General features: G+C 36.7%; 1 protein-coding gene and 1 non-coding gene across 2 annotated transcripts; one reads left to right on the top strand and one right to left on the bottom strand.

Annotated features, from left to right (window-relative positions):
- Positions 1 to 9943: 9943 nt before the first annotated feature.
- Positions 9944 to 10015, top strand: TRNAW-CCA (transfer RNA tryptophan (anticodon CCA)). The gene has a single exon. It is a non-coding gene; the product is annotated as a tRNA-Trp (tRNA).
- Positions 10016 to 30244: 20229 nt separating this feature from the next.
- LOC145676838 (tyrosine decarboxylase-like) lies at positions 30245 to 65167 on the bottom strand. Its single transcript, XM_081747624.1, has 5 exons — positions 65006 to 65167; positions 62207 to 62286; positions 44506 to 44735; positions 40586 to 40651; positions 30245 to 33220 (listed from the first exon to the last, which is right to left on the bottom strand). Exons 1-5 carry the CDS (start codon positions 65082 to 65084, stop codon positions 33046 to 33048), a joined length of 630 nt encoding a protein of 209 aa, XP_081603750.1. The 5' UTR covers positions 65085 to 65167; the 3' UTR covers positions 30245 to 33045.
- Between the last annotated feature and the right edge of the window lie 6922 nt (positions 65168 to 72089).

Genomic DNA, 72089 nt, shown 5'->3' with positions numbered 1-72089 from the left:
TAATTATCGTACAGCACTGCCTGTCGCCGGCTTGTGATTAGGATGTCGTTCATTGAAGAAGGCTGCTATTATTGCAGAGATGCGTTTTCCAGCCAAAAGATAATTTCGATTCTTTTCTCTCGAGTTAGTATTCCGTTCTACCTACAAGAAAAAAGTAAAGGTACAGTCAGTTTTCGTCTATACAATGCTTCATACATAACAAAATTTAAGTCTAAAAGATAACACAATATTCTAAATCCATTCACAACTTCAAAATCGTTGCAGATTAAAAAAAAAAAAAAACTTTATCGTAGGTTTTCTCGGTACTGGGCAAAGTATTCTGTACTGTCCTAATGTAAACCTTAATTGGATAGATGCATCAAAGATACAAAGCGCAGGTAAGGTAATGGTGTGCTGTGGAATATGGAACGAAAAATTTATTGGAGCTGTTTACATTGATGGGGCCTTGGATCTGCACAATGTGAAGATATGCTTGAAAACAGTGTTATGCCGCTTTCGTTGAACGAGGAAGGGAGATTTCCTCGATATTGACAATAAGATGGGGCACCGCGCCATTATGGTCTTAATGTAGTCGATGGCTCAACGAACAGTTTCCATGTTGCTGGATAGGTCGGCATGGACCAGTTAAGTGGCCAGCGAGGACCCCCGACCTAACTCCGTTGGAACCCTCCTTTTTTTCTTTGGGAACAATTTAAAGCTATTGTCTACCAGTGTAAAATTAATGACATTGGCCACCTGGAAAGAAGAATCATTACGACCTGTGAACAAATATCACCGACAATGCTTCGCAGAGTACACAATCACTGGGTCAAGCGGTTAAGAATGTGCATGCAACAGAACGGTGAACAGTTGAACATGTCATGTGATTGTAATAATCTTATGTGTGTTAGTTCTCTTTTTTTCCTGTTTATTAAAGAATAGGTAACGTGAGATGTTACAAACCTTGTTTTCCACTTTACCTTTATCCTTCAATTCGAAACTAAGCACAGCACATTTCACAGCATTTCACATAACGTATCCTAAATCTCACTCACAACTTCAAAACCGTTGCAGGTTTTTGAAAAATAACCTTACCGTTGGGTTTTTCTTCGGACGAGGATGTTGTTTAATATGACATACGCTCATGTTGCCATTTAAAATAAACAATTTGATTCCAAGATAGCGGATAACAACCTAAAACACGTCATAAAATTTCCCCAACTCCCACCAACATTGATCCCAATTAGCTTCGGATCGACTGCATTTACAGTTTCTCAAATATTTAGCCCGGTCCAGACTTTGTATTTCACTTTGAAAATTATCATCTTTCAATTACCTTGGATTTTTGGACATTTTCTAATATGGCGAACATAGATGTTATGGAATTTTAATGTGTCATTTCAATAATCTTCGCAAACATCTATGTCAAATTTCAAGTTGTTAATAATTACTTTCTAAGTTCAATAAAATTTTAAATCAGATTGAAGGTAGTTTTCGGAATTTTGGAATTTAGAGCTAAATATTTCCAAAAGTATGCTTTTAATGAAATATTATCTACCTGTTAAAAGTATTGTGTTATCTACGTTCTATAAAACGACACTAAAGTTATCTTTTTATGTTCAATCATAGCGAAGATATTGATGTATTATCTGAATATTTTTCATTTGACACTTCCGGCTGCCATTTTTCAATATGGCGGGCGAAGGTCAGGTGGGCTTTCAGGGGACCTAGTATGTTGTTTAAAACAATATTCCCAACATCTGTACCAATTTTCAGCTTGTTACTAATTTGTTCCTTACTTTTTGGTAATTTGACTGAACTAATAATATTAAATGGTATCACAAGCGACCTCCAGTTTGGAAAGCATTTCCAGTACACAATATGAGGCAAAGGTAATTTGTTAAAGGTAAAGGTAATTTTAAAGCGGTCAGATGGGTAATAGAGATAGAACGACATCTATTGCTATCTAGTACCAATCACGGATGCAATCTTGGTATATACCAAACCAAGTCAGCACATTAAAATAATTAGTACAACTGAAATTAATTATTTAGTTTGTTAGTCTCATTTATCTGGTGGACAACATCTTGTTTCTAGTGATGAGGCAAATTTATATGTAACAGATGAGGTTAACAACCAAGATGTTCGGTACTGGGCTAACACAAATCTTAATTGGATAAATGCATCAAAGATGCAAACTGCGAGTAAGGTAATGGGGTGGTGTGGAGTATGGGTCGAAAAAATATTGGACCTGTTTTCATTGATGGGACCTTGGATGCTGCACAATATGGAGATATGCTTGAAAACACTGTTATGCCACTTTCATTGAACGAGGGAGGGAGATTTCATCAATATTGGCAATTAGATGGGTACCGCGCATTATAATAGTAATGTAATCGATGGCTCTACGAACAGTTTCCATGTTGCTGGATAGGTCGGCATAGACCAATTGAGTGACTAGCAAGGTCCCACGATCTAACTCCGTTGGATTTTTTCTTTGGGGGACAGCTTAAAGCTATTGTCTATCAGTGTAAAATTAATGATTGGGCACCTGAAAAGAAGAATCATTACGGCCTGTGAACAAATATCACCGACTATGTTTCTGAGAGGGCACAAGCACTGGGTCGAATGCTTAAAAATGTGCATAAAATAGAACGGTGGACAGTTGAACATGTTATGTGATTGTAATAGTCTCATGTGTGTTAGCTCTCTTTTTTTCTCTTTGTTAAAGAATACGTATTGTGAAATGTTACAAATCTTGTTTTCCACTTTACCTTTATCCTTCAATTCGAAACTACGCACAGCACACTTCACAGCATTTTATATAACGTATCTTAAATCTCACTCACAACTTCAAAACCGTTGCAGGTTTTTGAAAAATAACCTTACCGTTTTGGTTTCTCTTCGGACGAGGATGTTGTTTAATATGACATAGGTCATGTTGCCATTTAAAATAAACAAGTTGATTACAAAATGGCGGACAACAACCTTAACCATGTCATAATATTCTCCCCCCTCCCACCAACATCGATGCCAATTGACTTAGGATCAACTGCATTTACAGTTTTTCAAATATTTATCCCGGTCCAGACTTTGTATTTCACTTTGAAAAGTATCATCTTTCAATTATTTCGGACTTTTGGACATTTTCTAATATGGCGAAAGAAGAAGTTATGGAATTTTAATGTGTTATTTCAATAATCTTTACAAACATCTATGTCAAATTTAAACTTATTAATAATTACTTTCTAAGTTCAATAAAATTTTAAATCAGTTTGAAGATAGTTATCGGAATTTTAGAATTTAGAGCTAAATATTTCTAAAAGAATGCGTTTTATGAAAAATTATATCTCTGTAAAAAATATTGTGTTATCTACATTCTATAAAACGACACTAAAGTTATCTTTTTATGTTCAACCATAACAAAGATATTGCTATTTTATCTGAGTATTTTTCATTTGACACTTCCGGCGGCCATTTTTTCAATATGGCGGACGATGGTCAGGTGAGATTTCAGGGGACTTCTAGTATGTTGTTCAAAACATTATTCCCAACATCTGTTCCAATTTTTTGCTTGTTACTAATTTTTCTCTTTCTTCATTAAAATTTGAGCTTCATTTACTGCGCTATTATTGAACTGAACATACATTAGGTTCTGGCCTGGGATGTTTTTTTTTTTTTTAATTATTTCACTTTAACAATGCAACCAAGGGGATGGACAGGGGGAGGTATATATAAATGATCGAAAATAGCCGATATTATTGTCGAATCCATAGTTTTCGGGATCGCTGACACTTCCAATGTAGTTTAAATCCCAATTCACCGCTTTGTGCCCAAAATGAAGCGTATTCTCCCCGTGCGTAGATCGGGTATTCTGCTAGTATTGTTATAAACATTCTTTATTTGTTGTATTATAGAAATTTAATTCATACTTAATAGATGAATCATATTTGGAAACCAGGAAATCGTTTTGGAATGAAGACTCCATTTTCTCGTCCTGTGATTACAGACCTCCTCTAATATTAAAATCAAAGACAAGAAGCCAGCCTTTTTTTTTTCAGTGGAACATACAGACAACTCTCCTGTTTACCTGGTTAAATTACTTAACAAGGCTTCCAAGAAACTGACGTGTTATTGTTTATTTTCCTGCACAGGAAGGAAAATATGTAATACAACAACAATGATAGTGATCCCAGAGGCTATAGAAACAAGATCTTGTTCACATGTTTCACTTCTTGTACTGAACTTAACACACAGACACAAAAAATGGAATTGCGCTTTCTATGAGATTAGTCACTTAATTTGCCGCTTGTTTTGAACGCAATTATCCAAGGTGAATGAACGGCCTTAGTACAGAAAACACATTTCGACGAATTCTTTTAGAGTAAGTAATACGTAAATTATTATAGTACTGTTTCTTCATCTTATGACGAACGAATACCTGGAAAACTATTTTTTTTTAACTTCTTTATTTCTTTTCTGCTTAATTAAAACAGGAAGATGTTCGTTAGTCTCTATATTGAAGTAAAAGTTTAATCAGTTACCTCGATTTTCAGGGAAAGTCCCTTATGCTTGGACCTATCTTGTTCTCATTTTTCCTTCTTTGATTTAAGTTTAGTTTTAGAATTAAAAAAAAATCATTAAACCTTTCATAGTCCGGATGTGCACAGTAAACAAGCATGGATAGGGTTGCACTGAGTTCTGTACAATTAGTGGTTTTAGATGGATGGATAGGTAGATAGACACGAGTGGATATAACTCTCTTAGGAAATGAGCCATACGAGGTACAAGCAATTTTTTACTCGATACCACAACTGACAAGTAGAGACCTACACAGCATCGTAATACAAAGTGGTGTGGCGAAATTAAGTAGCACTGCGAATATCTTGGAAACAAATTTTCCCAGATAGATTGTTTGCGGCAATTGTTGATAATGGTATGTATGCGTTTCAAATATGAATAACCCTCACCACTACACTCATGTGATCTCAGCTCTCATTCTTGATATCTGAGCATTTGAGATTAAGAAATAAATGCTTATACCTTGTTCTGAATGATCATTAACCCTGTAACTGTAAGAATTTCTAAAAACAAAGACAGTTAAAATAAAAATAAAAATTACTCTTCCTGCGTACAACTGGATAAAAATTTAGTGTTACGTCTGGGTATAACAAACGGTTCTGCGAACTTACAATATTTTAGCAGAACCGGCTGAATAGTACCACTGTGTATAATTCATATAGGCTAGCGTGAGACCTCTGAATAATATATACCGATGGAAGATAAACATTTTCCATAAATGAGTAGTATCCATTGGAGAGAGGATACACAAATCTAGTTTACTTATAGCTCGTGCGGTAATTTGAGTTTCAAATGTAAATATTGCCCAACACTGAATAGTTCACTTAAAGTTAGAAGTAATGCGGAGATTGAAACTATCTACTCCTTCAAAGAAACAAAACTATACCTATACTGCATGTGTGGTAATTTTCTTCTTAAGTAAGTATCAACCTCTTGTAAAAATCCCTTAATTATATAAAAGTAAAAGAAATAAAAAAAAGTGCCAAGCAAACACTTTTATCATGATAGAGACGATTTACGAATGTTGGTTGGGAAAGAGCAAGGGATTTACCAGACATTCGAAACACTTCATTGATCTGCAGTAAACACTTTTCGTGTTATCGTTCTCAGAAAGAAATATTACAGCATTTGTTAGACAAAGTATGGGTAAAGCAATGGGTGGTGTAGTGGTAAAGTACCAGACTTCCAAGCGGAAAATCTGTGTTCGATTCTCCGTCAGCTAGCGTAACTTTTTCGCATAAAATAATAGCTGCAAACAGAGATTTATCTTCTGTTGGAGAACTTACAAAGCATCACTGGCGAGAATTCGAATAAACAGTGTGTGCATTCTTCATCATACACTATAATTATAAGCATGTTTCATATTTATATTCGTCTCTCTCTCTCTCTCTCTCTTTCTCTCTCTCTCTTCCTCTCTTTCTTTAGGTTTCCCTATCCTGTCTTTGCATCTTTCACTTCTCCCCCCCTCTCTCACACACACACTTCATGTGCGTGTGCATGTTCCAAAGTTAAAACGGAGCAAGAGGCCGATAGACTTGGTCTGAACAATGTCGAGTTTTTCGTGCTCTGGGCATAACATCTCCAGTCCTGGTCATGTCTGAAAGAAATACTGTTTAAACGCAAGGGAATAAGCAAAATATCTTTTTTATCATCTGGGTTACCGAGTCTCAGTCGAATTACCGGGTCACTACGACATTGAATCCTCGACCAAGTGGTGGTCCATAAGCTAACCAACATCATCCGACTGACACTATGATCCGTTTGAGCTCTTAGCATGTTCATTCTATCTGTGCAAATTACAACGTTATATACGGAAGAGAGAAAGTGATGCTGGATGTTCGGAACAGATAAATCTTCGGAAAAGACTAGAAAATGGCAACCTCTTTGGTTATTTGAAAACAAAATTTTATTTATACTAGTTCGACACAAATTTGTTTCCATCTTATAATTCAATGTGATTTATTCATGTTGAAATTTGAAACATGTAAGGTCTGCTATATCTATAAGGATCATCCAATTTTCCATTTGAACATTTGTAATTTTTCATTATGATATGATTTGGACTTTTAATATAGGATATTTCTGATAAAAATTTACCAATAAAATAGTACTCATTCAATTTTATCTTTCTTTCTGTCTTCCTTTTTCTTTTCGTTTTTCTTTTCTTTTTTTTCTTTTTTTTTTTTGTTCACTTTCCATTAGTAGTCTGGAATGGAAGATATGACCTTCGCTACCTACTGGGTTTATTAGAATGTGGTTTGCATCAATACATCCAATGAGCACTACCGAACTTACAACCGAACCACGCGGAAACAAAGCATGTGTGTTCAACTTTTGACATTATCTTAGATGTGTCTGTGAGATCTACAATTCTACTCGAAATTGAGTATGCTATCCTTTATGAAAAATACATAATGAATTTCAGGCATCCTCTATATATTCGAATAATCCTGAAAAAAAGGTATAAAAACAAACGTTATTTTTATATTACTGTTGGATTTCTGGTAACGGAACTTTATAAAGTGAGGTTGTTTTCTTACTAAGTATAAAATTCCACATTTTTATCCTTCTCCCTTTTCTTTTTCTTCTTCTCTCGCCTTCTCTCTCTCTCTCTCTCCCCCTCTCTCTGCCTCATTTCTGAACCCATGTGTAATATGCATCGATTGGTTTCAATTTTTCATTGTGTGTGTTTCAGTTTCTCCCTAAATCAACTTATGAATCTTGTTTCGTCTCGGTTTTGTTACTTCATTTTATCGATACTAATACATGTGTAGTTTGAAATTAGAATTGCGTTCATGTTGTTAGCTAATTTTAGTATGGGAGAGAAGAAAGGAGGAGAGAGAGGGGTCTCTTTACCAGACACGACTATGGGATAAGAAGGTGTATATTGGGTGGCCTAGCTGCACGGCGTTAGCTGTCATAATTTTTTTTTTGATGCGGAGTGTACAAGAGAACTTTCTGAAACGAATCAAAGTTTAGAAATACTCAAAGTTTCATTTGTGATCCACACACTAGTATATTAGGGACCTTAAGGGAGGATGAACACCTTTAGTTTAGAAGTGCCCTGTTTTCGGAGGACGAGGACAACATATGTCAGTAGAATATTTCCAGCGAGCCCGATAAAGGCCCTGGGTTTAAATCCCGTCTGATGAAGTGAAAATATAACTTTTAATTGCTATTTCCACTAACTTCAGGTGTTTAGGTAATTACTCAAGTATTACCACACATTAATAAATGAAAAATGAAGTCTTTTCGGTTTTACGTACTACACTTATGCTCTGTAGGCTGTAGGAGACGGATGAGAACGAAATCGAATGATTAATTAAAGGAATTGAGAATTGGGTATGCAGGAGGAAATGGGAGAACCTCGAGAAAACCCATGTGCGCGATGTTGTCCATCACAAACTCAATAGCCTGAAATCGAAAAAAATGAAACGAAATCTTTAAATTTTACGTCCCACGCTTATGCCGGCTAGGCTAAAGGAGACGATGATGATGAGAAATGAATGACATTGTGGAATGGAAAAAGTGTGAGGAAATTACGAGAAACCCACTAACACGCTCTTTGTCTACCACAAAGCTCACTTGGTGCGGGCTGTGATCGAACCAAGGACCACATGCACCAGAGGTTAACCCTCTATTACTGATCCAGCGCTGTCCCTGGCTTGAAATCGAACCATGGACCCCTCGCACCATATACGAGCATTTTAACAATGATTCAAAGTGGTCCCTGGGTGTACAAGAATGAATGCTTACGGCGAGAGTCGGATTATTGATAAAATGTCATTGAGTGATACATACTTATGCTAGGGACTGTACCATTAATGTGGCTTTTCTCGTTAAGGGTCTTCACTACAGCAAAATTAAACTACCGCTAATTTAGAGTTTTTCTGTAATATCTTCAAAACAAATAAAAATATTCGAAACTCGGAAACGTAGTGAACTAGACAATACGATTTTGCATGTGATACTTACCTTTACTACAATTCATCTATCTGCTTGTGGCATACCAAAGCTTGTGCCACTACTTACAGAACCCGTAAAAAATGCTAAATCTATCTATAGTTGCAAATCGAAAGCAGATAGATGAGTTGTGATAACGTTATCACATACAAAATCGTATTGTCTAGTTCACTATGTTTTTGTTTTTCGAATATTTTTATTTGTTTTGAAGATATTACAGAAAAACTCTTAAAATTAGCGGTAGGCTAATTTCGCTGTAGTGAAGACCCTTAAGGACGTGAAATTTTTAGAGGGACTTCCCTAACTTAGTCCTCACTTTTTTTTTATTCCGTTTCTTGATGACCTGTAATAGTATAACATAAAAGTTGTCAACTCCTTCTCTGTGAATCATACTGTGACGTCAGCAGCATCCAGAATAGTTATATGAGTTATGGAAGACAAGATTAAGCATTCTCGAAACTCTAGTGAAAAAAAAAAAACTCATGTAATCGTCTCTGTTTTATTTTTGTTATGTAAAAACAAAAGAAAAAAATGAGAAAACTAAAACAGAAAAGAAAGAAAGAACTTTGCAGCTCCATCTGTGAGTGATTCAGAAAGTTCCTGCGTATAGAACAGGAAGCTGCTCACTCGCTTAGAATAATAAACAAATACAACTAAGGACGATTAATAATCCTGAGTGCAAATACATCCCCCTCCCCTTCTCCCCATCCGCATGTTCGCCTTCTCACGCACAGACACACACAGAACCCGAGAACGTTCGGCACACGCCATTTGATGAAAGATCTAAACTATGCTTGATGTTTGAACCTGATTACGAAGAGTTTATTATCTCTGCGAAAACTTGGTTTGAAACAAACTGATAATCGTGAGAAAAGATAGTTTAAAGATTGCTGTGGAATGACAAGATCTGCGTTCCAAGAAAAAGGAAATTACTCGACCGCATACATTGGCAAATTCTTTATCGGCTTTGTACTTATATAGTTCACGCCTTCTTGCATTCAGTTTACATTCCTCTAGAAGCATGTTGACTGAATTTTTTTCTTAACATTTGCCATTCTTCTGTTTATTTTCATTAAGTATTAAGTTTGTGTCTACTGTCAAATAACTTCTGTGACAAACTATGTTTTCACTATTTTTGGAGTCTTTAACCCTAGTTTTCACGTTTCTTTCTGTCATTCCTACTGTTTTTCTTCTGACGTTAATGATTTATTTAAATGAATGATATTAAATGTATTAACGTAACTGTTTATCAGAATACCCGTTCTTCGCAAGGGGAGAATACGTTTCATTTTGGACATAAAAGGTGAATTTGGATTTAAACTGCACCGGAAGTGTCACGTCTCGTCTTGGAATTCGTCTCAAAGACTCCGAGAACTATGGACCGGCACTAATATCCGTCATTTTCGATCATTTTTGTGGGGGCGCGGTGGCTCAGTGGTAGAGCGTCAACCTCCAGTGCTTGGGGTCCCTGGTTCGAGCCCAGCTCGTGCCGTGTGAACTTTGTGGTGGACAAACACCGTGCTCGTGGGTTTTCTCGTGGTTCTCCCGTTTCCTCCCACTTTCTTCGTTCCACCATTTCACTCATCTCTCATCATCACCGTCTCCTTTAGCATATCCGTAGGACATAAAACTTAAATATTTCATTTCATTTTTCGATCATTTTTAAATATCTCCTCCTTTCCCTTCTCTAAGTTGCACTCTCAAAGAGAAATGATAAAAACCATTCCAGCAGGCTCAAACTTCATCTATGTTGAAAATTTAATTGAGATCAGTCGGATGTTTCAAGAGGTATAATGTCACATAGTTTCATTTTAATATATATTAAGTCAATTAATATAATTGCTTCCAGATTTTCTTCTTATAACTAGGGTAACAATCTGGGGACACTATTCATTACGTCACAAGCGGCTCCTATATTTATTATCGAATAGCGTCATATATTTATTATCGAATAGAAAAATAAGAAAAAAATGTGAGGAGCCTTAACTTTAAGACAGTTAGTCCCGTAAGTTGAACTTTTGCCTTTTACTTGGCCAGCACGCTATTTCTTTTATAACTTGCGTTTGTGTCCTTGCTCTGTATAAACTGAGCGTAGTAGAAACGTTGGGCCCTCTCCAATGTAATGGTTCCAAAACATGCTCATCTTTTCTTTGTTTAGGTGTCACAAAGAGGCATTTAACAGAATGATTGATTATCTGTTGACGGTTTGAATCATACCTTTAACACTCACATTTCACCCATTCTCTGAAGCACGCGTAAAGTGTTTCAATGTGGTACAAAGTCCAGCTGAAATTCTGCAACGTGTTATATACAGGGTGACTACGAACAAGGAATCTACATAAATAACAATGAAAGTGACTATGTTTGTGATTTAATAACTCTTGAACCACCCGACCGATCTTGATCAAATTTTCAACATAGATGAGGTTCAGGCTTTTCATAATTTCACTTTGATGGTGCAACTTGGGGGATGGTGAGGGGGTTGATATATAAACATGATCAAAAATGACAGATAGTAGATTAAATCCATAGTTTTAGGGGTCGCTGAGATGAGCAGTGACATTTCCGATGCCATTTTAATCCAAATTTAGTCCCTCAATTTGAGAGGAGGAGGAAATATATTAAAATTATTGAAAATGACCGATATCAGAGGGCACTTCAGTAATAGTAAAAAGTGACTAACGTAACATATTACTAATTTCTGTTATTTTAACCCAGCGAAACAGGTAATAGACGCTAGTTTATTATACTTAGAGAAATAAATAAATAAACAAACTATTATCCGCCGATTCCATTATAGCACCACCGTAACTTCTCTAGTTTCATTTTATAAGCCATAGTGTTTCAGTGTCGTAAATCTTAGAATGTTTCAGTTATACCCTGTATATAAAGGTCAAATGATTTTTGAACACTTCTCTTCGTACTGTGTATGTTGGTCTTATAAGCTCAAAGTTACATACCTAGGCACTCATTGTAGTGCACACTTATGTAAGTGTTCCTTTTAAGTTTACAGTGCTCACAACGGGATTTGCCCAAGGTTTATGGAAAGTATTTGAAGGGTAAGGAAAAAAAAAAAGGAATGCCATAAGACTGCCATATTGAAAACCGCGTACAAAATGAATAGGGTTAGTCAAGTTTTTCGTCCCTTTTTACATTGACATTTCTACGTCTACGCATGCATGTCATATATATAACTAACTAACTAAACTAACTAACTCTATGGTTTATGGAACCCGGAGGTTCAATGCCGCGTTCACAAAAGCTCTCCACTGACTTCTATCCTTAGCTAACTGCATCCAGTTTCTACTTTGTATTCCAATCTCTGCGAGATCCATCTTAATATTGTCCTCCCATCTGCGCCTAGGTCTTCCTAATGGTCGTTTTCCGATTGGTCTTCCAGTAAAGACTTTGAAAGCGTTTCTACTTTCTTCCATTCTAGCTACATGACCCTCCCACCTAAGCCTCCTAGACTTGACGACCCTAACAATGTTGGGTAAACCGTATAAATTATGTAGTTCCTCGTTATGAAGTTTCCGCCATTCCCCATTCCCCATTCCCGTTCCTCTTGGGTCCGAATATTCGTCTCAGGATCTCATTCTCAAATACTTTCAGTATATATGCATACATATATACAGTCCTATATATATGCAGTATATATATACACCATGGCATATATATATACAGTCAAATAGTACCAAGAGTCAGCAACAGATAGGACAAAGTACCAGTTAAAGCACACAGATGGACATTCCTTGTTTTTTTTGCCCCTTATCCTTCATTTGAACTTCTTCAGCCTTTAGAATACTCATTCCAATGAAAACGTAATGACAATAACCCGTAAGATAATCTACTTTTGGTAGGAGACACGATGGCTCAGTGCTAGAGCGCTCACCTTTGGTGTGTGAAGCCCATGGTTCGGTCCCCGGACAAGTAAGTTTGTGGTGAACAACATCGTGTCCGTGGGGTTTTCTCGGAGTACTCCCCTTTCCTCCCACAACCTCATTCCACCGATTCCCTCCACCATCACTCACTTGCTAACGTTTTCAGCTAAGAACATCAATCCCTATATAATAACATGGTGAACTTCATTTCAATGTATTATGGAAACTATTTGTGTTATGCAGTTCAAAGTTTCTCCAGGTGTTAACCTACCCCTATACTACATGTTAACTTTTTTAATTTTTAATCTAGCTCTTATAGTTCATTAATATTACTTTTTACAAGGAAATATGACAGCGTTGAAAAACACACAAGCAGGGTTTTTTTTTTTCCTGTTCGTGGAAGTGTAGATACCTGATCCATTCACACCATTGTTCCTCACTGATCTCCCTTAGCCTAGAAGAGCACAATCATGATTTCAATTTATTTTTGGTTTAACTTTTTGAACTCCTACCAGTTTAGGATATGCCCTTTAATCAAAGTAACATGACAAAATTCCAGCATAAGGTAGGTATTAACTATGTCACAAAATTCGTTTCAAATTGGTCAGCCGTTATTTCTTGATGCAATCACAAATAAAAGATAATGCCGATGTAATGTGGACAAAAAAGAAATATAGAAAATTCTTCTCTCCCTCCACCTCGTAAAATGGGAAATTAAAAGAAAACACTGAGATAAGTCGACATGTCCACTTATATATATATATATATATATATATATATATATATATATATATATATATATATATATATATATATATAAGGAATTCGTATACCAAATTTCATGTTCCCAGCTTGAGAGGTTCGTGATATACTCTATTTTCCGCATAAAATTTTGACCCTTCATTACCCCCTTAGGATACGCCTATGAACTAAAGTAACATGATAAAACCCTAGATCAAGGTAGATACCAAGTATGTTCAAAATTCATTTCAAACTGTTCAGTAGTTTTCCACTGATGAGTTCACAAACACCAGACAATGCCTTTTTCAATGTGGTATATATATATATATATATATATATATATATATATATATATATATATATATATATATAAAACTATCTATCTGGACACCGCTCATTCTACCTTTGGAAATTCTTGTAAAAAAAAAACGAATTCTGATCAAAGCATATTGTATTAAATAACAGTATTATTTATTAAATAGTATATGCTTTGGTCAGAATTCGTTTTCTCTTACTTTAAAAAGTCTTCTCCCCTCGTAAAAAAGGAATATTCTAAAATATTGGGAGACATGGACGTTTATTTTTATTGAGGAGTTTATGTACCAAGTTTTGTCTTAGGATAAGAATAATAATAATTTCAAACACTTTTTTTTTTTTTTTTTTTTTTGGTACTTCGATCACCTACAAAATCAATTTCATTCTAAATATTAGACAATATCTTTCACTTTTATAATCCTTCCAATGGCTCAATCACGTTTCATAAGCCTTAAGATAGCCCAGTTTCAGAAAAAAAAAAAATCAGTTGCATTTCAGAAATTTTAGGATGTCTTAGCTACAATTTATAAATCGTATTGTTTCGGTTTATTTCATAACCTTACAATGTTTAACTGAAAGCAAAGAATGTCTTGGTTTCACTATATAAACCACATAATATCTTAGTTTCTTCAACCTCAGAATATTTCAGCTGCACAAAATCAGTACCGACATTTTGGAATTTGCTCTTTGGGAGGGGGAGGAGGATAAGATTCAACATCACGTGTTATTAGTATATTACTATGTAGTTTTAAAAAAATAATATATATGTGCGTTTCTGAAACTCACGGTGAGGTCAATTGTCCCTGTTCTCCCCACATGACGCCACTGCATCATTTTTTTTTCAGTTACGCTTAGTAAATCTTAGAATATGTATCTCAGTTACAGCAATGCACGTTTAAATTTATTTCACATGCCTTAAAATTTCTCACTTGCATTTTGTAAAACAGAGTGTTTTAGTTAGTTTCATAATTTTTGAGTATGTTAGCAAAGCAAGCAAATTCTCAGTTACTTCAATCATTCTGTCTTGAAATCTGTTATGGATTACACTGTATATTCAGGTAAACTATAAATAATCTCAAAAACAGAAACAATCAATTTTTTTCCCATGGAAAAATGCATTATCTAATACATAAAATTGAAAGTAACTATGTCTGTGACTTAAGACCTCTTAAACCACCAGACCGATCTCGATCAAATTTTCAACAGAGATGAGGTTCGGGTCTGGGATGGTTTTTATCATTTCACCTTCTCACGGTGCAACTTAGGAGAGAGGGGGATATATATAAATGATCGAAAATGGCCGACATTATTGTCGACTACACAGTTTTCGGGGTCTCTGAGATGAACAGTGATACTTCCGATGTTCCTTAAATCCAAACTCAGCCTCCATTGCCCTTTATGTCAAAAATGAAACATATTCTCCCCGTACGGAAAACGGGTATTCTGCTTGTATGTTAATAAATGTCTTATATTTCGTTACATATTGTAATTAGCTATTGTCGTATATAGACTCGATAAAACTAGAATTTCAGAGTGTCAATTTGGCAAATGTGCAAATTCAAACTTCTTCGTGGAAAAATATGATTTTGCTCCACATTTAAACCCGGAACTGATTTTATGCATAGAACGCAATATTTCAGATTGTGACATCATAAACTCACACCCCCTTCTCGTGGGCCTTTTTGGAAGTTATTTTGGAGAGAGAAAAGAGACGCTGTTTGTTTTATAATCCGTGTAGGACGAAATGTCAGGAAGTAAGGTACGTCCCACACAAAACAACTACCGATGTTTTACGATAGATAATACTATTAGAAGTGTTAAGTTTACGGCAAAATGTTTCTACGGAAAAAGACTGAAAAATGCGAACGTATGTCGAAAAACGAATTGAAACCAGAAGTCAGTGATGGTTATTTCTCGTTAATTCGCGGAAACTTGTTCCTAAGATATCATCTCGATGTACAGTGACTCGTAAATGGAGAATGTGAGGAGATATTTGTGTGCGGATAACATAATCTGCACCTTCGTTTGTTTGGCAGTTCAGCGCCAATGATTTACCTTAGTCCCATACGCTGAACGTGGGAGACCTTGAAAAACTTTTTTTTCTTTGTTTTATTTCTTCTTTTGTGTTAGCTTCATCTTTGTTGTTTCCTTCGCGTGGGAAGTTTCAGTCATTCTTTTTATACAGTTTGATGGTAAATGCTGCCGAATTTGGAGACAACGCTCAGAAAAGTTTTGCTTTGATCTTCAAATAGCATTGAAAGTAGCAACTCTGTTACTTTTCTTTTACAAGTAGCATGTATGTGTAAAATGTGTAAAGGCAGTGTTTTATCCAGTCATCTTAGGAGGGGAAAATTCTCCCCCAAAAGTTATAGAATTCCCCCCAAAATTTTTGAAGATATAGATATAGCCATATATACTGTATATTATCAGTTTTCAATTTAACGTGCAATGTATGTTTTTCCAATCTGTAAGTTTTCAGTCGATATCCTTTTTCATATTCCGCAAAAAAAGTCACATTTTATTTTTCAAGGTACCATTTTTATATTTCCCACTTCCCTTGTCATTCCGAGAAAACGCTTGCTAAAATTCTCTGCAAAATTCCCTTTTATCTGAGAGGCTAAACATCAAGGGCGCCGATTTCTCTGTAAATTTGGCGGGGGGGGGGGCATTCAGATGCAGAAGGTATATATATATGGAGGTTTTTTTAAAAGACAAATTGCACTAAAATTATGCACTCATAAATACAATAGGGGGCCCACATGAGCTTTGGGAGGCCCGGGCCCCCTCGGCCCCACCAGGATCGGCGCCCTTGCTACACACTAAGCAATATTTATCAGCACGAAGCAACGACAGAAAAAAATCAGTGGGTTGAGCGAGCTTTTATGCGGCGTATTTGTGCTTTTTGAGGTATAATGCTTGGAGTGTTATATTTCTTTATAAAATAGTTATTTGAAGTATCCGAAATTTAATCGACTAGAACGTTGATGATAATATGTCGTGTTTAAAAAGGAAAAAGAAACTCACACATGGCTTTTGCCACTAGACAATGCTAGTGGTCTTAGTTCAGTATGTAGTATATATTTAGGATTGCCATAATTTTTTTGGATCCATAATACGGGCAAGCTTTAAAATTACGGCCCATCAAAGATACGGTGCTCAAACACAGAATAAATATTTTGAAATTTCTTACCTAAAAATCACCATTTTAGGTTATCACACAATTGTTTAATGTAATTCTTGAAACACTATTGGAAACTAATTTGTTTTATATTTTTTTTTCATTAAGACGAATATAATAAATCATGCTATTAGATTACGTATATCAAATCTAACCAAAAGAATCCTGGAATGTAAAAATGAGACACTTTTCAGAATCGTAAGCTATTTTATTAATAGTAACTAAAATATAAGTTAAATGATGAAAACACAATTGTTTTCGACCGAGATTTTAGCCATTCCCGACTCGAAAATTGTCGGGTAGCTCCAAAAACTGTCAAATACGGACATTTTCCTATTTCATGCTTTGTACGATACGGACACGGGTACGAACCCAAAAATATAAACAGTCCGTACAAAATACGGACATATGGCGACCTTATATATATTATAAAGGTATACCACCTACAGAAGGTTCTAATGATACTTTCATAACGAAAGGTTGCACAAACTGGAATAAAAGTACACGTATAAACTTTTAAAATATGAATGCACCTCTGGTGCTTGGGGTCCTGGGTTCGATCCCAGCCCCCGCCAAGTGAACTTTGTGGTGGACAAACACCGTGTGCGTGGGTTTTCTCGGGGTTCTCCCGTTTCCTCCCACTTTATTCATTCCACCATTTCATTCATTACTCATCATCACCGTCTCCTTTTGCCTCACCGGCATAACCGTGGGACGTAAAACTCAAAGATTTCATTTCATTTTAAAATATGAACAAAGCGAATCTCATGGAAAACTCTTGGTAGTGAGTGCAAGGTAAAAAGAATGATGGAACAATGTACTTCTGTATGTTCAATGTTACACACATAATCTGAAAAAACAGAAAGAAGAAAATTGTCAAATGTCAAGTGACTTTGTAAAGCTAGCAAATTTCACGTTCAGGAACGAAATTCCCCAATACAACGAAGTATGAACCTCTCATCAAACTGTACTGCCACGAGGGGCGCTGTGGCTCAGTCGTAGAGCGTTCACCTCAAGTGCTTGGGGTCCCTGGTTCGATCCCAGCTCGCGCCTTGTGGATTTTGTGGTGGACAAACACCGTGCTCGTGAGTTATCTCGGGGTTCTCCTGTTTCCTTCCACTTTCTTCATTCCACCATTTCATTCATTTTTTCATCATCACCGTCTCCTATAGCCTAACCAGCATAACTGTGGGACGTGAAACTTAAAAATTTCATTTAATGTACTGCCACGAATTTATACTAAATTAAGAGAACAACTTACACCACATCACTTAAAGTTCACTTGTGTTAATATCCGTGGAAGGTCCTTGTGAATTGAACTTTTCTGTATAAGAAATATTATAAAAATCTGATATAACGCATCCCGAAGAAGAATTACACTGCCTTCCTTTAAAACTTAAAATGTAAAATATGTTTTTTACTAAAAATATGTATTTAAATATTTAGTTCATGAAAAGGTAAGAAACTTCAAGATTAGTTTTCATATTTTAATTTAATAATTGAATAAATATGAATCTTTATCTGATCAAAATATTATTAATAATAATTCTTGCATATGGAGAAACTTTATATTTTAATAGTTAAAAATTAATGTGTAGCAGGAAGAACAAAGATACAGTTCGCTGAAAGTGTATAGACGGATTCTTTGCACACAGTATATAAAGGTATGGGTTGCATAAGGTACATGGTTACTTTCCACACTTTTAATACCCCCTATAACTTCAGATTCTCCCCCCCCAAACCGAGGGGACTGGATAAAACACTGTGGGTATGTGTATGTGTCAGAATGGGCATTTTTCATAACCCTCAATCAACATTCAGTAGTCCTCAAATATTATCCCTCACTCATACTTATACTCAATAGACTCCCTCACACTCACGTTCACTCGACCTCACATTCAAATATTATATATGCCCTTACCCTCAATCCACTACTTTCACATTCACCCACACTAGCTCTCAGACTCAAATATTATTGGTGTCCTGGCTCTCACACTGAGAAAAATCCGTTATCCGGACAGCGTTATACGGGATCCATATATTTACTACGGAAACTGTCCGGAATATGCATTATCCATATGCTATAGTAAAATCGCTCGAACCGTCCCCAGGCGGCTACAAAGGAAGCGGAACAACTTTGAAGGAAACCGCGTATTTCTTTGTTACATGGGAGGGATAATTCAACATGTCCTTCCAGTTGAGGGTGGCCTGCCAGTTGACCTGCTAAAAAAGAAAGTGATGTTGCAATTTTCACCCTCTTGCTTACTGATTCTTCAGTAATCTTCGCAGAAAGACAGATTTATCTAGTTTCTTCGTTACTTTTGTTGTCATTGCATCCTCCTCCTTTCGTCTCCTTTAGCTTGAAGGACATAGTTATGGGACGTTAAACTGAAATATCTCATTTAATTTGAATTCAATTTGGATATGTTGTAATGAAGAGAAAAAAGAAATCAATCATTAGTTTCATGATATGTGCTTATATTACTCTTAAATATAGCATATTGTTAATATTATATAACTTCCATAACGATAACGCTGGTACGAACCAAACATGTTAAGTGGTTCGCCCCTGTCCTTTCCCGCCCACCGCAAGGCAGTACCGCAATAGCCCAATGAGAAAAAAAATACAATCTTTCTTTGCCACTCCGAGAAATCCGTTCTTGACCGCCCCTGTCCATACTATTATACTGAATTGCTTTAATGATTGTTGTGTTTTATTATTATTATTATTATTATTATTATTATTATTATTATTATTATTATTATTATTATTATTATTATTATTATTATTATTATTATTATTATATAATGTATCCATCGATAATAAAAGTTTAACGATGGCAACAACGTATTACTTCGACACCGAACACGTGCCGTTTATGGCTTATTTGGAGTGTTATTTATGAGGGCGGTTAGGGTAAATTTTCTGCTTGAGTACAAAGGAAGCCGGTTGGGGACCAATAGAACGTCTCAACTATACATACGTACTCTCTTTCCCCCTTAGATATTACATCATACCGCTGCAGTATGTCTGACATCTAATTCCGTATATTACATACGTAGGGCTATCCGTATGTAACATACGTCAGCTATGTTATATACGAGGGGGCACCCAAAAGAAACCGGATTGAAAAAGCGCTGCCGTTCCTAGGCGTAGTAGAGAGTTCTCCTGCTAGGTGGGTCTAGTAGAGACCTTCCCAGATCAGTTGGCCAAGCGACGTCTGCGTAGGAGATTAACGTTTGATCGTATTATTGTTTTTCTCAACTGTTCTCGTTTGCCACCTGCGAAATCGTTATGGCAGATTCAAAAGAACAAGGAGTGTGTTTGCTTCCTACTAGGAAAATCGGAAACGAAAACGTACCAAATGCTTCAACAGGTTTTCAAGAAGGATACTATGAATCGCACACATTTTTTTTTGAGTGGTCTGGGTGCTTTAAGTGTGGTGAGATAAGTGTTGAAGATCGTGCTCGTTCTGGGTGCCCTTCATCATTTTGAAACGACGAAAATATCGAACAAATCTACCCCAAAATCAGCGAAGATCGTCGTTTCATGATCGATGATATTTCAAAACAGAATGGAGTGAGTTGGAGCTCGTGGCAGCGTGAAGTTTTGCAAATGAGACATGATGCCGCTAAGTTTGTTTCTCGCCTGCTCACACAGGATCAAATCATTCGTCTGAATTTGAGCCAGGACTTGAAACATCAGATTGAAAATGATCCAAACTTTTTGAGCAACATGATGATATTTTCCGAGAAGTAAACAAATTCTAAAAGGAAAATGTTTTGATGGTGTAGAGGCTGTAAAAAGAACTTCGCAGAGCGCATTGGACGATATAAAAGTTCCAGAGTTCCAGAGGTGCTTCAAATAGTGGGAAAGAAGATGGGAGAAATGAATCGCATTTAATGGAGAGTACTTTGAAGGAGTCTGAAAGAATTTTGTAAAAAAAAAAAAAAAAAAAAAATATATATATATATATATATATATATATATATATATATATATATATATATATTAGAACGAAAGTCCGGTTTCTTTTGGGTCCTCCCACGTATGTCCATTCTGTGTATGGGATCCTTACTGCCGATATATAGTTGTGCCTTTCATACGGAAAGTATGTTTATTCGGAACACTTATACGGAAAGTATTATAAAACATAAGTTTCAGTTATACGCTCGTTGCAAGATGTTACATGTAGTCGAACGTTAAGTCCAAAAACTACAGGATTTACGCATGTAACCCACGTTTTTACGTACGCCATATATGTTTGTTTCTCTGTGCACTCTTACTCAATCTGAATCACCTCCTCCGCCCCCACACTCAAACATATTTTCTTGAGACGCTGAATCGATTGCAAAAAAATCACTCGTTTCTATCCATTAGTGTTTTTCATAAATGGCGGTAAAACTTCAAACCGGAAATTGTTAATTCCAACCACTTCCGCTTTAAATGAATAGTTAACGGAGCAGATGGTAAATGTTGAATCGTGTGAAAAGAACAGCTTCTCGATATCTTTTACCGTTTTTGCTCTGATACCTGTTGACAGACAACCGGACATACCCGTTTTATAAGACACTTACGCAATTGATGAAAATCGGTTGCCATGACAACACAAACCAAACCAAACTCTTTCACGTGATTCACATTATGGATCTGCTAGTTATAAGTAGTTAATGATATATATGTGAAAAGAGGACGTTGAATAAAACTATTTCAGAAGTGAACGGCCTAAATCTGATCTAACGCAGTACCTATTACACAGTTTAACTAAGCGCACAATGGAGTCATAAAGCGTAAATAGTCAACGTCGATTACACTTCCGTAGTTGCCATCACTTTCACAATTTACACACATAGAATGAAAGAGAGAAGAGTTTGTCATGGACACTTTCACGAACATTTGTATGTTGTATAGCATTTGTTTTTATTATTTTGATGATATGTAATTTCTTTTAATTAATGCTTATCGATTATTACCACTGTTTGTGTGTTATCAAATAATAAGAAGTACAAATCCTTCATTTTCATAAACATGCCTCATTAGCTAGTTCCTAACTGGAAATAATTGATTCTTGACCCCCGCCATTGGTAGCTCAAATATGAACTAGGTTCAAGAAGTAACTGACCAGGCTCAACGATGACACATTTGGTGCAATCCAATTTTTACTTGATTATAATATGATTAACCCCTTTCGATACGGGAGGTCAAAAGTGACTCACTCGGGTGAGTCACGCATTTAATCCACTGCTGTGTGAACACTAATGAAGATTTCGGGAAGTTTTTTTCTATGCCAAATATGGTTGGACCAAAGTTTATCTTATTTTTTTTCGTGGGTGTCCAATCCCCCCCCCCCCGAAAGTCAAAAAGTCGGAAATTTTATAATTTCTATTTGTTAAAGTTTTCTCATTAGAACTTCCTTGGTTTTAGAGGTCTACTTACGAGTCGTCAGGTATATACCTCATATGGATACCTAAGTTTTAAAATTATTTTAAAATTACTTGGACCCATGTGACAACAGTGGTGCCAGATCCAAAAAAAACCTTAAAATTCTGTTAGGAAATTTTTGTAAATTTTTATTTCTACATTTCCATCCATAATTTCCCTTCCCTTGGCAACACTGTAATCAAACTTACTCCATAAAATTACTACATCATTCTCCTAGAAAACAAGGTCTTAACCGTATCAATCGGGTAAATAATCTTTGAGCTATAATTCATTAACCGAAAGTCAACGAAAAGTGTCTCGTACAGAAAGGGTTAATAGTCAAACAAATTATTTGTGTCCGGTTGGTGAAACTGACTATGAAAGATGGACTCATACTTCTTATGAACGCAGTTTGAAGCAGTTTCTATGAATGTCTTATCTTGAGTAGGTGAACTAATGCTATTTCTTACACTCAACACAAATTCCCATTCATTGGTATATATGACTAATATTTTAATGCGGAGACCAGATGCTGTAATTTCTGTGGTTCTGACTTGCCTCCGGTTCCACGAATCTCCTGAAACATTATTTGCTCCCTGATGTGGCACATATAAAACTCTTACATATCAATTCAATATGACAATCTTCGTAAGTGATGAAAATATTGTCAGGTAAATTCATTGAATAAAATGCAGGGTCGGTCATAAAGAGTGAGGTATTGCTAGAACTTATGGTTAGGTATGTGCTAGACAGTTTTCAAAAATTACACATCCTCATATTCTAAATTACATCCCTGATTTAAAGTGAACGTACATTAAACTATAAAAATACTAGGCGAGTTTTCGTCGTATACCTTCATATTTGAAGTAAATTATTTACCAACTACAAAATTATAATAGTATTATAAGTTATATCATAACATTGAGTTAGTTTACCCTAAATCAAGAGTTCAAAGCGCCCTGAGTCACTTCCAGTGCGCAAATAACAGAATCCAATTTTTAAGCACGGAAGAATATTTATTACATCACTAATGTTGCTGGATCATAATTTATCAAACACGGAAGTAATATTATTATTATTAAATATTCTGCCCGTTCGCAAGTTCTGGGACTAATGGAGTTTTTTTTTTTTCTTAGATTCGGGCTTGGAAATGTTTCTTCCACGTTTTTCGATCTTCGGCTTACTCTTTGTAACTCCCAATATTTTCTTCTATTTTTCAAATCATCGATCACTTGTGTTCTTCTTCTTCCTACTCCTCGCTTTCCTTCCATTTTCTCCTCTATGGTGGTATGAAGAAGAGAGTTTCTTCGCAAGATGTGTCCAATTCAATTGGCTTTCCTACAAAGTATACTGGCTAAAAACGTTGTCTTCTCTCCTATCCGTTTAAAAACATTTTCGTTTGTTACTCTGTCTGTCCATTTTATCTTCTCCATCTTCCTCCAACATAACATTTCAAAGCTGTCTAAATATTTCTTCTCTAACTTCGATAGTGTCCAACTCTCTGAATCATACAGTCCAATGCTTGATATGTAGCACTTGACCAGTTTTTTATTTTCCTTAGTCCAAAATTAAGCCTGGCAGTTAAAAGTAATCTTTTCATGTTGAATGTCATTGGGTACGGCAATTCTTAACCTGATCCCTCTGGTACACTAGAGCGCTCGTCAAAATACTTCCCAGGTATATGAAATAACCTACTTATTCAAGTACTCCTTGTTTTACTCTGGCTCGTGTACCATGAGAAAACCCAAGTACAGATATTGTCCACCATAAACTTATTAAACAGGGGATCGAACCAGGAACCCCGCGCACTAGAGATAAGCGCTCTACCACTGAGCTACCGTGCCCCAATCCATGCGTATTAAGCGAGAATTCTTCTTAAGAGTCTTCATCCCGGCGAAATTAAAATACCGCTAATTTTACAGTAATTCTGTGATATCTTCAAATAGGTAAAAGATAATTGAAATATGGAAGAAAAGCGCCCGAGACAATATTATTTTGAGTGAGGTACCGTTATCACAAGTCACCTAGTGGCTTTTCGTTTTCAGCTGTTTAGAAACGCGAAAATAAATGCCGATTTTCAAAATGGCTCGAAATCGAAAGCAGATAAGTGAGTCGTGATAACGGTTTCTCATGTAAAATAATATTGTCTAGGGAGCTCTTGCTCCACATTTCGATTATCTTTTATCTATTTGAAGATATCACATAATTACTGTAAAATCAGCGGTATTTTAATTTCGCCGGGATGAAGACTCTTAATTCCAATACTGTTATTTGATCAGTGTGTTATATTATATGATGTCTATCTCTCGAAATCACAGGGGAAATAGTCTCTCATTTGACACGCGTTTGACCGTAACGCACGAAGTGTGTCACGAATAGCAACATACGTGACGCTATACACGCCTCGTATTCACTAAACGTTAATCTTTCCGTACAAAGAATGGGATTTATGTTAAGTGTTAATTCAAGTATTGAATCAGGGGGCCACAAAATTTTTAAACGGCCCCTAAATCGAGTTTTCATATTTTCTACGGAATAAGGAAATCATACTGGGTTAAGTGATAGTTTGGATCTGGCTACACTATATATAGTTCTCCATACATAAGACGTACAAGAATTTTTTTGATTGAAATATATTGGATCTTTTGATCCAAAAATATGCTTCTCTATTAAATTTTCTTTTTTAAAATGTTTGTGCAGCTGATTAGAAACTCAATAATAGAGAAATTATAGCAGATATCTTTACTTCAAAACTCGGCGGTCATTCTTAGCATGTACCGTACGTTAGCAAAACTAAACAAACTTTGAGGAGAAAATGAATTCTGTAGTTAATTGAGTTTATTATGTTCGTGGTCGTGTGTGTGATGTAAATATTATTGATCGACAGAAAGGACAGTTTGTAAACAATTAATGCGCCCAATTGCAGTAGTTCAGATGGATGCTTTTTATACATCAACTTAGTAATTATGTATACAACATTCACACCAAGGACAAGATGCATTTAACAAGAAAATGAGAATCGAACTAGGACGCAAGTGTTCGCCATGTTTTACTTTATCTTATGTTTATTTTAAAAGGTACTTTGATCTTGTTTTCTTTTTCTTAAGAAAAATATGTAGAGATAATCTATATATATAAAAGAGAACGTACAAAATTTTGTCCGCTCATCACGCTAATACGGCTGAACCAATTTCTTTCATTTTTGGGGGGTTATTAGGATTTGGACCCTAGATGGTTTTTATCATATCACTTTAATTTTTAATTACCAGTGTCTTGAGATAATTGACCATTCAAGTGTCCATAACGTACAAATCCTTTGTTATTAGTTCATCATAGGTAAAAATAAACGTATTTATATGCAACCCGCATGACCGTGTCACTCGGCGGGTTAACATAAATGACAGGCGATATACAGCGGAAAATAGCTTGAATCTTCTGTTTAAAATTTTTTAATTGATTTGCTTATTTTTACAGACACTTTTACAATATGCCAGCACCGGGATGACCGCAGCGAAGCGGGGCGGGTTAACATAAATGACAGGCGATATAATGTTAAGATTTACTGCAATCTTCTATGGTTTTTATCATATCACTTGAAAGCGAAAAAGTAAAAATTATCTAAGTAACAAAGTTTATTGCGTTCCGGGGTGACCGCAGCGAAGCGGGGTGAACGCTGCTAGTTACAGATAAAGTATTACCATGTTTTAAAACAAAAGTAATTAAGACATGTTTTCGGGGCCTTTATTTATGAAATTTGTTCACATAAACACACACACACATGCACAGAATTTCTATCTGCAAAATCTAAAGGGGCGCGCAGTACTTACAAGGGACATCCCCCAAATGTCCGGCTCCGATTTCAATGATTTTTTTTTTCTGATAGAAGGCATGTATGCATTATTTGTGATGACAGAAATTTTTGCTATGGTGCATATCTCCTATTTTTTTTAAAATAATTTTTAGGAGTTGTGATGTGATTATTAGAGATTACTGCAGAAATCCTTTACTACTCTTTGTAAACGGAGTGTTAATGAAAGAACAACCATGTAGATACATATAAGACCGAGGGGGAAGTCGTATGGTAGGTATGACCTTGACGACACCCATCTTGAAATCCGCCATTTTGAATTAAGGTCAAATTTTTAAAATAGGAATAGGGTAATAATAATTTCGGGCTAGAATTCAATGAGGAAAACAATAGTGAAGTTAGTTTTAAGATACGCACATTTGGAAAAAGTTACAGGCATATTGATTGTTTATACTTACTATGTGCATAAGTCCCTTACCTCCGCTTCTAACCCGCGTATTAATGATGATAAATGGATAAAAGGTTCCGTATTACATATTATGCCTAGAGGCAAGTGGTACGGTAAGGATAACCTTGACGGCAGCCATCTTGAAATCCGCCGTTTTGAATTAAAGTGAAGTTTTGAAAAATGAAAGCCATAGCATGTGATACCTCATTTTAATAGCAAATTTTTCCAAAAAGCCAATGGTATGCTTATTTTTGTTCTATAGTTTACCAGTATGAATTTAGGACTGCTTCTAATGTGCACCAAACGTCAATTATTCGATCTTTCAAATTGGCAACACTCTTAATTTTCACCGCATGTTTTAAGATTCCAATTGGCACTTTGCAATTATTGCCATGCCTAATGTTTTCTGCGATTTGTCAGTTCATGAATAGTGTTGGGCTAAGCATCCAATAATCTTTCTGAATGCAATGTAATTGTTTATTTCCTATATCTGCCCTTCAAAGCTCGTTTACTGACATGAATTATCGCACAACGAAACAACTCCAACTTTGCATTCAGGTAATATACTGAAGACGTAGCTTGTAATGGATAGTAGATGAGACGAGAAATTAAATGAAAATTCATTTCAAAGGGAAAAACGAAATATGATTGTTGTATAAATCAATGGTCTTTTGTTTTGTTGTACATTTATTTCTTTATTGTTTATTTATTTATTTATTTATTTTCTATGGTAATTTTTTTTAGCTAGTCAGACAAAAATGTCATTCGTTTTCTAACGGTTGTTGTCGAAGGTTCATATTTGTAAGATTTATAATCAATTTTGATCGAGAACTCGATTAAGTTACACTGCTTTATAAACAATTTACCTGTTTTTATATTATGTTCATGATGCAAACAGCGTGGTGAGAACAGTCATATTTTGATTCTTTGTTATTTTCTATTATTCCTGCTGTTCCTTTAAAGTTGTATTGATTAAAAATATTTTACTGTTTGTCGTTTCCGCAACAGGTAGGCTACACTTTCTAATAATTTTGTGTTCATATAATAACAATTTATTATAATTTGATTTGTATTTCTTTACGTCACATAGGTCCATAGGTTCCTCATGTAATCTGGTTTAAAATAAATAATTACATTGCAAGTCTTCAAAATTCAGAAAGATTGCTGGATGCTTATCCCAATACTATTCACGAACTGACAAATCGAAACTCTTTAAAAAAATGTAATAAATGTAGAAAACATGAGCCATGGCAACAATTGCAAAGTGCCAGTTGGAATCCTAAAACACGCGGTGAAAATTAGGAGTGTTGCCAATTTGAAAGATTGAATAATGGACGTTTGGTGCACATTAAAAGCAGTTCTAAATTCGTACTGGTAAACTATAGAACAAAAATAAGCACACCATTGGCTTTTGGGGAAAATTTGCTATTAAAATGAGGTGTCACATGCTATGGTTTTCATTTTTCAAAACTTCACTTTAATGCAGTATGGCGGATTTCAAGTTGGCTACCGTCAAGGTCACGACTTCCCTTTCGGCCTTATATGTATCTACATGGTTGTTCTTTCATTAACACTCCGTTTACAAAGGGTAGCAAGGGAATTCTGCAGTAATCTCTAATAACCACATCGCAACTTGTAAAAATTATAAAAAATAGAAAATATGCACCATGGCAAACATTTCTGTCATCACAAATAATGCATACATGCCCTCTATAAAAAAGAAAAAACAATATTGAAATCGGTGGCGGACATTTGTGTGATGTTCCTCGTTAGTGGTAGAGCGCTTTTCTCTGATTAGTGGGCTCTCTGCTTCGATTCTCGGCCAAGTAAGCTTTAGATGGGCAACATCATGTCCGTGGGTTTTCTCGGAGCACTCTATTTCCTTTCACTTTCTCATTCCACCAATTATTCCATCATTATTCACTTGCTTTAATCATCCGTCTCCCTTAGCCTAAAGAGCATAATCGTGGGACGTTAAAATGAAAGATTTCATTTTTACAAAATATACAGAAAATCCCGCATGTTTGCATCAGCAAGTGCTATGGTTATTTGTCAAAAACCATGTTATGTGTTGTTTGTCAAAATTCAGGATTGCGACTATATGATAACGTTGATCTACAGTTACAGTTTAAGGTGAAATTCGAACCACTGTAAAGTGTTCAAATATCACGGCTTGCCCACCAGGAATTTAACCAGACTCTCGTGCACCAATAAATAGTGCGCGTGCGCTAGTCATTAGATACCTGAGGATGATTAGTGATACCTGAGATTAGTGATACCAGTGATACCTTAGATACCTGAGATAGATTAGTGGGGATGGCTATCATGTAGCATAATACACTGACTTTCCTGAACTAATTAGCAGACACCGAAAATCGATGGGCGATTTTGTAGACTATTAATTTAAGGATTTATAATAATTTAATGATTTTATAGTAATTTAATGATTTTATAGTAATTTCATGATTTCATAGTAATTTAACGATTTTGTAATAATTTAATGATTTTGTGGTAATTTAATAATTTTATAGTAATCTAACGATTTTGTAGTAATTTAATGATTATGTAATAATTTAATGTTTTTGTATTGATTTACTGATTTTGTAATAATTTAATGATTTTATAGTAATTTAATGATTTTGTAGCAATTTAATGATTATGTAGTAATTTAATGTTTTTGTATTGATTTACTGATTTTGTAATAATTTAATGATTTTATAGTAATCTAATGATTTAATCCAGGCTGAATGCGCTGAAAAAAATTACCTATCTTCATTGTCTCTTTGTTAGTCAACTGAAGCATTCCTAGAAGATGTGTCTGTTTGAAGTCTGACGGCTACCATTAGCATGAAAGAGGGGAATTGTTCTATTAGGAGAAACGACATGTCATTTCGGAAGTGACAACTGTGCTGTGTTTGGCGTTTCCCCAGAACTTATGTCATCCTCTTAATAGAAGTGCGTAATCTACTTTACTACACGTATTTCGCAACCGGCTTTGAGTAACGGCCATATATCTTCCATATGGGACAGGAATTCGTAACGTTGGGTCAAGTGTAATTCAGAAGATACAGCTCTGGACAATGTGATATGTTAGAAAAAAAAAACATACTTTTTACTTTACATAATTCATATGATGCCTTTAAGGGTCTTCACTACAGCGAAATTAAACTACCGCTAATTTGAGAGTTTTTCTGTAATATCTTCAAAACAAATAAAAATCTTACAAAAGCTGAAACGCAGTGAACTAGACAATACGATTTTGCGTGTGATACCTTCACCAAAATTCACCTATCTGCTTTTGATATAACGCTATTTACAGAACCCACAAAAAATGTTAAATCTATCTACAGTTGCAAATCGAAAGCAGATAGATGAGTTGTGATAACGGTATCACATGCAAAATCATATTATCTAGTTCACTACGTTTCTGCTTTGGTGGTAGTTTAATTTAGCTGTAGTGAAGACCCTTAACTATAAGAATCAAATCTTCCAGTGTGAGTACTTTTTTTAAAAATGTATTTTTCTTTCAAGAATTGAGCTCCTTCGGGGCTAAGTAGTTAGCGTACACGCCTTTGGCGAGAGACACCCGGGTTCGATTCCCAGCTGGAGCTCATGTGGTTCAGATTCTACGTTAATCAGTAGGTCCACGTCTCATATAGCCTTGCTGTTGAAAAAAAGACTCTCAAATTTAACTCAACTCTTTTAAAAAATTTCTCTCGCTCAAATATGCGAGAACACAAATGACATACTTCACCGTAACCTAGTGGTGTTCGAGTGGCTAGTTCTCAATCTTAAAAAAATAGTTGGCCACCTCTGTTATAGAGAATAGTCCATTATATTAATTTTGCTCTTTGACCAAGATTCTGATACCTGTTTGGACAGGAAGTACTAAAATACTAAAATAAATAAACAAGAGTGCTGTTGTCAAGATGCTTTAAATTTATTTTTTTTTTTTTATTTTTGAAATTCAAATAGAAAATAAATTAGAAAACAAAAGTACTACTTATCTGCTCTCCTATAGCTTAAATCATTAACAAATGTCAATAAATTAAATTTCAATAAATTAAACACAATAACTTTACAACACAGAAGAGAGGATTCCTTGTTTGCAACTTGCTTTAAAATTAACTTAAAATTAACTTAATTTCAATTGGAAATTTAGAATAATTACAAATGTAAGGAAGAACTTTGCGCATAAGAAAAATTGAAACTTTTTTTTCTTTTTTAAGAAAATTTCGTGAGGCAATAATGGATAGAAAAACTCAAAGTTTATGTATGTCACAAGTTCTCATGTACTTGCAGCACTTCATACCAAGCGAAGTCCAATAGAACGACAGTGTAGCACAGGTTTCGATAGTCAAACTTATGCCATATCTGGCAGCTTGTCAGGATGTATGAATTCAATAGAAGTAAATATACGAAGTTATAACCTGACATATTTGTGGCATTGGTAGCACGAAGATACCATTCTTCATACACCCCATTTCAAAAATCGTAGGGAGTAAGGTCAGGTGACATGGATGGTCATTTTACACATGCGTTTCTTCTTTTCGAGTTCAGCGTTGTATTTCTAAGTTTGCTGATTTCTCATCTGATATCAGAGATGCTCAAATAAGTGTGCCCGAAGCTCTGAAGTCCAAAACTCACAAGAGCTCCATTTAAGCTATTGTTGCTCACAGGGATGCGCACGAGACAAGATTTGACGCTGTCTAGTCTCGAAAATGTGCTGTAAAAGTACGTATTTTCTTGACTCGAAAAATGTATATTTCTCATTGGAAAATCTGTGTCTCGACTAGGGATGGGCAAAACCGGTTTTTATAAAAACCGAAAACCGGTTTCTATAAAACTCGAAAAACCGACATTTCGGTTTTCTCCAAACCCGGTCCGGTTTTCTCCAAAACTGGTTCGGTTTTTCACGGAAAACGGTTTCGGTTTTCTCCAAAACCGGTTCGGTTTTCACCGAAACTGGTTTCGGTGAAAACTTTTCGAAAGCATATAAAACTATTTCTGTGAAAATGGATTCGGTTTCCGGAGAACAACGAAACATTCTGGTCAGAAATAGAACAAATTTAGAAAAAAAGACCGGAATCGGTTTTGAAGAAAACCGAAACCGGACCAGGTAAAAAACCGAACAGGTTTTGGAGAAAACCGATAACCGGTTTCGGTGAAAAACCGAACCGGTTTCGAAGAAAACCGAAACCGGTTTTGCTGAATAACCGAAGCGGTTTTTCTAAAAACCGGAAAAAAGGTTTTCGTGCCCACCACTAGCCTCGACTCGAATTTTGTCAGGAAAATTTTGTCTCGTTTCGTGCGTATTTCTAGTTTCTCACGAGACGAGAATATTTTTTGTCTCGTCTCGAGAATCTTTTTAAGTTCGAGACGAGACGCTGGACGAAAAATTTTATTAATCTCATGGACAATACTAGTTCACCCAAACCTTATTTCTTAAACAACGTTCGAATGTTATATAATTCACAGTATAAAAAAACTATCAATAGATAAAGTTATTGTACGAACCTAATGAAAAACAATGAATGTTTAAAGATACGTAAGTCAGTACACAATATAGGCCTACCCCAATAAAAATTAAGGTGTATATTTTATTATATCACATTTTTTGTGGACCTCTTGTCACGTAGAATGATTCTGATGACTTCCACACGAAATTAAGAAAAAAATCAGGTAAAATATTTTATGCTTATTTTTGAGAGAATCGAGACGAGATTTCCACATGATTTACGAGACGGGACAAGATGAGGAAAGCCTATTTCCCATTTCGTCGGCTATACTATTTGAGGCTACAGTAAACGGGAGCTTTAAGTTAATGAGCACAAGTCCGATGCAAAATGGTTATCTCTATCCGATTTACATGGCCAACTGGTGCTTGTTCTTTCAATCACAGAGCCAGTCTCCTCAAACTTACGATACCATCCGTAGATGTTTCTCCTTCTTAATGGATTTACCTTTTACTAGCCTGTTAAAATTCGAATACGTCGTCTTTTGGATATTCGAAATGCAAGGTCAATCCGGAAAGTAATGCCACATTTTTATTGTGAAACGACTGTACGTTGCAGCACACTATATCTGCATGACTCGATGGTGGTGTAAATGAACTACCCAGCCAGTGCTTGCTCAGCTGTCTCCGAGCTCTCGTTGGTGGAGAACGAGATATTTCACATGCCTGTGTTTCGTCTCTCACACAAGTAGACTAAATCTAACGTGACAACGCTACCGCAGCCATCCTACAGTCCCGACTTGGCTCTCGAAGACTTATTTTTGTTTACCCGTTTGAAATACATCAAGAAAGAACATCATTATGAACAATTAACGACCTGAAAGCAGCTTATGAAATTGCTTTAAACACACTTCCTGAACAGACCTTCCAGAATGCCTTCGTAGATTGCAACTTCCGCTAGCAAAGATGTTATTTAAAGTTTTTTTGTTTTCATACTTGTAAACATGGTGACATTACTTTCCGAACAGACCTGGTAATTGTTCGAATATTAAAGCAAATATTCGGAAATTTGAATATGAGCCAAAAATAATAGTATATATTCCAACAACTTTTTAAGGAGTTTGAGTAAACTCTTGAGTTCGTCTTATATCCACAGTTGCCTCATACATTTCTCTTAGATTTAAGAGTTTCTTTAAATGATGGTTAAACAGAGCCGTTCCAATCATTTGTAATTATCCTCTATTTCGTGGTTGGTATGTGTTCTGTAATTGTTCCTATTGCTTGGAAGGAGACGTTGCTCTCTTCCGACTAAAGATGGGAGATCTTTTTGGAGATTTGGGCATCTTGGATGAAGCGTTATTGGAGTCATCTTCAGGTGATGAACCTTCCTTTTTGGGCGAGTGGCTTCCTGGTGGCTTCAAAGTTACAGTTGTGTCAAGATGGCGGAACCTTTCGAAGAAAACAGAAAGCTTAAAACGGGTTTAATTATAACTCAGATTAACACAGAAGTCAATATTAACACTGTATTTGGCTTATTGTCTATTACGAGGGTAGTTCAAAAAGTTTCTGGACTGCCGCAGAAATATCACACTGCTGGTAATAATCTCTCCGTGGTATATAGTGCCATCTATGAACAAAATAATGTATCACTTTCAATTGTCTAGTTACGTCAGTTTATAGGATGTAATTAATTGCTGTGTGTTGAGTTCGCATACTGCATGCAATGCTTCAATCCACGCAGCTGTTGTTGCCAATACTACAGTGCTAAATCTGGGCTATAGAGTGAGTGCTGGAACCTAATCAAGCCATAATGTTTTACTGCAGCCTTGGTAACAGCAACCATGTGGACTGGAGTATTATAGTGCAGTTTGAAATCCCAATCCACAAGAAGTGATTCAAATGACTGCATCCGACGAACTGACGCAGTTAAGACAGTTGAAACTGATACATTAATTCTGCCATAGATGGCAGTATCTGCCATGAACGGCTCATTATTACTGGCGTAATATTTCAGTTTCAGGAAAAAACTTTTGGAAGCACCTTATATTATATATTGTAATATCCTACCTGTCTCCAAAAAGGTATACAACTCCATGTAATGTATCCATCCACATCAGTTTCAAGCTCTCTTAGCTTACCTGGAGCTCAGAGAGATCCTAACCGCAACCAACTAGCTTGCCTGGAGTTCTGTGGTTTCAATGCTCGCTTAGCTTGCCTGGAGCTTTGTAAAAAGTCTTCCCTTGGCTACCTGGGCGTTAAAACACCTATTTGTACCCAACTGCTTAAAAAACTTTCTATTAGTCTTCAGAAATTACCTACAGTAACTTTATGTTATATTGTATATAACACACATTTTATAATATAAAGGTTATTAAGAAACAAAATTCCAAGTGTTAAATTGATCTATCTATCACCTTGTGAAAATAATTTTACAATATTATCTATTCTTCTGATTTGCAACTATAGGATAATAATGATATGTTTATATGTAGATTATTTTCCAGGGCAATGTAGGTATGGAGAATAATAGAGAAAATTATCTGGATCGAACGGAAAGCGAATGAAGAAGTGTTAGTAGGAGAGAATAGAACAATTTTAGATGTAACTAGAAAACAGGAAGAGATTAGGACATTTTCTGTGGGACGTGTTTGAGTGTATGATGGCAGGTAAAAGAGCAAATGAAATGAAATCTTTAAGTTTTACGTTCCACAATTCTGCCGGCTAAGCTAAATGAGACGGTGATGATGAGAAATGAATGAAATGGTGGAATGAAGAAAAGTGGGAGGAAACGGGAGAATCCCTAGGAAATCCATGCACATGGTAGTTGTCCACCACAAAGTTCACTTGAGGCGAGCTTGGATTGAACCAAGGACCCCACGCACCAGAGGCGAACGCTTTACCACTGAGACACCGCACAAGTAAAAGAGGGAGGGATAAAAGAGATGGACGTTACGAAAACAGAAAATAGTTATTTCAAGTCAAGGAGATTCACTGAGGCCTGTTGTGCGTGGAGGCTTCTCAGCACAGACAAGAATACATACAGACGAGCAACTACCTATATGCGCTATTGAAATCAGTTTAGATCGTCTACACAGCGAAGGAACCAATCAACGCTTTCGGTGGGCGGGATCAATGTCGTCGTGTGTGAATAGCGCTGCCATCGGTCTTGGAACGTGACGTCATGGGTTGTCATAGTAACCGGCGGATTGTTTCCGTTTTCTTCGCATGTAAGTGTTAGATGTAGTGCAGAAACATCAGATAAGCTAATGTTCACTATTTCTTGTACTGTCTCTGGACTAGGCGGTCCATTCCAGCTCTTTCTATATTAATATAATTTTTCTTTCTTTTAAAGAGTTCAGTTTGAAAATATGTAAGTTCCGCGAAGTACGTCAACAGAAAAAGCTGTTCCCCAAGTGCAACTAAAGGAGCGAAAATCTAGTCTGTGGTTACTTTCGAAATTTCCACGTAGGTGACGTCAGATCGATTGGTTAGTTCCGTCGTCGCGTGTTAGAGGCGCCACTATCGCCAAGTTTCCAGCTTTTCGCTAAGTTTGCGGTATGTATATTCTAGTGTGTGCTTCTCAGGTTGCCTCACAAAATATATGATGATGATGATGATGATATGTGTGTACCTATGGTATGTGCGAAGATCACACATATATAAAGTCTCTAAGGAAGTTATCTCTGAAGTTAAATTTGTAAGTCTTATTCTGTGTATTACAATATCCTCTTCGGATAAATATGATCTCAGGGGGACACCGTTCTTCTTTTTTTTTTCATACCTGTCAAGCAGGTGTTTCTTCCAGTTCGAGTCAGCTGCACTCCCCTTTTCTGAGCAGAATCTCTGATCTTATCTGATACTGCCCCGACTGGTAAGACTAACATGTTTCAATTTCAGGGGGACATCATAATCAACACATGAAATTCAGTAAGATTTTAATATGAAACTTTTTTAAAGATATATATTGACAAAGTAAACGCATTAAAAATACTTTTCGCAGTTTTTTTTTCAGACTTAATTCTGGCTGAGGATCAGGGTTGAAAAAAAACATGTTTTTTTTAAAAAAAATCATAAAAAACGTTTTTTATGTTTAAAACATGTTTTTTTTTGTTTAAAACGTTTTTAACGTTTAAAACAAAGTACTTTATTTTAAACAAGAAAAAAACATGTTTAAAACGTTTATTTTGTTTAAAACAATAATCTACATAAGCATATATATTACATTTTTACACTCTTAGGTACTGCTTGCCATCTATATTCAACCGCTAGATCAAATTTCGGGAACTTCCCTAATCTCGATCCGCCCAAATGTTCAATTCCGGAGAAAAAATCGGGATTTTCCCGATCTCCGTTCACAGAATATGTAGTTTAGTTTCTTTGTGTTACGTTCTACTGGTCGTCTGCATTCTTCATCTTTAAACGCCCATTGACGCAACTGCGGTGTCAGGGCTTTAAACCTCAATGGCTCAGTCTTAAACCTCAAATTAAGGCTGGAAGATGGTTTTGGTACCAATTTATTCCTCAAAGATGCAACTTTCCTGGTGTGCATTTTATGTATGTGGGAGGAGGGTAAATATCGTGGGTTTTTTTGTTTTGTTTTCAACAGTTTTTTGGGGGCCGTTCCCCCTCTTGGGGGATAGATTCATAAAAATTGTTACATGAAGCAATGAAGTAGGTTACTACATGGTAATATCGTGTATTTGTACCAGGGTTGGCTGGTTTAAACCAAAAAACGAAAAATGTTCCTAAAAGTGTAAGTGTTCGTAAAATCTTGATGAACACACGTTTGTGGGTTATCACGTTTCACTCCCGTATATTATTCGTATTATATTCAGACCTAAATTCCCCATTCATTACTCAAAAAGATTATACTGCATAAGCAACTTTATATATATATATATATATATATATATATATATATATATATATATATATATATATATATATATATATATATATATATATATATATAATATATATATATATATATATATATATATATATATATATATATATATATATATATATATATATATATATATATAAGTTTATAAATGTTTGTTTTGTGATTTTTTTGTAGTTGTTATTATTGTTTTTATTTAATTGCAATCAAAGAAAAATTCTAAATATTGTTTCGTTTCAATGTTTACTATTGATAAAATACATCGAAATACCGTACTTTTTGTGTGGGGGGAGGGGTGTCAGACCCCACGAGAGACATTTAGTGAAATGAGAAGTCTCTTTGGTATTTATTTATGTATAAATGAGTCTGAGCCAAAGTGGACTCAAATAATTCGTATCTTTATTCACTTTTCTTACTAATATGCAAATTAAGTCGTTGTATTTCTTTAATTTGGACCAATAAAAGTTGCTGTTAACTAACTCGAACTAAATTAGTTCTTCTGTACTCCGTAGTACTTTGAAATTGTCCATATGTAATTCTGTATAATGGTTTCACTTGTGCAACTGTTTATCTTTTTGTCCTTCTGAAATGACTCTTGACAGTTATATTAAGAAGCATGTAAAGATCAGTACAACGTATTTTTATCAGGATTCCTTCGTGAGTGAGTCGGCAGACGTATCGCATTTGTGGCCAATTAGTCCTGGTTCCGAGTTCAAATGGAGGACAATTTCTCTCGGATGTAACTCGAGAAACGATTTTTATTCCGCTTTAAGCTTATGTGATCCCTGTCAGCATAACCCGGTAGTTGCATAATAACATCAAGGCGAAACAAACTTATTTCTGTCCATATATGATATGAATATATAGAGCAAATTATTTAAACCAAAAGAACCTGGTTTAAACAAAAAAAAAAAAAAAAAAAAAAAAAAACGGTTTTTTGTTTTTTTCAATAAAAACCATGGTTTTTGCCAACCCTGATTTGTACTTCTTGCTTATTATGGAGGGAGGGGACAAAGTTAGCCAATTTTTGGAGTTTCAGTTTTTTGACGTAAATTACATTTATTTTTACAACAAACATCAATAGCTCAGTCCTTAATTAAGCTAGAAAGGTGATTTGGTACCAAAGTATTTTTGAGAGATAAAGCTTTCCGTCACTTGCATTTTATGTATATACGGGGTACGTATGTACGGCCGAGAGAGGGAGGATGAAGTTTTTTTTCATCATTTTTTTTTTCATCAGGTTTTGGCGGGTATTCCTCCCCTCTGTGTGGTACATCCATAAAAATTGGTATGTGAAGCAATGGAGTAGTCCCCTACATGATAGTAACCTGTATGTGTACTTGTTTATAGAGGAAGAGGGGGTCAAATTTGATTAATTTACATTTATTTTCGGGACGGTCCCGTATAACACAAGATATATTTCACTGAAGTGGTCTAGAAGCATAATTCTTGTTCGTATACATGATGTGTGCAGCAAAAATGATTTGCATATGGACATGGTACTATAGTGGGGGAGGGGAGAGAATGTCTAATTCAATGAATGTTTTTCTGCGCATATTTTTTTTTAAATATTTCCTACATAAAACGAATTCATTACGCAATGGCAGCAATGGCTACCATTTCTTATATTATTGTCACAAGTATGTGGCCTACACATTAGCATCATTTTGTCAGCGCAGGTAACTGCAAGGGTTGCCAGGGCCCCGCAAAGTCAATATTTTCATATTTTTAATGATTTTTTATGTCTGTTCTTTTTCTACGAATACGGCGGGAATTTCACGCATATTATCTCGTTGGAAGTTGTGGTCTATAAGCTTTTCAATGGTGTATATCTCATGAAATGTTCAAATACTTCACTTGAACTTCTGTTGGTTTAGTTATAAGCACACTGATGTGCGGAATTTCGTTCAGTAATTGCTGTTATAATAAGAATATAACTCTGCTTGTAATTTACTCCATGCACAAACCCTGCGGAGGATGGGTTGTTTGTTAGAAAATTAAATTAGCTTCTTCAGTCTGATATTTTAGTTGTTTTAAACATGTCCAACTAGCATCGAAAAAAAAAACACGTTTAAAACAATTTGTTTAAAACGTTTAAAACAAACTGAATAAAACAACAGCCGTCGTTTTAAACATGTTTTAAACACTTGTTTTAAACATTTTGTTTTAAACATATCAACCCTGCTGAGGATACTGGTGAAACCATCCAAATTTTTTAGTTCTTACTTACTAGTAATAGATTAATATGTAAGTTAAATGTCTATGGTCTATTGTAATATGTTGCCTCTTCTGAAATTTCTCAAAAATGTCAGTTTTCATGGTGTTCCCCTGAGATTGGGATGTCACGACGAAACGTACCACTTGAATTTTCGAGACAAAACGAACCACTTTTGACGACCTGTCATAAATGACAACCTGTCATGGACTAATTAAAACATTTCAGATATTTAATCCGCGACAAAACGTACTACTTCAAGGAAAAAGTTGACCTTGAAATATGATACATTTACTTCGAGGAAATCTGACATTGTAAACAGGGTCGGTGGTGATTATTAAAATTTACTTTCACCAAAGGTTTTCGTGGGGGGGGGGGGAATAGGCCTCCTCGCTACTGAGAAGAACTCTACAGAGACAGATATGTGCGACGCAAGGAAATACAAGAGCCTAAAAACTGTAAAGAAGTGGTGTTAGAAGAAGAAACACTGAAGATGCTTGACTGTATTTCTTTTCTGTTAGCTGATGACGGAGAAGAAAATAGAATTATAATTTTTTGTGGCGATAAGGGCAAAGAGAGCTTGGAAAGCTTTAATCATTTTTTCATGAGTGGTACTTTCAAGTGCTCTAGTAAACAGTTTTCTCAGATTTACAGTATCCATGCAGATTTTGGTAGTTCGTATGAAGAAACCAACATCTATCCGGTAGTGTTCGCTTTATTACCCAATAAGAATAAGGAGACAGATATTCGTTTGTTTCAACTCATCTTTTAGCCTTGTAAACCAGAAATAGTGAACGTGGATTTTGAATCGTCGGCCATATCTGCGCTTCGCCAAGTATTTCCTTCGACAGAAATCAGTGGGTGCTTCTTCCATTTTAAGAAATGCCTTTGGCGGAAAGTTCAGAAGATAGGACTTTCGGTGGAGTATCGACAGAATGAGGAAATCAGGCATGGTCTTGGTCTTGCATCCCTTAGCCTTAGTCTTGGTCTTACATCGGTACTTTTCTCACCACCAATCTGTTTAACTTTTAACCTTAATTTGACCGATATATATATATATATATATATATATACTTATATACCATCCTATCAAGTGGTACGTTTTGTCGCCTGTCATTATTTGATGGCTGATTGGAAGACTCTTCGCAAGTAACCCTCCAGGCAAGTGGTACGTTTTGTCGCTTGTCATTATTTAAAGTGTTTTTAGAATACCCTTCACAAGCAGCCGTCAGGGCAAGTGGTACGTTCTGTCGGTGATAGTTTTGTCACTAGTACATTTTGTCGCGTATTCTGAGATTGGAACGTGAACTTATCTGATTTTGCCGTAGTCTTACTGCCTGCCTACGGTGAAATCAGATAAGATCAGAGATGCTGGTCGGGAAAGGGGGCGGAACTGACTCGAGCTGGAAGAAACACTTCGTTGACAGTTATGAAGAAAAAGAAGAACGGTGTCCCCCTGAGATCATATTTATCCGAATCTTCTTAATTAGACACAGGGGCGGATCTTGAGGGAAGTCCCATTGATAAAGATTAAAATATTATGATACAAGCCAAGGGAAAAAAGCTTACTTAACGTGCTAACTGTTCTCTGCAGCCTTAGCTTGTTTGCCGATCAGATTTAATTTTTATTTACGTTTGCGACTTCCGTTAAGATCCGCTATTGACAAGGTGAAATGAACTTAAGTTGTCAACTAACCTGACAGGTACATCGTCGAATACTCCTTGAAACAGGAAAGCTAGCGGCCAGCTGATCCACGAAGCACTACAACAAACAGAGAATTACATTCAGAAGAACAATGTATTTTAATCGCACAAACAATTATTGATTTGAACATAAATTACTAAAGGATGTTCTTCACATTCAACTACAAGCTTTCTACAGTATAGAGTATAGTATAAAGTGAGTATAAATTTTTTTAAAAAAAGTTTACAAAATAAAGTACCTAAAATACTACTGATCGAAGTTTTTCGATATTTTTGATATATCGAGTTTTTTTTTTTAATTTTAACTTATCGATGAAGATATTTAATCCTTTTGATCAAGTTTCGAGTTTTTGACATTTTGATATATCGATGAAGCTTTGATTTTTGATATTTTGATATCTCGATTAAGTTCGATATCTCGATCAATATGGATTTCGATATTATTCAAATCCAAATAACATGTAATTCTTAATTGGTCTCTTTAGTCAAGGAACCACTGTATATTGCACTCATCTTTTTGATGCTAAACATCCGTTACTTACCATCTTTATAAATTACATTACTATAATTTATATAGATACGTTCAATTTAGGGAAATGTACGAGGGTGATTCAGAAAGTAATGTCTTCAAACCCACTACTTGGCAAATAGTACTGTAAACATTCTTAACTGTTTCTCATTAATGCACTGAAGTTTAAGCTATAGAATGTCGCTTGTTTCACCTTCCTAACTCTTGTCATTTGAGAGAAATGGAGCAATCCATGCCATCCAGTGGTGACGTCCGGTTGAAACAGCTGACTGTCATTGAATTTCTGACTGCGGAAGGTTCTGCACCCAGGAATATTCATCGGAGGCGATGAGTCATCGATACACCATTACGACACGGAAACGAAGCGTCTGTTTATGGAATACCACCACACATCCTCACCTCCGCCAAAACATTCAAAGTTATGTCATCTGCTGGCAAAGTGTTGTTAGCAATTCTACCTCATCCTGCCTATGGTCCAGATCTTGCGCCCTGTGATTTTTGGCTTTTTCCTAAACTTAAGGATCACCTTAAGGACCAACGTTGCATTTGTGACGCGGAGGTGAAAGCAACAGTCCGGCAATGGTATAGCCAGCAGCCACCACAGATCTTCGCCGATGGCCTGAGAAACCATATTTCGCGCAAGTGTGTTGCCCGTAATGGGGACTATGTTGAAATATGATGCCACCATTTGTAGCTGACATTGCAAGCTTTCCATGTATCGGTGCTATCTGCCAAACACAAATAAAAGTTGACATTACCTTGGAGGCATTACTTTCTGCATCACCCTGGTAGTAATATGGGAGCCCCATTACTTTATTAATAATGGACTTTATTTTATTTCTTTGAGGAAATTTTGCTTCGTAAGTAATCATTTTATATAAGGTGGGGTGGAGCAAAGGCTGATTTTCATTTGTATATTTTCGATATACTTCACATGTTAGCAAGAATGTAACGATGTTATTTTGTTCCGTAGTAATGTCATTTAATAGATATGTATACGTACTGTATAGAGTCAGATGAACAATGTATATTTACAGTAAAACAGCGGCTGCTTAGAAGTTGCAAGACAAGACTTTCAACTTCGGCATGGTGATAAGATTTTATTAGCTCACGCAATAAAGACCTGCGTTGAGAATTTTGAAGCAACTGGTTCGACACTGAAGCAGGGTCCAGGACAAGGGAAAGCTGATTGGACACTAACAACTTTCGAAGCTGTCACGACGCCTTTTTTTTTTTGGTGGATGCCACGGCATTATCCACGGCAACATGCTGTTTCATTAGGTTTGTTACGCCGCATTGCTAACGATATTGTTCCTTCAATATTCCCCTTTCCATAAAATTAAGCTGGTTTAAAGAAGTGAAAGTTTGTGATTTGAATAACAAAATTATTTTGGCAGAACAATTCTTAGCTATACTCAATGGAAATGAAGATTCTTTTGTAAAGTAATGTGGATATCAGATGAAGTGCGATGATATGAATGAACTGTGTAAATCAACAAATCCATGTTGTTCACTTGACAATTCATTCACATGACCACCATGTCTACTTAATGCCATTAACAGGCGGAAGAAAATAAGGTCATTACAATTTCGGCAACAAAGAAAAATATACTTGAAAAAAAAAATCAAAATCTCCCGTTGCTCAGCCTTATTTTACCCTTATTGCTTTAGATTGGGTTGGAAACACTGCTTATCTCTCGATGTTGCAGAACATGTCAAACAATTTGCCCTTGTTGTTATTTGTTTCATACAAAATTTCAACATTTCGTATGTGTTGGCTTAAAAGTTACACAGTTCTCCCCAATCAATATATATGTATATATAGAAACATATTTTTCCTCCTCAAATTTCTCGGAAGTGTCGTACACTACTGTCCCAAACACAAGCCCCAAAATGACTTTGCAAAGGGTGGATACACATGTTGCGACGGTATGTGAATGTGGACGGAAGATTACGTCGAAAAATGACGGAAAGTCTTACCCAAATATTGAACATGACCGGAGTTACAAGTAAATAGCACATACTTTTAGTGTGCTCCTCATATAAATTAGTGTAGTCCTTGAGGATGAAGACAAGATAGAATTTTCGTAGCAAAATATGAGGAAAAACAGGGCGCTTCCAATAGAATTTTTTTTTGAGACGAGAAAGAGCTTTCCCCAGACGTTTTCGAGACAAGACAGCTGAAATATAGTCTCGTCGTCAACACTAATAATAATATACTGATGAAAAAAAATTGGCAATCCGTATATTAGGCAATCACCTCCCTGCTCCCTAAACGATCGGTCTTGAGCAAGGTGACAAGATGTCCCGTTTCAGCCGAGACAATCCCTTGTTTTCCACCGTTGTTCCGTTTTTTTTCTGATTCTCAAACGGGACGCCTAAATGTCCCGTTTTTAAGCGAAAATGACCCAGATGTCCCGTAAGTATTATTCAAAATATAAATGGTCAATGCAAATTCTACAGTCTTCCGTAGTATCACTCATTGAGAAGGTTCAGCCGTGTCTGAAACTTCTGAATGTTCAAGTGGGAATTGAGTGGGAATTCTCAGTGTTCAAGTAGTTAAAAGTATTGTTGGGTAGTAATTAAGTTAGAAACGCTGTGTTATCATTCTTACCTATGTATTTTGTAAATTGAAAACACTGCTGAATCCCAAAACACAATCTGGAAATCAGATATTATCCCTCCCCCCCCCGTCACCGATTCGTATGTGTCCCGTTTTTGCAAGTAAAAATTCTGGTCACCTTGGCCTTGAGGCAGTAGCGCAGCCAGGATGTGTGTTTGGGGGGGGGGCAAGTGCTGTTATAGGTACATATAGAAACATTACAAACAAAGAAACATATAAACATAAACATATATAAAAAATTACAAACGTCAAAGTACCAAAGTACATTGTCGGACCTCTTTGGGGGGGGGGCGGCCCCTCTGGGCCCCGCTTCCCTACGCCACTGCCTTGAGGGGAATCACTAGTTGATGGGTTGCCCAAGAAACGAGACGAGACAGAGCTCTTCCAATAGTTTCCGAGACGAGACATCACATTCACACTTTTTCGAGACGGGACAACCTAAAGTCTTGCAATGTAAGCAACCTTAACATTGGTTGGTTAATAAAGTTCCGTTGTGCTTTACTCTTAGAAGAAGAAGAAATCCTATCCTTTCAGGACTTCCTATATCAGGGTGTCAAGGTTACCATTGACTTTGCAATTCCCAGAAGCAGGAATCGTAGTAAGAACTTCTAATTTTGGCTACATTAAACATCAGGATATAAACTCAGAAACATTTATTATATAACAGACACGTAATTGTAGTCAATGGAAGTCAACAATGAACGGAAATAGAAACTAGAAATAAATGATTATTTAATGGAAGAAACAATCGAAGTCTTACGTGGGAGTCTGGATAGAAACTGCGTCCTCTGCGGATGTGTCTGTGCTGACGTGGCGTCGAGATCCAACGTGGGTCAATGTTTTGGCTATCTTCGGATTGTAGATCTTTGGGTCGCTTACCATTCGGACAAAGAAGGAGCGTTTGTAGGCGAGCGCCTCTCGCTTCTTGCGGTCCAGCATCTCAAACACTTCTTCTGTCTCCTCTTCCTCTGGTAACTTCTTAGGTTCCTCCTGCAAATGGAGAACAAGAACTTTATTTAAAAAAACAATTAAAAATGAACTTTTATCAACTAATTCATAAACAAAGTCACTCTATCAAGGGACCATGATAACGACAGAGGAGGGAATATAGAAATAGGAGGAGGGAAGAAGGGGCGTCATTTAGGGGGCAGGAGGGAGCAATTGCCCCGCCCCCGTGAGTTTCAGATTTATTTACATTTTATTGATATAATAGTAATAAATCAGTGAAACAGTGAAATTTTACTTATATCAAGGTGTCTTGCTCCCCCAAGCAAAATTTAAAATGATGCTCCTGAGCGAAAGTAGAACAGATGATTAGTTTACCTTACCTAGATAGTACTTATTAGTATTAAATAATAATAATAATAATAATAATAATAATAATAATAATAATAATAATAATAATAATAATAATAATAATAATAATAATAATAATAATAATAATAATAATATTTGGTACGAATTAGCAACTGGTTTCTAGTAGACTCTGGAATTATCTCTGGTACCACTGAACATTTCGGTTATCTGTGGCAACGTCGCGCACTTCTTGTAGCGTTGGTGAAGCCTGGGAGATCTACTTGCAATATGACTTAATTTAGGAAGATAGTACGTGTGTATATATGACAGAACAGTCATGTGAATTTCTGTCGTAGACGACCGCAAAGCAGGCCTATCGTTGGATGCTCAATTCTAAATAAACCCAACTATATTGCAAAAGACATTTGTAAATAGTATCCGTATAATTAGTGTTGAGTAGCAATTAGAGTATCAAAAGGAAATGAACATTATGCAGAAGCAGGGCTCGATTCCAGTAAGTCTTTGACAGTGGACAGCTATTCTGATAACACAGTATATTTTGAGCCTGGTTTACATTTTATTACGGTTTTATATGAATCGAAATGAAATACACCGCTTGGAAGACTAACAAACTGAAGAAAAGGTATCATTTTAAGTAAGGACTGTGGCTTAATTTGTCTCAAAACTGAAAACCTCACCTGGCCCTGACACTGGAAGGATTAAAAGATTCTGAGTTGTTACATCATTCACTGAATGGTGGGGCATAACTGTTCTTAGTTAATAGAGCAATTTGTTTGGTTAATTCAGAAACTCTAGCCTTCTAACTAGGTATTGGAACGTTTCCTTCCAACGTTTATGTCTCCTTAGAGAGACAGGTTGCCTCTAGCAGCACGAGATTGAGCAATAATAGGTTTATGATGCCCTTGTCAGGTGGTGCATGTTCGAAACATATATTTGAAAAGATTTAGGATATACAGAAATTATGAATAATGTTTTTGGAAACTGAAACTAGGAATTGAATTTAAATTTACTTTGGGTCTCGCGCATCAGCTTGATAAAATTAATAAACGTATACATTTAAAACGTGGTTGGGATTCTACAAATTTCAAAGCAGGAGGGGGAGGAGAGCTCACAGGCAAGTTTTATGGCACAGAATGCGTGAGTGAGAATTTTTGGGGAGTTTTCATACTTTATTGAAAATGGCACAATCAAACAGGAGAAGGGTAAATTTGGAGTAGAAAGGTAAATGGGGGAGAAAATGGAAATTTCTAAGGAGAATGGTAAAGTCGGGGAGAAAATAGTAAATTGTGGGGAGCAAAGTAAATTTGGGAAAAGAGTGGTAAATTACTGGGGAGAAAGGTAAATTTGGGAGGAGAGAGGTATATTTTTAGCAGAAAATGATAAATTGTGGAGAGTAAAATAAATTTGGGAAATGAGTGGTAAATTAGTGGGGAAAAGGTAAATTTGGGGAGAAAATGGTAAATTGTGGGGGGTAAAGCAAATTTGGGAAAAGAGTGGTAAATTAGTGGGAGAAAGGTAAATTTGGGAGGAGAGAGGTAAATTTTGGGAGAAAGGTTAATTGTGGAGAGCAAAGTAAATTTTGGAAAAAGAGTGATAAATTAGTAGGGAGAAAGGTAAATTTGGAAGGAGAGAGGTAAATTTGGGAAGAAAATGGTAAATTTGTAAGGAGAATGGTAAATTTGGGGTAGAAAGGTAAATTGGGAAGAAAATGGAAATTTGTAAGGAGAATGATAAATTTGGTTAGAAAATGGTAAATTGTGGGGAGTTAACTATTTTTTGGGAAAAGAGTGGTGAATTAGTGGGGAGAAAGTAAATTTGGGAGGAGAGAGTTAAATTTGGGGAGAAAATGGTAAATTGTGGGGAGTAAAGTATTTTGGGGAAAAGAGTGGTGAATTAGTGGGGAGGAAGTAAATTTGGAAGGAAAGAGGAAAATTTGAGGAAAAAATGGTAAATAAGTGGAAAGAAAATAAATTTGGTGGATTGCACCCAATCCCTTGATGAGGTGAGTAACTCGTCTGCATTGTATAAAGTCAGAGTTAGTGACAAAATATAAAAGCGTGAACGTGTAATAATAGCAAGGATAAAACCAATGGCGAGTGTAGCATTAAGGAAAAAGAAAAGTAAATTTTGTGTTGAAAAAAAAGACTGGAAAATTTCGAAATGTGAGTGTAGACAATAATGACAAAGTAATATTGAATCGAACGGAACGAAAGAAGTCTAGAGATCATATTTCGACATTGCGAACGAAAAGTGACTATGAAGGCCAAGGAGAAAACTAGAAGAAAATCTTGTCCTACCCGTTCGTACAATCATGTTTCCCAAAATAATTTGGGATGGGTGGAGCTTGCAATCCAGCTGTATCCTCGTGGTGAGCTCTGAGTTATTTTCAAAGCATAATAAGCTATGAAAATAAGCGAAGCGCTGAACGGTAATTAAGGAACTGTTAGTAATTAGAAAGCCAAATCTTTTATTTAGTCTTTTATATAGGAAAATTTTCTTTAATATCGGAAAATACTGAAAGTCAAAGTCAATTGGAAAACATGAATAAAGAAAAAAAGGCATTTCTAGCGTAAAGTTGAAAAATTTTGACCAAAAAGGTAAGTAAACAGCACAGAAAACGATCCCCGAGACATGAGTTTAACATATTTGTCATAAATAAAACAATAAACGACCATAACGGAGAAAAAATACGTTAAAAAATCAAATAATAACATTTTTGTGAAATTGTTGTGCGTGATGCATAACCAAATCTCTTATCAAAACTTCAAGGTCGATGCACGCCACCTAAACGACCTCCAAAAAATCTGCAAAAAATCAGGCGTCTTTTTGTTCACAAATGACCACTTTACCCTACTACCCATCTTAAAATTTCGAAAAAAAAAAAAAACGTTTTCCGATACACCCTACTCATCATTCACTTCTTCTGTGAGATCCATCTTAACATTGTCCTCCTATCTGCGCCTAGGTCTTCCTAATTGTCGTTTTCCGATTGGATTTCCAGTTAAAACTTTGAAAGCGTTCCTACTTTCTTCCATCCTGGCTATATGTCCTGCCCACCTGAGCCTCCTAGATTTGATGACCCTAACAATGTTTGGTAAATGATATAAATTATGTAGTTCCTCGTTATGTAGTTTCTGCCATTCACCATTCCCGTTCCTCTTGGGTCCGAATATTCGTCTCAGGGTCTTATTTTCAATTACTTTCAATCTACGTTCTTCCTGCAGAGTAAGCGACCATGTTTCGCAACCATACAGAACAACAGGCATGATTATCATTTTATATATTTTAAGCTTCAAATTCCTCGACAGAATTGGCGACGACAAAAGACTTTTGAACTGAATAACAACACTAATTCCTTGCTTTCAGCCGACATTTAATTTCTTTACGGATTTGATTTTGGAATAGTCAATTTTATTGATCCTAGGTATTTGAAAGTTCACTTTGTCGAAAGTATTATTTGATATTTTGAAGCATCAATAATTTGCAGTATTACGGTATCTGCTATAGGACGAAAAAATGCTACTACATAAAAAAAAAAAAAAATCACTCAAGATCAAAAAGAGCCATTTTCTGTTATTTTCTCATGAATTGGACTTTTCATGTGGAAAAACCTGAAAACTCAAAGATTTCGTGTTATTAGCTAGTCTTTTTTCGGTCTTTTAAGACTAGTTTTCGCTTTCTAAATTGCTTCAAGATGACGAAAAATATGTGTACTCAATGCGTTGAGTCGAGTTTTGAGTTTGAGTATTCTACGTCCTTCCACATGACCAAGGGTATGAAGTAGAGGACCAACTATTAATGTGGGGCTAGATCCGACGCACTTGAGGATGCAAACCAACATGCAGGATTAATCCTCACAGTTGACTATTCCAAACCACATTTACAAGCCACTAAGAGAGCTGGATTGCAGAACGCTACCGAACCCTGAGCCTTCAGCAGGAATCGAACCAAGGACCGGGGGCACATTGGTTTAGTGGTAGAGTATTTACCTCTGGTGCGTGCGGTCCCTGGATCGATCACCGCCCAAATAAATTTATGGTGGGCAGCATGGTGTTTGTGGTTTTCTCGGTGTACCCCTGTCTCCTCCCTCTTTCTCATTCCACCAATTATTCCGTTATAACTGAAAGATTTCATTTTCATTTTTCGAACCGGGACCCATAATGCGCTCAGTCTCAGGCTAATGGTAAGTATGACGTAGAAAATTAAAAATAACAGTGTGGCTCGAGAAGGCTAATATAAGCGGGTAATGATCGCCTCAGAGTACCATATTAATATACATTTTAAATTTACGTTAGAATTATTGTATGCTTTAATAGAAATCAGATTACTAAGAAAATAAAGGTAAAATAGATTAAATAGAAGATATAAATCAAGTAAACAGGAAATATGTAGTTAATAAGGAAACGTTATCGGAAAACCAACTTCTTCCGTTGAACGAACTTCCTCTTCACGGAATTATGTTTATTAAATAAAAACTTTAAGTGATAGAATAGCAAAATAATTCTTCCTTAGAAGAATGAACTTGCGTTAATTCTAGTGTTTCCAATATGATCACAGAGAATTTCACTAGTTCGTCAACAAAACGACCAGAAGTCATCGTAATGACGAGCAATTTTCAACACTTACACGGTCGCGATTACAAGAAACTGCCTGATTTAGCGGAAAATGGGAACAAAGCTGGAAACACTGATCGTATCTCACTATACATGAATCAATGCTTTCTCTCCATGTTACACTTAATTCTGTCATTTTCAAACCGCAATGAGTTCTCAAATTTTTTTGGGGAAGTTCTTACAGTGACGCACTGAAGAAGGGAATAAGCCTTTTTGCTACAGACCATAGTTATCAATTTCTGCGATATTGAATCACTGGGGGTGCTTAAATTCATAGTTCAAAACCGGGGGTTCTACAGTATGGAATATCCAGGCTTAGCGGGGGAAGGATTTTCCACCGGAAAATTTGGAAATTAACTCTCTTGAAAATGCTGTTTTTAAGTATTTTAGAATGACATTGGAATTTCTTTTCTTTTATCTATTTTTTTTTTTGTGAAAAATATTTTTGAATGAGAGTATGGCGGGAAAACGAGAGAGGTTCTAGATTCTAATCCCCCTATCTTAATTCTAATTCCCATTTTGAAGGCTAACCTTTGGATTTACAGATTTTAATACGAAAGAAAGCTAATGGAGTTAGTTCAGGGTCTCTCAACTGGGGGGTCGCGAGATGGTTTCATGGGTGTCGCGAAGATAAGCAGAAGAGATAAATATAATTAGGATCTAATACCGGAACATATTTTTAAATATTATTTTGAGTTTTGTTCTGATACATATATTTTTATTTTTATACACACTGTTAAAACAGAAAAAAAAGTCTACTAAACATTTTCAACAAGTGCAGAGTTCTTTAAAAGTCAACTTAAATGAAAGAGGTACGATATGAAACTAATAAGAATTGCATATTGAAAAAACAGAAAAATACAAATGAAACAATACAATTAAAATACAATTAAAATTGAAAGCTAATGAGATACATCAGCGTGCTGTGATTTCATTAGTGCGTCAATGTCCGGTTCAATCTTCGTGATGCACATTATCAAGTCATTTAAAATACTCAATAACATATTTAACATCTATTCAAGTTTTTTTAAAACCAAAATTAGAAATCACTTTCTGTTTTATCATATGACCCAAAATCAAGGGAGATACGAAGTTTTAAAATTTTCAAACATCCTCTATTTTGAAACAATATGACGGATCCGATTCGACATTTATAATATAAATGAACTGACCAAATTTAGTTTTAATCCATTTACTTTTAGGGAAGTTACTGTATCCACTATATACAAGAAATGGATTCTCCGCAATAAATATATTCCAAATCCCACACAAGCTTATAACAAACCAGAAATTATAAGGGGGGGGGGGTCACTGATAAGAGAATATACCAAATGTTAAGGATCGGAAAGATCCTTAAGACCTTAGCAATTATTATAATAAAGAACTTCTATGAGACCGTCACAAAATCCCTTAAATTTTCCATTTACGTAATACTCTTTCCTAAGAGAGGGCGTAACCCTCTAAAAGGGTGCTAGTCATTATGACTAGCTATGAACGAACGAACGAACAAGAGGGTATGATAAAATGGGGTCGTGATAGGAAGTAGGTTGAGAAACAGTTAGTTTCTTAAGGTGGATCACCACTCGGAAGTCAGTACATATTTTAGCGCATTCCCTTAACAACTGCGCAATGAAACGTTACATACAGTGTATTATAAATATTGTACTATAAAATAGAGTTATGTTTCAGCTACAACACAAGACACTGATTCATTTGGTTGTGTCTTCTGATATCGAAGAAGATAACAAATAGAAGAAAATATTTGATTCGTTTTACAATAAGCACATAAGATGGCACTTGCTGTTAGATCTTACTAGAAGTGCTTAATTTAATGAAATGTTTATTTGAATGTGTAAACTGTAAAGTACTTTAAAAATAATGATCTTATTACGAAATAAATATATTGTTTGACCGTTTTTCGTGTTATGTCTCACACTTTGTTTAAATATTAACTTATATTTAAGGAAATAGATTTTGAGAAGAAACTTGCGCAGAACGCCATAATGCGTTGTTGCCAAATTTGAACGTTTCATTCCTGGATTCTAGCGTCGCAGTTCGAGAACCGGAGCTTAGCTGTGAATTGCGGTAAGGGTCGAAAACTAATTTCTCCTGTAAGTGTCCACTCAAAATACCATGATTACTTCCTTCATTATCTGGCATCAGTAAATACTCGACACTACCTGGTAACGCGGCACTATTCAAGCAGTGTTTAGCATAGCACCGAGAACACTTAGTGATCCACCAAAATTTAAGCGGACGTTGCTGTATAATGATAAAGTAAACAATGAATCAAATTAAAATGAAAGGTTTTGTCTTCAGTTCAAAGTTTAAAAAGTGTTTGCGGAATTTCTAATTTTCATCTCATTCATAAAGAAAGTGTTTAATCGAACAGTCGATCTTTTGTTGAAAATGTTAGCCACAATTTCGAAATCTTTCTTTCAGTTTAACGTCCCACGCTTATGTCCTTTAAGCTAAAGGAGACGATGATTAATGCAAGTGAATGATGATGATGATGATGATGATGATGATGATGAAAGAATTGGTAGAATGATATTGTGGGAGAAAACGAGAGTACTCAGAAAAAAAGGGTCTAGGTCAAAACGCCCACACAAATAGACAAAACACCCACACATAGCAACGGTCACAATCCCCACATAAATGGACAAAACTCCCACACAATCGGAGAAACCTCCCACACTTTGATATGATCATGGTTGCACGTCTTGTAAGTTTCACACGCTGAAAATAATGAAAAGAATTACAAGGGTATTTGTCCACTTATTACCTTCTTCACTTTGGATCATAAGCATTTTTAGGACTTTTCTAAATAATTTCAGCATGTGAAATTTACAAGACGTGCAACCAGGATCATTTCAAAGTGTGGGGGATTTGTCCGATTGTTTTTTTTTTTTTTTGCCCATTTATGTGGCGGTTGTGACAATTTCTGCGTGTGGAAGTTTTGTCCATTTATGTGGGGATTGTGACAGTCGCTATATGTAGGAGTTTTGTCCATTTGCGTGGGAGTTATGACCGTAGGGGGTTATGACCGCTTACCTATGTGGGAGTTTTGACCGTTTGTGCATTTGGGAAATTTGTCCATTTGTGTGGGAGTTATGACCGTTTGTGTGGGTATTTTAACATTTTTTGAGTGTGGGAGTTTTGGCTGTGGGAGTTTTGACCTGCTTCCCCCCCCCCCAAAAAAAAAACACGGACACAATGTTGTCCATCACAAACATACTTGTCTGGGGATAGAACCGGGGACCCCAGGCACCGGAAGTAAGAGCTCTATCACCAAGCTACATGTACCCCCTGTGAAATTTCTCGTGTTGGCAAAAGCGAAAATGTTTGAGAGCGATTTTCTCGAAAACCCAATCGAGATAAGATTTTTTTGCAATATCTTATACAGCTCAATTAACTGTCGCGAATATAATGAATTAATTTGACCCACCTTCGCAGTGAGCTGCGAATGATTCCTGTCCATTTTGAAGAGGTTATTGAAACGTTGCAAATAAAACAAGGTTGTCTGTGTCCGTATCGAAGATTGTCCGTAAAAGAAGGGAGTTATCTCCCATAACAATATACATTCTTCTCGCGTGACGAACAAGTTTGTCCGTATTATGGAAGTGGCCCCTATAAATAGGTGTCTGTCAAGAGACGTTCCATTATACGGGGTGTTCGAAAAAGATTGTACCCTTTTCTTTATATTTTCTAGGTGTCAATGTGTGAAGACAGGTGTCAGTGACAAGGATTGCTATTAGATATTCCAAGTTTTGATTGAAATCCCGACGTTTCCAAGACCACAATTTTTTCAAGATGGTGCCCACACAACAACAGAAGGAATTTTGTCCTGTGAAATACGTAAAGACAATGTTCGTTATCACAGTTCAGCGCTACTTCGGGCGACAGTTTGGGATCCATCTACTTGAAAAAAAAACTTCATTAAGCGTTGGCACACACAACTCATGGCGACAGGTTGTCTATTCAAAAGCAAAACTACTGGTTGCCTTTCGTATACAAAGGGGACAGTGGAAAGAGTTCGGCAAAAAATTCAACAGAGTCCCATGGAATCAGTTCGGAAAGCGGACTGTACAACAGTCTGGTTTGTTCTTCGTCAGCGTAACCACAACTTGAAGAGGACTCCTGAGATTTCATTTTTCAACAGGATGAAGCTCCACCCCACTTCCATAATAACATGAGAGAAAATATGAAAGAACATCTCCCACAGCTTTCGATAGGTCTCACTGGTTCTGTTGAGGAGGGGTTGTTGAGATGGCCGCCGAGATCTCCAGACAACACCATGAAACCTCTTTTTATGGGATTTTATCGAACACCACGTCTTTGTCCCAGCATTGCCTCGAGATCTGACGGAGCTGCGAAAGCGGTTCACAGAAGCCTTTGCTACCGTTGGAAGAAACGTGTATCTAGGTAAATTCGAGCATGGAAGGAAATGGACTATCGACTAGGTCAGTAATTCTGAACCGATATATCGCTACACACTGGTGTGTTACGCAGTCCCTTAAGGCGTGTCTCGAAATTTTAGAATTTAAAAATGATGAAGAATTTAATAATACTTAGTTAAAATCGAGAAAGACTGTACCAGTCAACACTTCCAGCGCTATTCACGATGTTACCAAAATGTGCCACAATTTTTACGGAACAAATTTGTCACATTAAAATTTAAAAAAAAAGTTCGTATGAACCTGTGGTCAAAAGTGGGTAGTTTCGGAGTTATAGGATGCCGAAAACGTGAAACAAGTGAACTTTGAAAGTTCATAAGCTCCACTACTATGGGAGCTATTGTAGTCGGGTCAAGACATCACTGAGGAATTGATACGTGAACTATCCAAATATCCATGTTTAAGAATGTTCCAGTATTTGCACACCAATTTTTAGAGAGGTAGGTGGAGAGTTATCAAGTACTCCCAAACAGCCTCTCTAAAAATGATTGTGCAAGTACCGGAGGTTCTGAAAGGTGGAAAAAATGAAATGAAATCTTTCAGTTTTACGTCCGATGTTTATGACGGTTAGGCTAAAGGAGACGGTGATGATGAGTGAAATAGTGGAATGAAGAAAGTGGGAGGAAACGGGAGAACCCAGAGAAAACCCACGCACACGGTGTTTGTCCACCACAAAGTTCACTTGGCGGGGGCTGGGATCGAACCCGGGACCCCAAGCACCAGAGGTGAACGCATTACCACTGAGCAACCGCGGCCCCTGAAAGGTGGATATATTGATAGTTCAGATACTAGTTCTTCAGTAATCTCTTGACCCGACTATGATCGGTCCTATAGTAGTGGAACGATCGACCTTTAAATTTAAAGTCCATTTTTTTTCACGTTTTCGGTACCCTATAACTACGAAGCTTTGTATTTCCGACCACAGGGTTCATATGATTTTTTTTCTTATTTTAATGCGAGAAATCTATTCCCCAAACATTATGACAAATTTTTGTACCACCCTGTAGAGAGTCATAAAAAACTAATTAGTTTCACTATTATAATAAATATTATTATTATTATTATTGTTATTGTTATTATTATTATTATTATTTATAATAAAAATATCAAACAACTGGATCGCGATGCCCTTGACGTTTAATGAAGTGTGTTGTTAGTGAAAAAAGGTTGAGAACCACTGGAGTAGATATCTGCTGTCTCAGAAAGAGCGTCCATATTGAATCTATGTATGCTAGGTTAAAAAAAAAAACTTTGAAATATTACCTTGCCTCTGATATATCACATCAGGAGGACCCAGGATATTTTTTTGAAAAAGGAACCTAGGGATGCGCACGAGACAAGATTTGTGGCTGTCTCGTCTCGAAAATGTGCTGTAAAAGTGATGTCTCGACTCGAAAAATGTATATTTCTCTATTGGAAGAGCCGTGCCTCGACTCGAATTTTGTCAGGAAAATCCTGTCTCGACTCGTCTCGTGCGCATCCCCAAAAGGGAACATTATTTTTTGGACACCCGTTATTATAATCTCCATTGCCGTCCATCAGGTCACGTAACTTTAGAAGGCGAATCCTTATACTTAGCATAAGTAGCCCGTATCACATATTGAATATTTTTTCCACGTTTAGAAATGTCCAAATCACTTTGTAAGTTATTTAATTACTTTTTTTTTTTTTTTTGCTGCGCCACTTATTGTACACAAAAGAGATATATACCTTTTGTTTGACAGTGTTAACTCTATTCTTTCAATGTAACAGAAACAGACAACTTGCAGCAGAAACCGTAATGCGGAAATACGTAGACATAACGGGGTCTCTAGATGCAAATGTGGGCTGCTTTCTCAATTTGAACATACGTTTGCATTTATTTATTTTTTTCAATTCAATAGAAAGCTTTTAATGTTTTCTTTATTTCTTATTACTATTTTTTTTTATTTAACTTTGTTAAGCAAAGTACAGTTTACTTTGAGGGTTTTCCTAACTTCACCTAGCATTTCAACTGAAATACTTTTAAGTTGTTGCTTTTTTTTTTAATTATGAGGGAAGGCGGGAATTTTTTTTTTAAACTCAGATAAAATATTAGTTTCACCTTGTGAAAAGTAGATAAATTCTTGTAAATGCAAATTTCAAACATTTTCCATTATTATTATTATTATTATTATTATTATTATTATTATTATTATTATTATTATTATTATTATTATTATTATTATTATTATTATTATTATCCCATGACCTAGAACACCAGATTGTGATTGAGGTGATTCGTAGCTACATGGTTAGCGCACGCGTTTTTAGCGCGCAAGACTCTGGTTTGATTCCCGGTGGAAGTTGATGTGGCTCGTTCGTTACTGAAAGGAATGATAAACGCCATTCTCACTTATAACCAAAAACAAACAAACAAACAAACCACTTAGCGTAACGGCCCGATTTGTAGGCCTGAGCCGCTCCACGCCATCTGTTAGCGATTGATGGAACTACCTCCATCGCGTGGTTAGCGTGTGGTCAACGCGCCGCGTCGCCCGATCGCCAACCGGCGTAACTGGAGCTCTCTAGACTTAGTGGCCGTCACGTCTTTTATTCACGTGATTCCCCAGTTTCCCTCACGACGCTGGGTGGACGCCAAAAATTGGGGAAGCCACCGGCCGGGAATCCAACCCAGGACAATGTGGACCTGATTCCAACGCTCCAAGCAGTACACTACGGTGTCTCCATTTCCCACCTACAACCAGACTGTGAAGCTCGGTAAATAAGCGAGCATTTTATGTTTGGTTTTAGGCGTTTCATAGACTAGTTCCAATTTTTAAAAAAATTTATTTCATTTTCAAATATTTCAGAAATCGTTGATAGGTTAAGATTTCGCAAAATAAGTATCTATTTCTATCAAAATTAGATTTATTTTTCGATCTTATGTAGTTTGTTTTTTAAAAATAAAAATTGTTATTTAGTTTGTGTATATATTCCTTGTTACTTATGCTAATAATAAACTGCAAACTCTCAGTCTGTGTTTCAGGAAAATCTTAAGAACAAGCAGTAATGCTTATAATTATGTCTTTACTTGTGATATCACTTGCCTGCCCAACGCTAATAGATGTTTTTACGTGTGCTATCGCTTGCCTGCCTGATGATAATAGATGTGTCCACCTGTGCTGTTGCTTGCCTGCCTGATACTAATAGATGTGTCTACCTGTGCTGTCGCTTGCCTGCCTGATGCTAATAGATGTGTCTACCTGTGCTGTCGCTTGTCTGCTTGATGCTAATAGATTTGTCCATAGGCGCCGACTTTGGGGGGGCAGGGCACATTTGCCCCCCAATATTTAAAGGTGGGGTCCTCGCCCCCCAATATAATCCAGTTGAGGAAGAATTACCAAAGAGGAGCAAGAATTTCTGTCGTAAATTACGTCGTGCCTTTAATTCAATATTAGGAACAGCCTTCTTATTCGATAAAAAGCACCGTTTTCAAATCGGCGCTTAACCTTTTTAGGATTTCCACTTTTTGAGGTAAATTTTAGACTTTCACTCAAACAGCTACTGCTTCCTTACAATTTATCGTAGGATCATGGTTCATACCTCGTTTTTCTCAGAACAGATCATCCTTTCCAACGGTACCACTCTCTTGTCCGTATTATACACCAAAAATAAGAAAATTGAAAAAACATGAGCTTTTTCGAAAAAAAAATCGAAATTTTGGTGCCCCTCTGGCACGGGCCTGGGTTCACGTAGGGATCTGAATCTTAAAAAAAAATCTTGCGCAAAATTTCGTTCTTGTATCTTGAAAACTGAGGTCGGGAGAAATTTTTGAAAGTCTGAAGGTCACCCATCTTTTCATATATGTATATAAATAGAGGAAGTTCGGGTATTATGGAATAGTCGGATAATATGGAATACCTCATTAGCTCGCCTGTGATGTGTTGCTTCCAAGCAGAGAGGAAAGAAACTACTACCTCACGTCCCCATGATGCTCTACAGTCAGTCTCCATGTGATTGTGACATTCGTTGTGTTGGTAGACGTGAAAATCTGATTTCTTATTCAGGAATACTTTTACAGGTAAGTGGTTTACAACCTGTATTTTCCTATTTAAATGTAATAGAACAACAATTCTTTATTTACTATGACGTTGGATATACAGAGTGGTAATTTGATAAGCGCCAGTATCCTATACGCCTTCGAATGCGTTTAACAGCTCTTTCATTTCCAAGCTGGCGTGGAGGGCAAAATTGAATACCCGCAAGAAAAGCATGGTATTTCGATTACAAAAATATCTATCGGTATTGGGCAATTAAACATACATTTATGATAACAACAATGCTAAGTGTATTTTTTATTACAGCAAATTGTCTGATGATACAAGGAGTGAGCTTGGATCCAGCGTTCATCATGTTTAATGTGAGCACACAATGACTGTGCCGATTCTGAAGCAGAGTATTATATTTATGACTTTTGCAAGTAATCACAATCAGTAATGGCTTGGCATTCAGAATTTTCATATATTCTCACTATATTCATTGTATGTTCAACAGAAAACTTTTTTTCTTTTCTATATAGCATTTGTATTCCATATTACCCGACTATTTCATATTACTCTCCAAAGTTGTTTCTTTACAAATTATGAATTTTAACACACCCCTGTAACGAAACTTCTTTATCAAGATATACATAAATAAAGCCAAATATGTAAGGTGTATACTTGTTTTCCTTTTTGTTTCAATGTGCAATTATTAACTGAGTTACAAGCGAAACAAAAATGGTATTCCATAATATCCTAACTTCCTCTACATATGTATAAAATATTTTTTAAAAAATGTACTGCGTCATTCCTATTTAGCCTAGAGTCATGGTTCAAACGCCATTTTCTTCAGTATAATAAGCCCTTTCTAACGGTATCACTCACATGTCCGTATCATACACCTAAACCAGATAATTAGGGAAAAACTCGGAAGTATTTTTGCAAAACCAACCAAAATATTTTGCCCCTCTGGCCTAGGTGTGGGTTGACGTAGGGATCTGATTTTTTTTTTTCTAAAAATACATTGTTATGTACACAATACGTATGCAAAACTCCAATCTTGCATCTTAAATACAAAGAGCAAAAAAATTGTTGAAAGTCTGAATTTAGGCTCTCTCTTTATACACACACATACGTATATACTTATTATGAAAATTTACTGCGTCATTAATATTTAGGCTAGAGTCGTGGCTTAAACGTTGTTTTCTTTGGTATAACAAGCCCTTTCCAACGGTGCCACACACATGTACGTATCGTATTCCTGAATCAGAAAAATCGGGAAAACTGGATTTTTTTCTGAAAAAATCAGCCCCTCGGAACATTTGCGGCCCTCGTGCCCGAACTCGGCTTCACGTAGAGATCTCAGAAAAATTTGAGAAATATCTAAAGGTACATACAATTCCAATCTGGTATCGTGAAAACTACAGGCGTGAAAATTTTTTGAAATTTGCCTTAAGAAAAAGTGAAAAGTCACGCCCTTCTGCACCCACTTGGCGCAGCCAAGTTGACCATTCGGTTCCAAAACGCATCTGGGGTGTTCTTTGGTCCATTCTTGACTTGACTAATAAAAAAACGACTTAACAACCTGTTATAGAACCTAAATAAGAGGTCAAAGACAATAGTACGCCATGGTAACAAAAGTTACCAAAAATCCTAAAAGGGTTAATAGGGCACTGAAGCTTCAACCAACACTATAGTAACACTGATATGAGAAGTGAAGATCAATGTGGTGCAGTGAAGTTCCCAGAATTTGAACTTGAATTTGTTTTAATGCGTTTACACAAATTTTACTTAGGTCATGAATTTAGCAGCGAAGCGGATGCAGGAGACCGAGATCTGGAGGGATGGGGGCCTTTATCCAGCAGTTGATAGAAAACGGCTGAATATGACTATATATTTATTCATTGCTTTGGCCCCCCCAATATTTTCTTCAAGTCGGCGCCTATGGATTTGTCTACCTGTGCTATCGCTTGCCTGCCTGATGCTAATAGATGTTTCTACGTGTGCTGTCACTTGCCTGCCTGATGCTAATAGATGTGTCTACCTGTGCTGTCGCTTGCCTGCCTGATGCTAATAGATGTGTCTACCTGTGAGGTCGCTTGCCTGCCTGATGCTAAAAGATGTGTCTACCTGTGCTGTCGCTTGCCTGCCTGATGCTAATAGATGTGTCTACCTGTGCTGTCGCTTGCCTGCCTTATGCTAATAGATGTGTCTACCTGTGCTGTCGCTTGCCTGCCTGATGCTAATAGATGTGTCTACCTGTGATGTCGCTTGCCTGCCTGATGCTAATAGATGTGTCTCCCTGTGCTGTTACTTGCCTGCCTGATGCTAATAGATGTGTCTACCTGTGCTGTCGCTTGCCTGCCTAATGCTAATAGATGTGTCTCCCTGTGCTGTTACTTGCCTGCCTGATGCTAATAGATGTGTCTACCTGTGCTGTCGCTTGCCTGCCTGATGCTAATAGATGTGTCTACCTGTGCTGTCGCTTGCCTGCCTGATGCTAATAGATGTGTCTACCTGTGAGGTCGCTTGCCTGCCTGATGCTAATAGATGTGTCTACCTGTGCTGTCGCTTGCCTGCCTGATGCTAATAGATGTGTCTACCTGTGCTGTCGCTTGCCTGCCTGATGCTAATAGATGTGTCTACCTGTGCTGTCGCTTGCCTGCCTGATGCTAATAGATGTGTCTACCTGTGATGTCGCTTGCCTGCCTGATGCTAATAGATGTGTCTCCCTGTGCTGTTACTTGCCTGCCTGATGCTAATAGATGTGTCTACCTGTGCTGTCGCTTGCCTGCCTGATGCTAATAGATGTGTCTCCCTGTGCTGTTACTTGCCTGCCTGATGCTAATAGATGTGTCTACCTGTGCTGTCGCTTGCCTGCCTGATGCTAATAGATGTGTCTACCTGTGCTGTCGCTTGCCTGCCCGATGCTAATAGTTGTGTCTACCTGAGCTGTTGCTTGCCTGCCTGATGCTAATAGATGTATCTACCTGTGCTGTTGCTTGGCTGCCTGATGCTAATAGATGTGTCTACCTGTGCTATCACTTACCTGCCTTACGCTAATATATAACTCTACTTGTGCTATCGCTTGCCTGCCTAACGCTAATAGATATCGCAATAGGAAACTTATGTAGTGATAGAAATTTTCAAAATATGTCGTTAGTCATTAATAATAATTCACCGTTCTTTATTTTGCTGAAAGAAATTGTGATTCATGTGCAGTATACGTATCAAATTACACTGTCGACAAATAGATGATATATATATATATATATATATATATATATATATATATATATATATATATAATCTATTTGTCGACAGTGTATATATATATATATATATATATATATATATATATATATATATATATATATATATATATATATATATATATATATATATATAATGTATCTTTACCTAACGGTGACACATATTAGCCTTTATGTAAATTCTACATGTAGATAAATATATGACGGGACGTCATTTTGTGATACTTTGTCGAATCCATACCAAGTTCTGGGAGAACATAAGAATTTATCAAAAGATGAAAAGATGACTAATAACTGAGATTTGATGTGACTTTATCCACATGTCAAATAACTTCATTAATCTTTATATTCCTTCAATAGACTCAGTGCAGATGACATAATCTCACATATCATTTCAGACGTCTGTATTCAGACATCGATGACATCATCCTTCTTAAACTATTTAATTCAATTACTACTTGGAATCAGTTTAGCACAACGATACATTACTTGCCAGATGATGGTCTGTATAATTCATCACATGCTCTGTCTAACACTGAAGGAACAATTTTGAAGTTAAGATAGGTGGTTACTCATAGATATTAATGCAGGGATACCGTCAACTCCGAATTTTATTCCCTAGTCTAACCAAAATGATGTTATACTATGTAAAAGAAATTAATTTGTTAGTACTCTAAACATAGGTCGAGGCTAATTAGTTTAAACAGTATATCCTCAACTAACAAGGCATTTCTTTCCCCTAAATATGAGCCGTACTCTTATCCTGCAGTTTCTTGAGTAATATAAAACAGATGGTCTTACCTGTTCGTTAATGTTAATCTCATTCTTGTAAGATTCCAATAGTTCGGTGGAGAAGTCTGTTATTACTTCCCATGCATGCTCTGTGAATAAAATTAATTATAAAATAAGAGTACATAGATACAACCATGTTATTTTACACTTATAGGGTCTATCATTAAAAGATTAATTTACAAAATACGGCATTACTGTTATATCGCAGAACCACACGAAAGTCGAAAAAAGGTAATATTATATAGTTTCTCCCCCAAAATACTAGGTTGTGACCCTGGCTCAGCTCGTACTGATTATTGTTGGAAATATAGTGTGGACGTATGGCATAAAAACTAGTGCATAAAACACGAATCAACTTGTGCTAGGCGGCCACTAAAAGCACGAATAATATCTAACCGCTTCAGGGCAGGACTGTAGCAGATAGCCAAGGAATGCGTCCGTAGGTAACAGGCGCGTAAGCGGCTGTGGGTATACGCATAAACGAGGATAATTAAAAAATACTGTATATTTCGTAAAATTCATGGCTTATGTGTTGCACAGCTTATGGGCCTTAAATGGCATCCAAAAAGTACCAAACTATGTTAAATTAGGTTAGATTCGATTAGGTTTGGTAAGATGTTCCTCTTCTTTTCTGTACTTTCAATTCGTTTCCACACTTACGATAAACTGTTTACCTATTTAGTAAACCATTCCTTTCATACAACTGACACTCCTTATTTTTGTATAACTTGATAAAATTCAAACACGATAGCGGTATGTCATAATCTTGTCATTTACACACCGTTTACACACTGCCTTACCCATAAATCATAAGAAGTGTACCTTTCCGCCAAATAGTCCCTTCCATCTCCATATATAATGCCGCTTACAGCTTCAAAAACAACTAGCAACAAGTATTTTCTCAACTTCAACTATTCGTCTTACCTGACTTTTACTCACTCTTTCTCACAAACCAAAATAAATTTTCCAAGTGAGCTGGTAAATTTTGACATGGTATGGTAAATTTTCTAAAATTGGTCCGGCGATACAGCAATTAACCCAAAAAATACTTTTAAAAAAAACTGGTATTCTTGAGGGATGTGCAGATTTTTATTTTACTACGTTGGAGTCTTTGCATATTGGAACCACGGTGCGAAATCTTTGGAGGGAAGGAGGAAGAGGAAGAGGAAGAATTTCGCTCCTACTGTACTTATTATTTATGGAAGAAAATCCTTCTCATTAAAATATTACTGGAAGGTTGTAACGAAACGTTTGCGTGCCCCGTTTAAACTGTCCAACAAGTTCGTTTTAATCGTTCGAAATCACACGCTCTCCTATATATAGACCTTCCCAGAAAACTATATTAACAAGGATGTTATAAAATAGAGGATCTGCCCATATGTATCTTCATCCTATTAAATCAATGAAGCCAAAAAACAACCGAGCATCGCCAAGTCTGATTGGCTACTCTCATTTCTTGCATCGTCTGATTGGCTACTTTCGTTTCCGCCATGATTGTTGGTTCCAAACATTGCGATCCTATTGGGCGGAGTGGGCAGAGTAGGGGTGGCGAAAATGTGACGTATGGCTTCAAGATTTTGTTGTAAGGGCAGATCCTCTATTTTACAAGATCTTTGTATATTAATTTAAATATATTTCCAAAGATTATTTATAGCAGTGGCGTAAATAAGCGAGAACTTTATGTTTGTCTTATGTATGTAACTGTCGTACACAAGTAACTTTGACAGAATAGGAGCCATTTTAAAAAAAAATCATCGTTTCTGGATGAAGGGGATTGATTGACTAACAATTTGCTCAACGATTTCTGTAGATATGAGTGAATCCACTGTTTCTGGATGTGAGAAAACAACTTGGCTAAGTCTTCATGTGGTGAAAAGTTATTTACGAGCAATTTAAAGAGCACTTGCGATCATAAAATTAGTGAAATCAAACTTCCGTTGACAAATATTTGAAACAATAAAAATGTTATACATAGCAGTCATATATTTTCCATAAACTTTACACTTCCCGTGCGAGGAACGGGAATTCTGCTAGAAATTAAATCTTGCTTAGTTAGACTAATCGTTAAAAAGAAACATTTGAAACTGTATGGATACTTTGGACACTATCATCATTCATAGTACAAGTAACATGAAAAAACAAAGTGATTATCTTAGGTTATCGTAATGTTCCACTAATTTTAGGTTACAGTGATTGCTACGACTTGTGAAGACTGGTCTCTACACCAATGTTAGAACTGCTTTGTCTTACGCATGATGCTTCGGAAGAATTCGGAACGATTCGTGGAGCTGCCTCCGAACGAACACTTGAGAAAACGTGAAACAACAGAAGTACACTAACTAACAGTGTTGCCAAACTTAGAAAACATGGCGAACGAGCGACAAAAAGTAGCATTTAAAGAAATATAATACGAAAACTAAGAATAATTCTTAAGTAAAAGGTAACAATAATACGTATTAGCGTCAATATGAAACAACGAGAACAACTATAACAATAAAAATAAAAAACGAAACTTAGGACAATCTGGCAACACTGTACCCTCACATGTTCTCCGTAAAGCGCAAGAGACTGACAAAACTTCAACCGGAATATACCCTCGCTTTCTATTGGATGTTAAAAAAAAATGGTAGATCTAGGTCAAGCTTCACGACTTCGTGCGATCACTATAGTTGTAAATAGCATTGGTGCCTTGCTGGATTGAATATTCATTACTAAAAATGTTTATTTTTTAAAAAAAAAAACAACATAATTTTATTGTTATTAACTTAAACTCAAAACCACCATTAGAAAAGAGAAACTGAACTTTACCAACGTCTGCGTCGGTGGCATCCTGAGCGACCACACAAAACCTGATGACGTATTTCTCGTTGACTGATGCGGGAACCATGTGTAGTTTCCCAGATGCATTTATCGACGTCAGCAGCTTCTGATTTAGGTAGTTCGAACCTTTCAGGCGAAAACACACAAGGCCTAGCTGCAAACAGAGTGTTAATTCATTAAAAATGAATATAAGAATAATTAGTAGGCAATTATTGTTATAGTAGGCACATATTCTTACATATTCTTCTAGATTACTCAGCTAATTGATTAGTATAACTTTTTCGTCTCAAAGATTGTAATGATGTCATTTCAGATTTTGCCGGGAGAGGGAGAAAGGGGGCCAAGATCAAGCCGGTAGCCAGCCCCAAAATGTGGGGGGGGGGCGGTAGAAGTTAGGGGGACCCGACCCAACCATATTATAGTTTATTTGCAAGCGTACAGCGAACATTTTTGGGGGGCAGTGAAAATTTAGGGGGGCCCCGGCCCATCCTAGCCCCCCGTGGATACGGTCCTGGCCAAGATTGTCCATCAACATAAGAGTTTCACGTTGTATATTAGTATAGAAGGTATTTTTTAAAAAATGTGATTCTCAAGCTTAAGGAGAGCAATTGCCCCCTGCCTTCCCCAAATGACGTTTCTGGGAAGACGCGAGTTAAATCCCCGGTAGGAGAACATGCGGTTACATATAATAAGGTCCAAATGCATTCGAAAAGGTTAAAAAGTAGGTATTGCTTTAGTGAAGACATACAACTTAGCAAGTTAATACCTAATACAGAACAGCTCTGATTTGTCTTTTAATAGAGGCACATAAGAGCGTCATGAATGGTTTGTATACATTATTCGGGGTAAGCTCTAAACTGCGATAAACAAAGCCACGCGAAATTAAATCTCGCTGATTTGCTGTTGTCCTACCGACGCTTGTACTCCTCCGCAAAATAGTTCATGTGATTGGATTATTACTTTTACTATGAAGCTTCATATAAAACTGCTACATTATTATAAATGACAAAAATATAATACGGATTATCTAATAATACTGCAATCGAGTGTGGCTAATGAAACAATAGAAATAAATACTAAGATGCGCAGTAATTATGGCGCCAACTCAACTGTGGACGGGTGTTCTGCTTTTAAAGTCTGAAAGATGACTGGCATGAATCCCGGTTCCGCGAGTGTTGTGGTGAAACACCAACAAGGTAAACCTTTACTCACTAAGCAACAATTGTTTACGAGCGAAATTCAAATAAATATATTTTTTAATCTTTAGAGTTTCTTTTCTTTCTTTTCTGCTGCTGCTGTAAGTATCTGGACAACACGAGACAGTATTGTCAAAATGCACGTATATAATTTGCTCCTCCCCGTGGGGAGTGGGAGTGATACATCGCTAGCCAATCGTATTTGTGACAAGCGGAAGGATATAAATATTTTGTTTATCGGAGTTTAGAGCTTACGCTGAACAATGTATAGAGAATATTGTACCATCCACCATGCAGTGTAGTACTCACTTCCATCAGTGAGTATATATCTGCTCTGAAGTATGAGCTCTAGAACTGACCACAGGTGTTAAACAATATTGAGATCTGGCGACTGGACGGTCATAGTTCTTCAGAATGGGTTATAGTTCTTCCCCGATTTTCATGTAAACACGTCTCTCAACAGCTTCAGTAGTATGAATTGTAGAAGGAAAACAAGTCTACATTTTGGTCATTTTGAACATTTTTAATCTTTAAAATGTCTGTCTGAAACTCCTTTCAAATGACGTAAAAGAAAAAGAGTGTTAACTTTTCCATGTCTATACTATTTTTTCTTGGACTTGATTCCTTTGTGCTCTAAATGGTCGAATTGATGCATTGCAATCTTGGAAAATTGCATTATCAGCCAAAAACATCTGGACCTTACCGTGTACAGCTCACAGATGACGAGAAGAACCCTAGCAGAAGTAGTGTGACGTAGGTATGGGCTCGCCCACTTTTCGCACGGGGGTTTCAAATGACACCACGGAATAGCACTTATATAACTTTACCCGGAGTAGCAGACGACATCTAAGTATAGATCACGCCTCAAAAACCGAAAATGGACTTGACCGTGTCGTTGACCTTTCCCCGCTACCCCTGTTTTAGGGTTCTTCTTGTCATCTGTGAGCTGTATATGGTCGCCTAAAATTTTAATATAATCATTATGGACAATGGGTAATGTAAAGTTAATCACAGGATTTATGGAACACTAGAGAGTGTGGTCCACATCGTTATGGAGTTACCCTTATGTTCCACGGTAGAGGGGAGACAGTTCGGAACATAAGCTGCTATATCATTATGAGAGGCTCGGCGGAAGAAACTGGTAAGCACCATTTCCGGTGAAATTGAGTTATTACGTGGAATGGGTTGGGGTCGAACCACAGAACAGTATGTTGGTAGTTTAAATTCGAAATTGTACTTGAAAATGACAGGGTAAGCTAGATTTGGTTATTTGTTATCGCATTGTATAGCACAGAAAAGTTGAACATTATTTTCCAGTTTTTTACAAAATTAAAAAATGCCGCTTACTATTGTGTTCACCCGTGCCGCTCATATATAATGAAATTGAAATGAATTTTTTTAGTTTTACGTCCCACGATTATGCCGGTTAGGCTAAAGGAGGCGGTGATGATGAGTAATGAATGAAATGGTGGAATGAAGAAAGTGGGAGGAAACGGGAGAACCCCGAGAAAACCCACGCACACGGTGTTTGTCTACCACAAAGTTCACTTGGCGGGAGCAGGGTTTGAACCCGAGACCCCTAGCACCAGAGGTGAACCCTCTATCACTGAGCCACCGCGGCCCCCGCCGGTCATATATAAAAACGAATTATTGTTGCAGAAAAGCTGAAAGGGAACTTGAATTATATTACACGTTTCCAATACGGTAATTCACTTTGCGTATTCTTGACATCATTTTCTTCGGTAAATCGTTGTTAGCGGTGACCAACGATTGGATATCGTAACTTGACTGTAGATCTTAGGTTATACAACTCGCGTTGACAGTAGGGCATGCACTAGAAACAAGTGTAGAAAGCATTATGATAGATTCAAACGAAGAAATTATAGTGTTTCAAGGCATTAAATTGATCCCGTATTCTTAATCTGTTAAAACTTAGTCTCTGATTCACTTGTTTGTAACTATGAATGGTGGTGGCTTTTATCACTTTATGACAATTGACAAATTTTGTACAAACAGCTTAGTGTTATGTAACGTAATAAATGTGCTGGTTGCTGTTCTACTTCCTGGTTCGCTATCATTTTTCTCTCTGAAAGAACTGTCACATTATATAAAAAGAGTCGGCATAATCGTGTCTTCACGATAGTTTACTTAAGAATACAAGGAAAGGGATTTCCCATCTGTCCTTTTGGCAAACTGTCAAATTACTTGCACGTTCGTTGTTAATTTCTTATAAGCGAAATACTTATGCTATAATTCACAACTGAAATAATACTTAGGGCCACGGTGGCTCAGTGGTAGATTGTTCACCTCTGGTGCTTCGGGTCCCGGGTTCGATCCCAGCCCCCGCCAAGTAAACTTTGTGGTGGACAAACACCGTGTGCGTGGGTTTTCTCGGGGTTCTCCCGTTTCCTCCCACTTTCTTCATTCCATCATTTCATTCATTTCTCATAATCACCGTCTCCTTTAGCCTAACCGGCATAACCGTGGGACGTAAAACTCAAAGATTTCATTTCGTTTTTGAAATAATACTTGGTTTTTATTACATTCTCTTTTCAGTTGGATATTTTTAAAAGTGAATCTTGTTTTCTATTGTGAGACTACAGTAAACTTCGGAACTATGGGAATTTATTATTAAAACCGGAAGTAAGAGAACTATAACTACTACAACTTTCGGTTATAATAGACAGATAATGAGAGAGACGGAGCTTATTCAGCTGACGTGGGTTGTCTCCTATAGTTATTATTATTGCAATGTTCTGCAGGATTTAATCCCTTTACCTTTTATTTCAAAATTGAAGTTTTATAAACATTTTACAAAGTTTCTTTGTAAATCTAAAAATGTTTCCAGAATCAAAATAAGTCCTTGGCGCACCGAAACGGCCCCGAAAAGGCTCGATTTGCTTTTGGTAGTGTGGACGACTCCTTTGCTCAGTGCAGCTTCAGGAGTAAGTGATTAGATTATATCCCCTTTGCTCATAGCAGCCTAGAGGGGCAATTAAAAGGATTTCCCCTAGCTAATGGCAGTCTCGAGAGGTAATTAAAGGATTTCCTCTAGCTCATGGCAGCCTCCGGAGACAATTAAAGGATTTCCCGTAGCTCATGGCAGCCTCGGGAGACAAAGGATAACCCCTAGCCCATGGCAGCCTCGGGAGACAATTAAAGGATTTCCCCTAGCTCATGGCAGTCTTGGGAGACAATTAAAGGATTTCCCCTAGCTCATGGCAGTCTCGGGAGACAATTAAAGGACTTCCCCTAGCTCATGGCAGTCTCGAGAGGCAATTAAAGGATTTCCCCTAGCTCATGGCAGCCTCGGGAGGTAACTAAAGGATCTCCCCTAGCTAATGGCAGTCTCGAGAGGCAATTAAAGGATTTCCCCTAGCTCATGGCAGCCTCGGACACAATTAAAGGATTTCCCCTAGCTCATGTCAGCCTTGAGAGTCAATTAAAGGATTTCTCCTTAACTCATGGCAGCTCGGGAGAATGGGGATTAGAAGATATCTCCTTCACTAATAGCAGTATCAGGAGATGGGTTTCAAAGGAGCTTTCCGTAGCCCATGTTGGTAGGTGATTGATCAGCGGTCAACTGATACTCTTGTCTTCTTGAAGTCCTCTTTTATAAATAGCTTCTTGAAGGGGAGGTTCATGAGGGGAGATCGGCCGTCTTCGGATTTCTTCCGAATCCTTTTCGTGTTCACCTCGTAGTCTCCTTCCGTCGTCTGCTGTTGTTCATGTTTGAGCACAATAACACGTGTTCGTAGTAAGAACTGAGAGTTGATATGAGTGAGGATATAGACCCTTACACTACATAACTTAAGAATCAAGACTGAAATTGCTGGTTGTATTAGTTTTTAGTGGGTGGGTCCCTGGTTCAATCCCCGGTCAAGCAAGTTTGTTGTAGAGATCATGAGTTTTCTCGGGTTACTTCCGTTTCCTCCCACATATTCATTCCATCAATTCTTGCATCATCATTCACTTGTTTTATTCATCTTCCTTAACCTAAAGGGTATAGTCGTGGGATGCTAAAAAGAGAGATATTTCATTTTCTATTACCGCTTTTTCACTATGATGGTCAGCGTTAAAACTGGAAATAGTAGATTTCCACGAGTTTCCGGTTTGCATAAATCAATGATGATCGAGATTAAACTTATCTGTGAGATACTGAATCTGCCACACAGACACAAAAAAACGTTTTTCGCTATCTATTACCGCTTATAATCTACGAAGATCAATATTGAAACCGGAAGTGAGTATAGAATTTGTACCACTTTCGGTTTTGATGGAGAAATTAGGGTGGAAGTGGAATTTCTAATCTTGGTATACCGAAATTGATTTAGAGAAACTGCTTTTTGCTATCTATCACCGTTTCTACTGTATGGCAACCAATGATCAAATTGGAAATGGTTGATTTCAGTTATTTCCCATTGATTTCTGTTCTGTTTAAATAGAGGGTTAATGAATGAGATGTAACATAACCTACCTTTCAGATGCTGAGTCGATTAGAAAAACACATTTCGCTATCTCTCAGCAATGTTGCTCTGATACCTGTATACAGAGAATTGGATAAACATTCCTGTTCTAGAGGACTTCCCATGCTTAGGTATAACTTAGTATGAAAGTGTAAAAATGTAACTATTTTTTTTTCAGTGACATAATTTTCTTTTAGTTTTCCTATGCATATTGTAAAATTCTCTGGGCCTTATACAAAATCATTCAGACACATGATTACTGTCATACTAAAGAGATCGACTAACATATGTTTCCTGCAGTAGTCAGTCACTTAGTATGACACTAATCATATTTCAAAACGACTCTGCATAAAGCCTTCTGAGTTTCTGTAAGGTAGAGCAATTATCGTACACGGGAATTTGGACTTTCCCATCACCTTTTGTTATAAAAGATCTTCTTTAATACAGAAATACATTACAATATGTAGTTTCCTCTAATATTTCAGGTAAGAAAGTGGAAGGAACCCAATGACCAGGCGTCGTAGGGCTTTTCCAGGTGAGGTTCCTCTCTTTGACCGGGCGTCGTGAGAGGGGATAAGTTTTGTGTGATTAGGTGTCTCTCTCGGTGACCGGGCGTCGTGAGAGGGGATAAGTTTTGTGTGATTAGGTGTCTCTCTCGGTGACCGGGCGTCGTGAGAGAGAAAGGGAACCCAATGGCCGGGCGCCTTAGGGCTTAAGGATAAGTATCTCTCAATTGACCAAGCGTCGTGAGGGGGTAAGGCGAACTCAATGGCCGGGCGCCTTAGGGCTTTAGGTGGTTTGATCAACCTGGATAGATTGATGCTTGTTGAGGCGTGCTCCTGTCCTTTATCCTAAAATGTCGGCTACCTTCGGTGATCTCCGTCCTACCGACTGCTGGCGATTGTGGGCGACTCCTCTTCGGTACTGTCGTCTGCGTTGTATTTGTTTACTGTCAACACGTGTAGCACACACATGGTTATCGCATGATATGAAGACATGCGGAACCTTACAATATTTATCACCGATCATAGTAGAAAATCTAATCTGATTTTAATACGTATCCAAATTTTCAAAATCTGGAAACCAAATCTTTAAGTTTTTTGTCCCAAGATTATGCCAAAAGGAAAGGATGATTAAAACAAATGAATAATGATGGAAGAATTCGTGGAATGAGAATGTGGGAGGAAACAGGAGTACTCGAAGAAAACCCAATGGACACAAACTTATTTCGCCAGGATCGAACCAGGGACCCCACGTACAAGAGGTAAGCGCTCTACCACTGAACCGCCATGTTCCCCGCATCTTAGTAGTTGCGTAAATACCATATCATAACGAACGCATCAGACAAATCCAAACAGTGTGGTCCAAATCCAAATATATATACAGTATAATGAAGACAGGGTTGTAAAC

Source organism: Thermobia domestica, unplaced genomic scaffold, assembly GCF_964235325.1.
Source record: "Thermobia domestica unplaced genomic scaffold, izTheDome1.hap1.1 HAP1_SCAFFOLD_417, whole genome shotgun sequence".
Classification (NCBI taxonomy): domain Eukaryota; kingdom Metazoa; phylum Arthropoda; class Insecta; order Zygentoma; family Lepismatidae; genus Thermobia; species Thermobia domestica.
This window is presented reverse-complemented; position numbering and strand designations above follow the sequence as displayed.

Coding starts and splice junctions, on each gene's coding strand:
- LOC145676838 (XM_081747624.1), bottom strand. CDS start 65,084: ATGGTTCCCGCATCAGTCAACGAGAAATACGTCATCAGGTTTTGTGTG. Junction 44,736..62,206: donor AGATTAACATTAACGAACAG/GTAAGACCATCT, acceptor CTCCATTTGCAG/GAGGAACCTAAGAAGTTACC. Junction 40,652..44,505: donor GTTTCTATCCAGACTCCCAC/GTAAGACTTCGA, acceptor TGTTTGTTGTAG/TGCTTCGTGGATCAGCTGGC.